Below are 72,089 nucleotides of genomic sequence, written 5' to 3'. Positions count from 1 at the left end.
CCAAAGCCTAAAAGCTTCCTCACACTCTCTGCCAACTCTCTCACTTTGCAAATGAACAAGTGGTTGTATTTATAGCCACAACCCTTGTCTTGCAAACACATACGGTCAAACACATAACCCTCTCGTTTGACCACTTCAAACGAGCGGGTCAATACACGTTCATTTGACCGTTTCACTAACTATTGCATAATCAACATAAAATCATTCTTATCTATTCGAACAACATCGGACACAAAAACTGCACCAACACAAACAAGTGGCCTTGTGCAATTCTTCCATGAACCCAATCCCCTGCTTTGTCCTCCTGATGTTTTCAAGCAGGTAGTCTTCCTGCTCTCCGCTGTCATATATAACGGTCACAATGTCTGTTTCCTCATCAAAACGCCATGATGTCATGACTGGGTCCGATTTTCCATCTACTTTGATTGGTCCAAATTTCCTTGTTAATATTTTCATAAGCTTATATGTTTCATGACATTCGTTATCCAGAGCAATGCCAAGCGATAGGATACCCCTGTGTACCTCTTCTTCCATCTTAAAAATTGCTTTGATTGTCCTAACATACACCCTCCTTCTGTTGTCAAAATGTAGGACGAATCGTCTGATTGCCAGAGTGTATCTCCACCAAACGATGGTTGCCATTTTTGATGTTTTGGTAAAAGATGTTTTTGCAGAATGATAGATTGAAGTGATTATGGAAGCGATGTTTAACGTCGTTTATATAATGATGTTTTTGGCGCGTAATTTAGGAGGGAATTTCTTCTAATAAATGTTAATAATTGAATCTCAGTTACTGTGTTGTTTCCTCTTCCTGTAATCTCCAACGCATTTTATCACTAATTTTTGGCGTTTTGTATTTAATGGCGTTTTATTTGTTTTGATTGGCGTGTTATCATTTTTGTTGGCGTTTTGAATTTGAGCGATAAAAGACCCTTTTACCCTTAATGAAGCGCGTCCACTTAATAGAATTGGTGTTATTTACAATAACGCCACCGCGCCAATCTAGTCCATAGATTGTTTTGATCTAACGATCCATAATCGTTCTCACTGTTCTCACATTTCCCCCGTTTTCTCTAAATCCTGACCTATATATATATATATATATATATATATATATATATATATATATATATATATATATATATATATAGAGAGAGAGAGAGAGAGAGAGAGAGAGAGAAAGTGTATTGTACAAAATGGCTTAACGTACGTTATGTATGCGATGGTGAATTCGCATTCGCATGTTATAAAATAGCAGGATGAAATCGCATGTGATAATTTTTGATGAAATCACATGTTGTTGTTTTGTAACAATTTCGCATGTGATATTTTTGATGAAATTGCATGTTGGTTTTTTGTAACAATTTCTCATGGTAATTTTAAAGAAATCGCATGTTAAAAAACCAACATGCGAATTTGTTACAAAAAATCAACATGCGATTTCAATGTGGGATGAAGATCTGACGGTTGAGATGATCGCGTACGCTATGTAGGATAAGGGCATTTGTACGTTAACCTAACCCTATATATCTATACTACTTTATAAAGCATATAGGAAGGACAGAAATGGTCATTTGCCACTTTACAACCATTTGAAGCCCATTGTACAACCTTTTAAGCACAAAGGTGTTGAAAAATCCTTCAACACACGTGGAGCAGCTCATACAAACTAACCGGATCTCTTTGACCCGTTTTACCCAAATGGATCCAATATATACCTTCTTTCACTCAATCTAAACCCTAATATTCATTTCATTCACATCCGCCCCCATCCTTCTTCTTCTTCTTCTCTCTCTCTCTCTCTCTCTCTCACCAGACACGGTTCTAGGGTTTCAAAACCAGGCGCTCCAAGATCAATATCTAGGGTTTCTCTGTGATGAATCTCTTTACATCCGACATCCGACACCAGATCTGGTATGTTTGTAGCTGATTTTGTTTGTAGCTGATTTTTTTTCTAGCTGATTTTGAGTTTGTTTTCTTTGTTTTGTTTGTTCTGTTATAGATGAAGATGGAGCGGTGGAGATACCATCGACTTAGATCTACCTAACCACCGTCGAGCCAGGTACTTTTTTCTGCTGAAATTTCTCAGATCTACCGTCATTTTTTGAGGATTTTTTATGAATATTGACAGATCTGAGGTTACACGACTTGCAGATCTGAGTTCTTAGAGGAATATTGGCAGCCCGGATCTGGTATGTTTGTAGCTGATTTTGTTTGTAGCTGATTTTGTTTGTTAAAGATCTGGTATGTTTGTAACTGATTTACATGCTTATGTTACTGATTATGTTTGTTACAGATCTGGTATGTTTGTAGCTGATTTACATGCTTATGTTACTGATTATGTTTGTTACAGATCTGGTATGTTTGTAGCTGATTTACATGCTTATGTTACTGATTATGTTTGTACCTGATTATGTTTGTTACAGATCTGGTATGTTTGTAGCTGATTTACATGCTTATTTTACTGATTATGTTTGTTACAGATCTGGTATGTTTGTAGCTGATTATGTTTTTATAGATCTAATGTTACTGATAAGATTCGGTTTTGCTTTTACAGTTGCCGGTGGGTGGTAAAGGAGTTGTGTACTCCAGATTTTGTGTTCTTAATCTGTCTGAACTGAAAGTGTTTGAGGCTGTGATGCAAAAGCTGAGCTTGTGTTCTTAATCTGTCTGAACTGAAAGTGTCGAGTCTATGATGCATAAGCTGAGCTTGTGTTCTTAATATGTCTAAACTGAAAGTGTTGAGGCTATGATGCATAAGCTGAGCCTGTGAGGTTACATATTTGTTTCTTGTGCTTAAAACACTTGTACATCATGCTTTAAAGGTTGTTTAAGTTTAGTGGAAAATTACTCTTGTTGTGTACTTCGGATTTTGTGTTCTTAATCTGTTTGAACTGAAAGTGTTTGAGGCTGTGATGCAAAAGCTGAGCTTGTGTTCTTAATTTGTCTGAACTGAAAGTGTTGAGTCTATGATGCATAAGCTGAGCTTGTGTTCTTAATCTGTCTGAACTAAAAGTGTTTGAGGCTGTGATGCAAAAGCTGAGCTTGTGTTCTTAATCTTTCTGAATTGAAAGTGTTTGTGGCTGTGATGCAAAAGCTAAGCTTGTGTAATCTGTCTGAACTGAAAGTGTTTGAGGCTGTGATGCAAAAGCTGAGCTTGTGTTTTTAATATGTCTGAACTGAAAGTGTTGAGGCTATGATGCATAAGCTGAGCCTGTGAGGTTACATATGTGTTTCTTGTGCTTAAAACACTTGTACATCATGCTTTAAAGGTTGTTTAAGTTTAGTGGCAAATTACTCTTGTACATCATGCTTTAAAGCGAGGTTACATAACACAATATACTGTGATGATGATTGTATTTTGAGGGTACATAGAAGATCCGAGTAGCATCTTGGCGGGGCAATATCCAGGTTGCATAGTTCTCACTCTGCAACTGTGTGTTGCAGCCATGGCTTTACCCGTAGTTATGTTCATCTCTCAGTTACACGTCTGAGTCTTCCAGATGTTTTGAAAGAAAGTATATATTGGATCCATTTGATTAAAACGGGTCAAATGCATCCGGTTAGTTTATATGAGCTGGTCCGAGTGTTGTTGAAGGATTTTTCAACACCTTTTTGCTTTAAAGGTTGTACAATGGGCTTCAAATGGTTGTAAAGTGGCAAATGACCATTTCTGTCCTTCCTATATGCTTATTAAAGTAGTATAGAGTATAGAGTATAGATATAGATATAGATATAGATATAGATATAGATATAGATATAGATATAGATATAGATATAGATATAGATATAGATATAGATATAGATATAGATATAGATATAGATATAGATATAGATATAGATATAGATATAGATAGATAGATAATGTGCTTAAAATGATTTTAGCCTTTATGTTTGTTACAGATCTGGTATGTTTGTAGCTGATTTACATGCTTATGTTACTGAAGGTTTTAGTATCTAAGTTGAGTGCTTGTAGAGTTGTGATGAATTTTGATGAATTTAGTTGAATTTATAGACTTCCAAGCATGCTTCCTTTCTGACAAATCCAAACAGTGTTTGCTTTTACAGCTGTATTTGAACAGTCATCGTCAGTAAAAAAATTCAAAAAGTATAGCAGTAAAAAAATTTTGGATTCTAAAAGGTTGTCAACTGTTCAACTCTAAAATCAGGAGTTAGGTTTCTGAAAAAGGTTTCGAAAGTCTTTCTGACAGGTTACTGGTCAATTTTTTTGTCATAAAAAAACTAAATCAATTATTACTTTAAATTCAAAAAGTTTATTAAAAAGAGTTATAATTTGATGCAAGTGCAAAGCTGTTTAGAGTTTTAACCTGATTCATTACTTTAAATCAATTGTTACTTTAAATTCAAAAAGTTTATTAAAAAGAGTTATAATGTGATGCAAAAGCTGAGCTTGTGTTCTTAATCTATCTGCACTGAAAGTGTTGAGTCTATGATGCATAAGCTGAGCTTGTGTTCTTAATCTGTCTGAACTGAAAGTGTTTGAGGCTGTGATGCAAAAGCTGAGCTTGTGTAATCTGTCTGAACTGAAAGTGTTTGAGGCTGTGATGCAAAAGCTGAGCTTGTGTTCTTAATATGTCTGAACTGAAAGTGTTGAGGCTATGATGCATAAGCTGAGCCTGTGAGGTTACATATGTGTTTCTTGTGCTTAAAACACTTGTACATCATGCTTTAAAGGTTGTTTAAGTTTAGTGGCAAATTACTCTTGTACATCATGCTTTAAAGCGAGGTTACATAACACAATAGACTGTGTTGATGATTGTATTTTGAGGGTACATAGAAGAGCCGAGTAGCATCTTGGCGGGGCAATATCCAGGTTGCATAGTTCTCACTCTGCAACCGTGTGTTGCAGCCATGGCTTTACCCGTAGTTGTGTTCATCTCTCAATTACATGTCTGAGTCTTCCAGATGTTTTGATAAGCAAATGACCAGGTGGTGTATCGAAATCAATCAGCTATAGTTAGCTATAGTTTGATGTTTATTGTCTGAACTCAAAGTGTTGAGTCTATGATGCATAAGCTGAGCCTGTTGAGGCTATGATGCATAAGTTGAGCCTGTGGGTTTGGGTCGAAACAGGTTGTTTGTGGCCGTGGTTGAAATGGGTTGGACCAGGTTGGTTGACCCGCTAATACTTATTCTGCATTTTTTACATATTTATAAATAACTACTGATGTAATTTGTGTGTATTAAAAATGTACTATGGACATACTTTCAACCTGTTTGAGATAAAGCACAACACGAATCACGAATTCATGGGTCAAAATGTTCTCTTAGTAACTTGATCCATTGTGGCTGCAGGTTGTGGAGCAGTTTGTAATCCCTCATCTGTTTGACCTTCTGTAGAGGTTTTCAAGTGCTAGCGGTAGCTCCTCTTATATATTTCAAACTCAATTATTTTAATTATTTAATTAGTGATCAGTACTTCACTGTAATGTTATCAACTTTATTAACTAAACTTTATGTCATATGTTTGAATTATAATCATCTTATTGTTATTTCATACAAGGTGTTTATTTAATTTAATTATGTTTAATTAACAAACCTCAAAGTGTTTAAATCATTTAATAATTCCTTCCTAACATGTTATTTGGTGTTACCAACTTTAGTCTTTAGAATTTATATAATAGATAATTAATATAAAGTTAAAAAGCCTTCAATAAAATAATAATAATAATAATAATAATAATAATAATAATAATAATAATAATATTAAAATCAAATATGAAGAGGCTAAAAACCAATGAGTGAAATCCTATGAATTGGACGAGTAGAACACAACATTCTATGTCTGTCAAATTAACATTGTTATCACACCCAAGTAGATAATATAAAAAAAACAAAATAAATTATTTTTAGTACCACCATTAGTAGGGTTGGATGGGATTAAAGCCATTGGGGTTATGTACACAAGTAGAACACAACATTCTATGTCTGTCAAATTAACATTGTTATCACACCCAAGTAGATAATATAAAAAAAAACAAAATAAATTATTTTTAGTACCACCATTAGTAGGGTTGGATGGGATTAAAGCCATTGGGGTTATGTACACAGCCTTTTGGTACATACGAAAGGCTCGCAACGACATGCTTTTCGCATTCGTAAATTGTCATCACCGTATTAACGGTCTGGTATGATTTTATATGGCCGGTTTTGGTATAAAACCAAAAACAACCAATCGCTACGTTTTGACGATTTTGAAACCGACAAGCCAAAATGTTGATACATATTATGTGGACGCGACTCGGTTCGGTTCGACCCGGATAGGTTCGGCTCAAGCCCGACGTCACGACATTCCTCCGTCGTGCGCCCCAGAGTTCGACACGCGAAGCACGAAGCGCCACGAACTGGTTCCTGCCGCGACATCATCATGACATCATCATGATGATGTCAAGATGATGTCATCAGTTGGCTAAACATTTCAAATCTTCAAAAGTGATTCACGTAAATCATGTGTTGGGCCAATCAAGTTAGATGATCAGATTACATGTTGGGCCAATCATGACAAAACAAAAGGCTTGGGCCTCATCTTATCAAAAGCCAAAGCCCAACCCATGCAAAACAAATATTTATGACGAAATCAGGGGATTTCGGAGAAGGCTTTGGGATTTCGACTACCATATGGGATTTCGACCATCATTTGATTTCGTTGATGTGTTTCACTATATAAATAGAACTGATAGAACACAGAAAAGTAAACACATTAGAACACACACACGAGAGAGAGAGTTTACAGAGCACATTTGTAAACGTTGATTTGTAACTGACTTTTCATAGTATTAATACAGTGGTGTTAATCGTTGAAATCTCGTGTCCATATTATCATTGCGTGTTCTATCTCGGTTTGCATCTCCGGTTGGATTCCGCACAACCGGGTGTGTTTGTACACAAGGAGTAGGCGACTAGATCCTCCCCTAGCCGGACCTACAAGTGGTATCAGAGCCTTGGCTCTTCTCCTTGTTAAAACCGAGTGGTTTTTCGAGTTGTTCTTCGAGTTTTAAAAGCTTATCTTTCTGAAAAACCGTGTGTTTTGCTGATTATTTTAATTAAAACCCTGTTATAAAACTTGTTTGCATGATATTCATTGGTTTTATTAAACTTTTTAGCTGAATATTGTGTTTGAAAGATCATCGGTTTTTCCAGAAAGTCATCAAGTTCATCTTCACATTCAAAGTGTTCTTGTTGATTCAACTTTTTGATCCTTGGAAATTAAATTGTCAAGTTGTTTGTGTATTGGAAATTGTAATTTGATTAAAATATTAGTTCACCTTACTGGTTGGTAAGTTGGGAATGGTGTGTAGCCGAAAGTTGGTTCTATTGTGTCAGTAAAGATAAGTTGGTGTTTGACAAAAGTGATCATTTGTGTCAGGATAATAAGATAACATCTAAGGTCTTTGAAAATATTGAAAATATCTCCTGTGTCTATGGTTATAATTGTCAACGAAATCACATGAGAGTGTTGGACGAAATCACTTGACATCATTCAACTTATATATTGGACGAAATCACTTGATATCATTCAACTTATATTCTGGACGAAATCCCCTCCTATTTTCGTCATAAACAGTTCTGCGACGAAATCAACTAATTCTGGACGAAATTACTTTTCCTGGCGAAATCATAAGTGTCAGTAAAACATTTCAGCAACGAAATCACTTTTCCTGACGAAATCAGAAGTGTCAGTAAAACATTTCAGCAACGAAATCACCATTTCAGCGACGAAATCACTTGTCAGCGGCAAAATCAAACATATCAGCGACGAAAACCCCTATTTTCATCACATACTTGTGTTATTCTTAAACAGAAGACTTTTAAATCATATTTAACTGATTGATTTGTGTGATTTGTTCAGGTATTTGTCATTAAACATCAAAAATGAATCCGAGTTGGTGGGGAACTCCGGCTCCAGATAGTGGGAAATATACAAGTTCGGGTTCAACCCCCTCATGGTGGGGTACACCGGCGCCAGACAGTGGAAAGTATACATCTACAAGTCTATCGCCTTCATGGGCCGAGTCTCCGGTATCGACATCTTCTCAGGGAAATCAGTGGGCGTTGGTATCAAATCAAACTCCAAGCATTCAAAGTATTCTCTTAAGCGAGAGTGAAACTGGAAGTTTGAATCGACCTCCAAAGCTGATGCATTTAAATGAATATCCGGGTTGGGCTGATCGTTTTCGTACATATGTTCTGGGTCAGAATACAGAGCTGTGGATACGTTTCACCACAGATTTTGATCAAGCCATCGAGGTTGCTGCTTCTTCAACTGCCACATTTGCAGATCTTCCAGAGGATCAAAAAAAAGACTTATGATCTGGAGAAGAAAGCTTACGCCATTCTCACCCAGGCGTTAAGCAAAGATATTTATCACCAGTTTGTCAGCTTCAAGACTACGAAGAAGTTGTGGGACGGTCTAAAAACCAGAGGAGTAGGGAATGAGGCAACACGTCAATTGCGTCATGATCTGCTCAAGAAGGAATTTGACGGTTTTGCATGCTTGGATAAGGAGTCCTTGGGTGATATGACAAGCAGATTTTATCATTTGCTTACTGAGTTGAACAACTTTGGCGTGACAACAACTCAGACAGAGGTTGTAAAGAAGTTTGCTGATGCATTGCCACCCCAATGGAACAGTTTTCTGGAGATTCTGAAGTATAATGGGGTCATGGCTACTACAAACATCAACGACTTCGTGCAGTTGTTGGAGAACAAGGACCAAGAAGAAACCTTGAAAGCAAAGAGAGTTCCTGTGCCGCAGAATCCAGAAATGTATTATGGAACTACAAGTTCTTCTTCTTCAAGAGCCATTGTGCCAAGCAGCCAACATGCTCCTCTGCAGACAGCATTTGTCACAAGCACTGATATGTATGGCAATACAGTGCAAGTTCCTGTTAAGCCTCCTCCAACCACTGACATGTATGGAAATCCAATACAGCCACCTCCTCCTCCTCCCGCTCAAACACAACGTGCATGTTATGGAGGAACATCATCTGCTGGTCAACAAACAAAACCAAGTACAGTGCAGCTTGACACTTCAAGTTTTTCTAAAGTCAGTGTAGAAGTAGCTAAGGAACACATGGAGCTGCTTAACACTGTAGTGAGCGCGTACTGCGGGTTAATAGAAGGTCAGATTGGCAACATCAATCTGACACAAGAAGATTATCGGCAGATAGATAAAGAAGAGATGGATCTGATGGATATCAAGTGGGCCTTTGCGAGTGCCGTGAGAAGAGCAAAGGATTGGATGGAAAGTACTGGCAGAACCAGCTTGGAAAGTAAGCGAGACACCAAGTATGGGTTCGATAAACAGGCGGTGAAGTGCTTCAACTGTGGTGAACGGGGTCACTTTAAGAGGGAGTGTACAAAGCCAGCACAGCACGGTAATCAAAATCCCTTCAGAAACCAAGGCAACCAGCAGAACAGAAACAATGAGCGTACTTTGGTGCCTGTCAACAACCAAACCAACCGGGCTCTGGCAGTTCAGGTGGATGAAGGTTGTGACTGGTCAATCCAGTTGGGTAGTGATGCACCCGATGGAACAGCGTGTTTTGCTCAGGTTGTGAAGGAATTAGTTCACACCAGTGGTGGAGAATCTTCTGCCAGTGGTGGTGAATCGTCTGAAGATGAAGACTCTTCTGGGTATAGCAGGAGTGTTGATGAAGAATCATCCAATTCTGGAGATGATCATGTGGGTGAGACATCAAATGCTGGAATCGATGAAGACATTGATGAACTTTTGGAGGAAACTACAGCAGGCACTCAAAGAAGATCTATTCTGGTGGATCAAGCTGCTTTTACTTCGTCTTCTCTCCATTCAGCCTTTATGGCTAATATCGGCAGTTCGTCAAGTCAGGTATGTGTCGATGAACCCACTGCTGATAATTGTGTTAACTGTGATAGCTTGAATGCTAAATGTGCTGATCTAGAAGGAAACATGTCTGAGTTGCAAGCCAAACATGATGCTTTACAAGCTAGTTTGTTTGACTTGCAAGACAAACATGGTTCCTTATCTGCTGAGTGGTGTGACTTGCAAAGCAAGCATAAGGCTTTGCAAGAAAAATATGATGTGACATTTATCCACAATCAGAAATTGACTGTGGATCTCTCAAAATGCACAGAAGCCAACATGTTTTATGAAAACCATGAAAAGGAATTTAAGTCAGTAATTGAAACATTAAAGAAAGATAAAACTGAACTGACTAAAATGGTTTCAAGAAAACAAACTGACATAAATTTGTATATATCTCGTCTTGAGATCATGCAAAAAGAGATGGCTTGTGTGAAAACAGAAAGTGATGCGATCCAGCTCAAGTTAGACAGTTATTTGAGCTCTAGCTATGTGTTGGACCACATCATCGATGTTCAGAAGGAAAAGAGAGATGTCACATGCATAGGCTATAAGAAGTGTCCACCACCAGTTAGACACAATTATGATGCCATGCCTGATGAGGAGGACAGAGTGTTCTTTGAACCATCTGTGCCTCTAGATGTGAAAGAGTTTGCTGCAGGGCTCGGATACCAAAAAGAAGTATCCTCAGATTCAGATATGTCAGCAGATACATTTGTAAGTGCTGAACAGAATCAGGATCCTCCTGTCATTATTGAGGATGCTGATTCTTCTGATGATGAATCTGATGATACTATCACAGCAAAGTCTGATGCGGTGATTAAAGATGAGGACATACCTCTTGAGAATTACATTCTATGTGATCCTCCAGCAAAACCCGCTAAGACTGTTGCAGTCGAGCCCGTGTCTGAAAAAGAGTCGGAAAGTGTGAATTTGCTGTACACTCTGGTTGGTGATGATAAGATCTATTCAGACAAAGACTTTCCGATTAAAAATGTTAATCAATCTTTAATCAGTAAAGTTTTTGAAAATTCGACGAGTAAGTTCTTGGGAAAGGCAGGACCTAAAGTTACAGTTACACAGTGTCCTCCTATCCCAAAAGCCGAAATCCGAAAACAATTTGGCAACAAGAAATTACCAGCGATGCCAAAACAGCAAAATCACACCAAGCCCAAAGGTAAATCACCGGCTCAAGCTGAAAAGAAGCCGAATCAGAAGAAGAAGAAAGATGTTAACTTTGTGAAATCGACGGGAACAGACAAAATTGAAAAGTTTGAAAATCAATCTAACTTAGATTTTGTCAAGAAAGCTATTGTCGAGAAAAGAAATGAACCAAGCAGTTCAAAACCCAGTACCTCGGGTTCACAAAGTTCAACATCATCGGCTAGACGATCACATGATTCTTCGGGGTTTGTTGAACGAAGATCATGTTTTGAGTGTGGAACCATTGGGCATATAATTCGAAATTGCCCATATCTTCATAAGCAGAAAGAAAAGGTTGATGATCCCCGTGACCACAATGACCGTAAGCGATCTGTTTATGTGAAACAAGATCCCCGCCTTGTAAAAGAAAGGGAGAAGAAACAGAAACACCAACAGGTCAAAAAGATTGAAAAAGCAATTAAAACCGATGTGGTTCAAAAACAATCTGTTTCTGTAAAACCACTTAACCCAAAAACTTCAAACAACAAAGAAGTTAAAGTTTTAAAGAATAATACTGGTGAAACCAAACAGACTTGGAAACCAAAAACGGTTGTTAAATCAGGGGGACCATCACAATTCACCAATCATCAAAGACAAGAAGTTATTGTTATTGATGAAAATGGAAGACCCAAGACCACAATGGCTTGGGTCCCCATCTCCAACTAATCATTTGAGTTCATGTGCAGGGTGTTCCAGGAGGAACTATCAGTAGTCACTGGATTGTTGATAGTGGGGCATCCAGGCACATGACAGGCGACATGAAGCTTCTCTACGACGTCAAATCTATTAGAGGCGGTTATGTTGCTTTTGCTGGAGATAAAGGTGGATATATAACGGGTGAAGGAATGATATCCAATGGGATTGTCAGCTTTGACAAGATCAATTTCGTGCAACAACTTGATCACAATCTTCTCAGCGTTTCTCAAATTTGTGACAAGCAATTCTCAGTTCACTTTGATGCTAATGGATGTTATGTGCTGAAGCCCGGCTTCAAAATTCCAAAAGAGTGGATTCTCTTATCGGCTCCAAGGATAAATGACTTGTACGTCCTTGATATGAGCCAGGCTGTTACTACGTCTGCACAAGCAACATGTTTCGTTTCCAAAGCCACAGAAAAAGACACTATCTCTTGGCATAGACGTATGGGTCACATTCACCTACGCAAAATGAATCATTTGGTTTCAAATGAATTGGTGAATGGTGTTCCTCTCAAAAATTTCCATCTTCAAGACGTCTGTGTTTCATGCCAAAAGGGTAAACAAACGAAGAAAAAGCACCCTACAAAGAAGATCAACACCGTGGCAGTTCCCCTTGAACGTTTGCACATGGATTTGTTCGGTCCTGTCAAGCACAAAAGTATTCGGGGTGATCAATACTGTCTCGTCATTACTGATGATTATTCAAGATTTTCTTGGGTGGCGTTCATGGCACACAAGAGTGAAACGTTTGGAATTATCAAAAACTTGATCGTTCAGATTGAGAATTTGTACAAACTAAAGGTTAGGCGGATACGTAGCGACAATGGTACTGAATTCAAAAATCATGCCATGGCGGAGTTTTGCACTGAAAAGGGTATTCTTCATGAGTTTAGTGCAGCTTATACTCCTCAACAAAATGGCGTCGCTGAACGTAAGAACCGCACATTGATCGAGACTGCTAGGACAATGTTGGTAGAGTCGCAGTTACCCATTCCATTCTGGACTGAAGCTGTCGCCTCTGCATGCTATACATTGAACAGAGTCCTTACAGTCAAAAGACACAACAAGACATGCTTTGAGCTTATCAACAAACGGAAACCAGATCTGTCTTATCTTGAACCGTTTGGAGCTCCTTGCACAATGATCGATCCTAATGGAAAGTTTGGGGCAAGAGCAATTGAGGGATACTTTCTTGGGTATGCCACCCCTAACTTACGAGTCTGGAATCTAGAGACAAAAAGGGTCGAGGAATGGTCTGAGGTCAGAGTACAAAGGCACACCTTGCCAGTTAAATGTCCTGGTCAGCCTTGGATGTTTGAGTACGATGACTTTTTCAATTCGATCAATGTTGAAGCCGTTGAAGAAAATGCTGCGGCTAGGATGTTTTTCGAGAGTGACAATGCAACAGTTTCACCGGTGGTTCGTCCAATTCTTGTTAATCAAGAACCATCTTCTTCGGTGAACAACAATACTCTCAACAATGAGGATTTTCATGATGCAACCGAATTGAACGAATCTTCAGAGGATGATGAATTTCTAGATGCAGATCAAGAAGCTCCTACAACAGCAGTTCATGGTACTTCAGAGGGTACTCCTCCAGTGGATGCCCACAGAACAGCTGAAGCTACTGCATCATCCTCTTCGTCAATTCCGGGCCTTGATTTGGTTGTTGATCTAAATCTCAACAACCTGGGTATCAATATCCCAGTTCGAGATAATCCTGAAACAAGGATTCATAATACCCATCCTCAAGAAAACATCATTGGAAATGTGCAAAGTGGCATTCAAACGAGAAACATGTTGCGAAACAACAACAACGCAGGCTTGTATGCAGCAATTAGAGAATCCGGGCAACAAAACGATTGGTCTTTCGCGTGTTATGTGTCACAGGAAGAACCAAGAACTTGGAAAGAAGCCTTGAAAGATAACTCATGGGTGGAAGCCATGCAGGAAGAATTGCAACAGTTCCAGAAGCTGGGTGTTTGGAAACTGGTAGAGAAACCTCCTGGATACAAGAAGATTGGTACCCGTTGGGTTTTCAAATGCAAAAAGGATGACCGCGGAGTTGTTATCCGAAACAAAGCGCGTTTAGTCGTTCAAGGTTTTCGTCAGATTGAAGGCATCGACTACAACGAAGTGTATGCACCAGTGGCACGTCTCGAAGCAATTCGAATCTTTCTAGCCTATGCGTCCTTCAAAGGATTCAAGGTTTATCAAATGGACGTGAAAAGTGCATTTTTACATGGTGTGGTTGAAGAAGAGGTATATGTCGAACAACCTCCAGGTTTTGAAGATCCTATCCATCCCGATCGGGTTTGGTTGCTCAACAAAGCTCTCTATGGTCTTCATCAAGCACCGCGAGCTTGGTATGCAACCTTATCACACTATCTGCTGGAGAACGGTTTTCGACGGGGTCTTATCGACTGTACTCTCTTCATCAAAGAACAAGATGGAGATCTTCTACTGGTACAGGTATATGTTGATGATATTATTTTTGGCTCTACTAATGATGTCTTGTGTAGGGAATTCGAGCGCATTATGCAGGATAAATTCGAGATGAGTGCTATGGGGGAAATGACCTTCTTCTTGGGCCTTCAAGTGCAACAAACGGAGTCTGGGATATTCATCCATCAGACTAAATATGTTGGTGACATCTTGAACCGATTTCAGATGTCTGATGCAACGCCCATTGGAACCCCGTTGCCAACCAATCACGGGATTACTCCTGACTTGAAGGGTGAAGCTGTTAGCCCATCCAACTATCGCGCAATGATCGGATCTCTTATGTACCTCACAGCATCAAGGCCAGATATAATGTTCCCAACGTGCCTGCTTGCCAGATATCAAGTTAATCCGAAGGCCTCACATCTTGCAGCTGTTAAAAGGATTTTTCGTTATTTGAAGGCTTACCCGGACACCGGTCTGTGGTATCCTAGGGATAATAACTTTGAATTGGTAGCATTCAGTGATTCTGATTTTGGCGGATGCAAAATCGACGGCAAATCCACAACGGCTGGATGTCAGTTTTTAGGAAATCGCCTAGTCACATGGCAGTGCAAGAAGCAGACGTGTGTCGCTACATCAACATGCGAAGCTGAATACATTGCTGCCTCTAGTTGTTGCTCCCAAGTTCTTTGGATCCAACAACAATTGCGGGACTACGGTTTTGAATTCTTAACTACTCCTATATACGTTGATAATTCTGCTGCTTTAGATATCACTAGAAATCCTGTGCAGCACTCAAAGACCAAACACATCGAAATCAAATATCACTTCATACGTGATTGCTTTGAGAAAAGATTAATCGATGTTGTTAAGGTCCACACCGATGACCAACGTGCCGACTTATTTACCAAAGCTTTTGACAAATCAAGATTTGACTTTTTATTATTGGTAAACGGCATCAAGGTCAAGCAAGAGTAAAACCAACATCGGAAAATCATTTTTGTAAATACTTTGTGTTTTTCAATTTATCTTAGTTTATTGATTTTAGGGGGAGTAAATCCAAAAATATGAAAATCCAAAAACATCGAAAAATTTCAAAAACACAAAAACAATAGAAAATCAAAAATGAGTTTCCTGGTGAGCAAAAGAGAAAGTGATAGTACATCAGTGGTCTATCCAAGCCTTTTTAAACCTTAAATGAAAAACGATAAGCAGCTCTATATAAGATGTATCGGTAGGCTCACAATCATTTTAAAGTGTGCAGGGGGATATAAATCTTAAACCGACTGAAGATCAGGTGGGAACCATTCATTGGCATATGGTCTTAGTACCGAAATTTCGTTTGATAGATTGCCGAGGTTCTGAGATATTCGGTCTTTATGCTGCTTATCATCTGGGTATCATGGTTGCTTCTATAAATAGACTAAGTCTAAGATCTTCCATGATACTATACATACGTGTACATAATACATACTGCATTCGACCTCAATAAGTGATAAACAATCACATGTCCAAACAAATAAGTGATAAAATATCACATTTATCCGGGAGTCAAGCTCGTCTCTCTGCTGTACGGAAGTACTGACCTGTTCACGGACTTGCTCCTGTGCCCTCATGCATATGAAAATCAAGTTCCTCATCAATAAGTGATTATATCACATAGGACTTGTTTTCAAATCAAAAATAAGTGAGAATCTCACATCATATACGGTCAAACAGATGATAATCGGTATACTCACTGGTAAGATGAACCCTCGTGCATACCTTGATACGGGAATGTGTCGTGATGTGGATGAACACCGGTCGGTAAGTATAAATCATACATTAACTTATCCTCTAAACATGATTACATCTGATAAGTTGAGCTTAAGTGGACAACAATACCGATAATTGTTATAGGATGCTTATCTTAATGTTAACTAACTGAACAACAAGAGCGTTTTGGCATGACCGTACACTGATATGATTCTCTTACCCTCGAAACTCGCAAAAAGAATGTCTGTATATATTTATTTACTGCTTTCAGTCTTTACATTTAAAAATTCAAAAATACCAAAAAGATTTTATTTCTATCTTATTTTCGATCGTACGATGTTGGATCTCGAGTCTTCGTTGCCTGAAACCTGAACGAAAACCAAATTGACTAAATCTTCATAAACGGTCAAAATTTGCAAGTTTTGAAAGTTAAAAACCTAAAATTGATAAATTTGTTAAACTTTCAAACTGTCGGACGGTGATTGATTGAACAATGGTCACATGTGTGTCGTTTGCTTATGATATTCCAAGCAGTTGTTCTCATTACGCGTTTAGATTTCTTGCATGTGCAGATTCTAAAGGCAAGGAGAACATGGTCGGTGACAAGCTTCGGAATGAAGACACGACGTGAAAGGCACTCAAAAGATAAAGATGATCGAGTTGCCGCTAACCATCATCAACACCACAAGGATCTCAAGTACTGAAGATCAAGTCATTCACGAGCATAACTCAAGGGGGAGCTTATGTTAAGGGGGAGTTTGTTAACACACTTCCTATATGAAAAGGGGAGTTTGTTGATACACTTTCTGCTTTGAAGACGTGAAGACTTTGAAGATCCTCCGACATGGAAGACATGGAAGTTGAACCTCACGAGTAGCGTCCAAGGGGGAGTTTGTTGATACATATTATGTGGACGCGACTCGGTTCGGTTCGACCCGGATAGGTTCGGCTCAAGCCCGACGTCACGACATTCCTCCGTCGTGCGCCCCAGAGTTCGACACGCGAAGCACGAAGCGCCACGAACTGGTTCCTGCCGCGACATCATCATGACATCATCATGATGATGTCAAGATGATGTCATCAGTTGGCTAAACATTTCAAATCTTCAAAGTGATTCACGTAAATCATGTGTTGGGCCAATCAAGTTAGATGATCAGATTACATGTTGGGCCAATCATGACAAAACAAAAGGCTTGGGCCTCATCTTATCAAAAGCCAAAGCCCAACCCATGCAAAACAAATATTTATGACGAAATCAGGGGATTTCGGAGAAGGCTTTGGGATTTCGACTACCATATGGGATTTCGACCATCATTTGATTTCGTTGATGTGTTTCACTATATAAATAGAACTGATAGAACACAGAAAAGTAAACACATTAGAACACACACACGAGAGAGAGAGTTTACAGAGCACATTTGTAAACGTTGATTTGTAACTGACTTTTCATAGTATTAATACAGTGGTGTTAATCGTTGAAATCTCGTGTCCATATTATCATTGCGTGTTCTATCTCGGTTTGCATCTCCGGTTGGATTCCGCACAACCGGGTGTGTTTGTACACAAGGAGTAGGCGACTAGATCCTCCCCTAGCCGGACCTACACAAAAGTTAAAGAAAGAAAGTGACTGCGAAACCAAACCGAAGACCGGTTTGGGCGGTTTTACGTTTTGAAACCGAACCGTGTTAAAGAAAGAAAGTGACCGCGAAACCAAACCGAAGACCGGTTTGGGCGGTTTTACGTTTTGAAACCGAACCGCGATCACCCCTACAATATATCACTAGACGACTGATAGACTGATAAACTAACGGTAAACGAGAATAAAGGAAAAACCTAAGCTTTTCAAAGTAAATTAATACTAAGGATATAAAGATTCGTATTTTTTGAAAGCTAAGCTTTTCAAAGTAAATTAGTATTAAGGATGGATTTATGCCCAGAAAGCACCATTGAAAAAGGGTACCTTCCAACAAATCACTTCACATGGACATGAGTTCGGGAAAGATGGTCGGAAATGGAGAAGTACTCACCAATTAAGCCAATCTTTGACTCCTTTATGATAGAGTGGGAAGCAAAGAGAGGAAAAAGGGTGCGAGAACACTGCCCCCTCCTTGCCGAAATTGTTTTTTTTCCCTGTTGCCGGTACGACCAACCTAAAAATATGTATGATAAAGGTGAAAAATCCTTAGAAACTATTATACCATCTCAACATTATTAGTTGTCGTGTTGTACTGCGTTGTAAATTGTCCTCGCAGCCGATGGACTGCTCACCACCCTATATAGATGGCAGACTGCTCCCGTTTCAAAGTGCAACTATAGTTTTTTTTTCTCGAATTCACTTCATCTGATGGGAAATAGATTGCGGGTTGTACATTGCTCATAGCATTCATTGCTAGCTAATGCAGTCTTGGCACGCGTGTTCGTTTTTTTTAATACTATGTTTGTGACTGATATTTTCTTAATAGCATGTTTGTTATTTTTTAAAAGCCTGTAAGGCTCATGGTATACACCACACACGGATGCTACAAATAAGAAACTTAACAAACGTATAATACAATGTATCACGAGAAAATTGATAAACTCAAAGTAAACAAAAACCGCGTTGTAAATTGTCGTCCCGCCGCATCGCGCGGGTATACGTCTAGTGTGTGTGTGTATATATATATATATATATATATATATATATATATATATATATATATATATATATAGGATCCTGTAAAAAGTGCCCAAAGTGTGAGAAGTGTGAGAAGTGTATTATAACACTATATATAATACTATATAACACCATATAAACACCGTATAACACTATGTAACACCATATAACACAATATAACGCTATGTAACACTATATAACATTATATAACAATATATAACACTATACATCTATTAGAGACATGCTATGAGACAACCTATAGTGTTATATTTGTTATATAATGTTATATAGTGTTACATAGCGTTATATGGTATTATATGGTGTTACGTATTGTTATACGGTGTTTATATGGTGTTATATAGTATTATATATAGTGTTATAATACACTTCTCACACTTTGGGCACTTTTTACAGGATCCTCTACCTATATATATATATATATATGTGTATATATATATGTATATATATATGTGTATATATATATGTATATATATATGTGTATATATATATGTATATATATATGTGTATATACTAGTCGTTTACCCGCGCGATGCGGCGGGAGTGGCGATTTACAATAGGATACTCGTTTACCGTTAGTTTATCAGTCGTCTCGTGATATATTGTATAGTACTTAAGTTAGTTTTCTTATTCGTGATATGTTGGCACTGGTTTTTCTGTTAGTTTATCGATTCTTTGATGATATACTTTTGTTAATTTTTTTAGCGGTAGCTTCGGCGTGATCTATCTACAAGAAGAATACAAAACAAGGAAGTAGATGTAATTAAAAACACGAAGAGTACAAAAAAAGCAAGTAGCTGAACAAAACACTAAAAACATAATATGGGGAGTCTCTTGTGTCTCTTCCTGTTTTACCAATACATCCGTTCGATCATGAATTTCTTGTATCTTCTCCTCTACTGTACCAGATTTCGACACATAAAAAAACCAATGTTAGACGCTTACAGGTGTTTTGAAAAAGTAGTTAAAAAGGTAATTTCTTGAAGCAATTAAGGCACAAAATCTACAATCTACAACGCGATGCTCAATTTTTTTGTTAGTTTATCAATCCTTTAGTGGATTCATCCGTGTATTGCGGCAGGCAAACCAATATCTAATATAATTTAAATAGAAACGAAACGCAGCAATGTGTCTACAAATAAAATATTAAAAGAGGCACTTAGAACTAAAATATTTTAGGTGGTTGACTAAGACAACATATTAAATATGAGAATTCACATAACAGTTCTTTAACCAAAACAGCCAAACACTTAAGTAATAGGGTTTCAAATTAGGTATATTGTCAATTATGGGTAAAAGAAATGAAACCAACACATTCGAAGTAGACGCAACATAAGAGGCCATTCGTTTGAAAGTTAACTTGCAAGCTAACTTTCTGGTCCTATAAGGCCATAAACAAATGAAAATACCACGCCACACCTTTTTTATGATGTTATATATAATAAAAATTAGTGGAAGTAATTTATTACGAAATATATATTTACAAAACACACACCGTAAATGATATGAAAACAAATCAATTAAAGGTCTCATTTATCAATTAAAGGCCTCATTTATACACACACATTTACATTGCAGATGCTTTGATCGTCCCTACCATGCAAAAACTTTCCATGATTTCAAATTCACGAACAAATGTCACCTTAATACCTCTTTAACTCATTTTTATAGAATATTCTTATAAGCACTTGATAACAGGTGTGACTCTACCAAGTATCAAGGGGTGTCACGTGACTATCATTTTATTTCACGTGTTATATAATATAGGATGTGTAATAACACTTAGAGTAACATTTTAACAAGCCCATGCCAAAATTTGATGTCTACTTTTCAAGCCAAGCTTTTCTTAGCCGGAACCGTGATAGATCGTGTTTCATGTCCGACAAGAAAACGCCAACAAAACTTTGAACTAAAACCATATTGTAAATAAAACCTCGTTAAAATGGTTGGTTGAATCTAAGTTCTAATGTTCAACCCAAACCTGTTACATTAATGCTTGAAAACGGCATGTGAATACGTAATACAATGAACCACACTGAGTCGTGTGTGTTTGAAGAGCAGCTTTTGCAGTCTCTTTGAGCACTTGACCACTTGCATAGTGATGTCTGTGAATGTATACATCTGCACCAGCAACCTGTTCTCTCTCAGTTTCGTCTGTCTTCTTTAACGTAAAAGAAACGCGCTTTCCACACAAGTCACATCTTGCCTTTAGCTTGGTTAAAGACTCTGCAGCTTGTATCATATCAAGCACTCCAAACCTCCTTCTGTAAACCACACATATAATATTCAATCACCAAATAAAAATATATTATGTTTAATCCCAAACGGGTCAAAATGGAAGTTCTTTAAATGTTGCCCATACAACCTCCACAAATGTTTTGTTTATATAACTCCATTTATTATTGTAATCAAAGTTTGAAAAAATGGACAACCCATACTGCAGCCTCTTCACAAAACACATATAGTTTAACGTGTTCTTTTCTAGGTTCTATCTTTAAATATTTCTTCCTAGAAGCATATAAACCATAGTTATCAAAGGTGGTAGGCGTATAGGCCTCGCCTAGGGCCTAGGCGTAAAAAAAAGCAAGGGCCCGAGAGAAAAAAAAGGGCCCACATAAATGAATCAAAGATCCATCCACAACCACAAATCCATCCAGACAGAAAGTGGCATTAATTTGTAGAAGTTCAACAGAAACGGGGCAAAAATCTGACCAGAATAGCCGCCAGAAAGTCATTTTTGGCCAGAAGCTTACCAGAAGAGTGCCTTTGACGGCACAAAGCGGTATGGTTGCGCCTCGCCTGAAAATTGTGCCTAGGCGCACCAGGCGAGCGATTTTAATAACTATGATATAAACAAGACCAATTAACTGTAAAAGTTAAACCAGAGACTTTTAAGTGTTACCTCATATAATCATCATCCAAGCCAGCAAAAAAAGGAAAGTATATATACCACATTTTTTGGGTTCCTAAAATCACACTACTATAACCTGATGAAAGAATAAAAAAAATGTCAAAAACTGATGCACTTTTTTGAAGTCTTGGTAAAACTAACACATTTGATTTCTAGTGTCATGTAATACAAAAAAAAACACAAAAAAGTTGAAATCAACCTAGCAACACATTAACCAAATGAAAAATCAACCAACATGTAATTCATATATAAATCAACAAAATCATTAATCTCATGGTAAATAAAATTACCACCCTGAAACGATAAGCTGGAGTATAAACCGTTTGAAACTGAACTGCAAAACCAGCTGACGCACCCAACCTGGCTGGTTTGGTATGGCGTTTTTCGAAGTCTAGTTACTTCTTTAGCATAATTTTGTCAAAAAATAATAAGACGTTAAATATCACGAATCTAATACGCGACTTCTGAAGGATTCTTGGCAATATAGAAATGACAAAGTTACAGTTGAGCACTCACTGAAATAAATAAATCAGTACCAGCCGGAATTTCATATCCTTCTTTATTACCCTTATAACCTCCTATTAAATTGAATGATATTCATGGCATTAGAAACTATAAAAATCGGAAAATTTGAAGTAAAATGCCACCCGTAGACCGTAAATAAGTATAAACACAACTGACCTAGGCCTTCAACGAAGCTGAAACAGGTGGCCCAACACAGCAGCAAACTGCCAATGCGATAAACCCGAACCCAGACGTTGCAACTCGGAAGCCAAACCCAGCAGCCAATTTCCATCAAGACAGGGACAGAATACCAACCCCATAACCAAACGAAATAAGCCAAACGCGGAATCAAGCTCCGGGCGCAGGCAACCCGGGGACAGCAGTTCCTATGCAAAAGGGGTGAACAATGTCGATTGCTTCTTGGCTGCTTACCTGAAAAGACACATGAATGTAAAGGTGGATTAGCAATTAAGTTTTTCAACAAGATGAGCTGGAAAAGTTGCATTCAATATGTAACGGGTCAAACAGATAAAATTCAAAGAAAAAAAGAAGTCATCAAATAGGTCTGAAAATTTAAATTGGTCAAGGGTGACGAAAATGTTTCTTTTTATGCATAAAAGTTAAAAATGTCTTTTGATTCTACCAAACTGTTTTGACTGTATTAAAATTATGTGTTTTGACCCGTTACAACATTACTGATCCCGCCCGACCAGTCAATTACCGTTACAACATTACTGATCCCGCCCGACCAGTCAATTATTCTACTATACTAAAAGTCATTGCTAAAGCTATTACCGTATCCCAAATCCCATCAGAAGCAAGGATTAAAAACTCGCACTCAGGTCTAATGTTGATTACTCATGTTTCCGACTTTCCGGTTCTGAAATCACCCAATTCTTGAGATGATTGTCTCCTATCGCTCTTGATACTGCTAGTGAACCTTGTAGTCTCCAAACACCATTGCGACAATCAACATTATCACCCTATAAATTACAATATTTCAATACATAAGATTTCCCTAAATTATACCATTTTTTTTCATTCTATGGTATCATAATTCACATTCATCAAGATTTATCAAATCATACAAACAAAATTAATTCATTAGAAATAAATAAAATCAAAGAAAAATAAGAGAGAGTAAAATGTCATTTTCGTCCAATAAGACCAGGAGCAAATATAAACTGCTGATATTTGAATATTAACAGAGCGATTTATAATCACTTTAAAAAATGCCAAAATAATATAACAAAAAACTCACCTTGTCAGTTAACCAGTTATGAGGCTGAAAAACAAAAAATTATATACCAATAGCTGAGTATGAACAACACAACAAAGAATCTTTGATTTTGGGTTAAAGTGAGGAATCCTTTGATTTAATTCCTGATTCATAGATTCTTCCAACTAAACAAAACCAACAAATAACATACAAAAATAAAGTTAAAAATCAAAATTTATCAACCCAAAAAAAACTTGAACAACATAGATTTGCAAATTTGAAGCCAAGAATAATAAGAAACCTTTTAACTTACTTGTTCCATATGACCCTGTGGAAAGTAGAAAACCCTCTCTCCGTCTCTTGGAACATCCACTAATGGCCCTGCACAAGCCTTCCGTAGCTCCTTATACAACGGATCTTCACAAATTTAACAGCTTTTTAAAACAAATTTAAACAAAAAGATGATAAAACATGTTTAATATGCAAACAAAATTACAAAAGCTAAATTCATCGGTAAAGATTTTTGGATGAACTGAACTTACCAGGTGGTCATGGTCAGAACCCTAGCCGCTGCCTGTTGTTGAATCACGAGATCTGTCAAATAAAACCCTTAGACATGAGATATAAAACCCTAGAGCTGTTGATTCAAAGTACAGTTTACCTCAGATATGAAATTAAAACTCTAGATCTGCAAGTTTAAAGTAGATATAAACATCAGATTCAAAAACTAAAGGGCATGACCTAAACAAATCAAAGGAGGTTGTCGAACTTACCTCGGGTTGTTGGAACTTGCCTCTACTACTTTTACAGACCACACCATTGATGGATCTGGTGAGATCTTGCTTATTCCAAAGGAGGCAAGAAACCCTAAATTGAAAATCACCAGAGAGAGAAAGGAGGAGCGGCTGGACGAAATGAATTAGGGTTTAGAAAGCGAGTGAAAGAAGCATTATATTGGATCCATAAGAGGTAAAACGGGTCAAAGAGATCCGGTTAGGATCCATGAGCTGCTCCGCATGTTGAAGAAAGTTTCAACACATTCATGCTTAAATGCTTGTACAATGGGCTTTAAATGATTGTACAATGGCAAATGACCATTCTTGCCCTTCCTATATGCTTATTAAAGTAGTATAGATATATATGTATATATATATATGTGTATATATATATATATATATATATATATATATATATATATATATATATACTGGATCAGGAGAAAACGCCCAAAAGTGTGAGAGTGGTGAGAATGCATCCTGGCCCAACACGTGGAGCTGGATGTGATCAGGGCGTGAGGGGTTTTTTTTGTCTTTTCAATCTTCTTTTATTTTCCCAATTTATGCTGCTTCATTTTTGGCGTCTAAGATTATTTTGGCGTTAATTGTATTCATTAACTATTTGGCGTTGAATTAATTGTTTCTGTGTCACATAGATAATTTTTTTGGCGTTATAGCGTTTTCTGGTCAATTTTTTTGGCGTTTTGTGTCGTTGTATAATAATTCACTACGAGTCATTAATATTTTCATAAGATTACAATAAGACCAAATGTTTTTATGGTGTTTAGTCAATTTTTTTGGCATTTAATACATTGACAAGGTGCTTTGCCAGCACCCGTTCTCACAGTTTTCATACTACTAGCGTTTTGGTGTTTGTAGTTTTTGGCATTTTATATAATAATGTATTTTATTTGTAGAGAATTAGATAACAAACAAAAGATAATTTGATAACAAAACAATATAAAAGGAAAAAGAAAAAAAAATTAAAAATGGTAATCTAATTTCTCACCCGAATCTTCACTATCATCAGCCTCTTCTTCTTGAATTTGTTTTGGTATTTTGAACCTTTGAATACATTAGCTAGATGCCAACTTTCCTACATAAACTCTATCTTTTTTAGACAAAGCTTGTTAGTGGCATCCTGTGTTTTTGGTGTGATATTCTTGTTTGGTGGCATGTCATTAATGATCAACTCTTGCTTGAATGCTATTTATAACAACGGAGTCCAAAATAGCATTTTACACATGTGTTGATCCCTTCATGCCATGCATATATTCATCAAGAACAAAGCTCACATGATGACATATCACTGTCATTCGTCTATTTTTCTTGAATATTTGTCCATCTCATTCAACAAAAGATTATAGAGATAACTCCCTTAGAGAAGAATCCATTCAGTGAAAGCTTTGCCATCTTATAGGAGTTTTTTGGCGCTTAGTTTAGGCGGGATATTTTATTATAATAAATGATAGTAATAAAGTAACTTTCATTTCAGTTACTATGTGTATTTACTGTTTTGTTCACCTTTAACAGTTTCGAGGGTGATAGACGTCCCATCTTCCAAGTTTGGCATTTTTTTAAATGATGTTATGCAGACCAAGATGACAAAATACAATAACGTAGATAATATTAAGCAGGAAAAATATTTTTTGTTATTTTTGGCGTTTTGTAAGCTATATCTTTTTGTAGTATTTTTTTGGCGTTTTGCAAATAAATAGAGAAATATATCATTTAAATATATTAAAAAACGAAGATTACACAGAAGAAAACTAACAAAAAAAAAATTAAAACTCTTGGTCAGAAGGTACTTTATCCGAGAAGTATCCATCACTTGCGTCATCTTCTTCCTCGGAGTCTTCATCTAGACCTTCGTCCATGTCATCACCTTCTCTTTCATCGGCTTCTTGTTCCTGAATATTGAATATTCTGAAGCCTCCATTTGAACATGTCTTGCATTGACGCCATTTTTGAGTCCATTTCTGTGTTCAAACAAGTGGCGTTATGCAATTCTTCCATGAACCCAAGCCCCTGCTTTATCATGATGTTTTCAAACCAGTAGTCTTCCTGCTCTCCGCTGTCATATATATAACGGTCACCATGTCTGTTTCATCATCAAAACGCCATGATGTCATGACCGGGTCCGGCTTTACATCTGCTTTGATTGGTCCAAAATTCCTTGTTAATGCTTTCATAAGCATATGTGTTTCATGGCATTCGTTATCCAGAGCGATGCCAAGAGATAGGATACCCCTCTGTACCTCTTCTTCCTCTTCTTCCATCTTCAAAATTGCCTTGATCGTCCTAACATACACCCTCCTTTTGTTGCCAAAACGCAGGACGAATCGCTTGATTGCCAGAGTCTATCTCCACCAAACGATGGTTGCCATTTTTGGCATTTTGGTTAAATTGGCGTTTTGGGTTAAAGATGTTTTTGCAGAAATGATAGATTAAAGTGATTATGGAAGTGATGTTTTACGTCGTTTATATAATGATGTTTTTGGCATGTAATTTAGGAGAGAATTTCTTCTAATAAATGTTAATAACTGAATTTTAGGTACTGCGTTGTTTCCTCTTCCTGTAATCTCCAACGCGTTTTATCACTAATTTTTGGCGTTTTGTATTCAACGGCGTTTTATTTTTTGAATGGCGGGTTATCGTTTTTGTTGGCGTTTTGAATTTGAGCGGTAAAAGACCCTTTTACCCTTTATGAAGCGCGTCCCAAATAATAAAATTGATGTTATTTACGAAAACGCCACCGCGCAATCTAGTCCATGGATTGTTTTATCTGACAATCCATAACGGTTCTCACCGTTCTTACACTTTCCCCCGTTTTCTCTAAATCCTGGCCCTACATATATATATATACCTAATATGTCCATACTTATGCATATATGTTACGAAGCGCAACTCGTAGATATATATTGCGAATAAGTAGACATGATAAAAGTCATCAACAAAATCGTTCATATCGCAAAAATTTTAATATGTATATGTATATGGAAATACATATATATAAATGCCAACATAATTAAAAACAAAGACTTTTCTTAAAAACCTCAAAGATATGTGAAAATCCTAAGTAACAGAGAAACTTGATTGTTTTAGAACAATTAGTTAATAGATTATTCCTATCTAAATTAGGATATGTGGATTTGATACGAGGGATTGCGATATTTAAAAACGCACCCAAAGATGAGTATCACTACGCCCCACTTTTTGCTGTTTTATACACTATTTTGGGGGAAGAACACACCTTTAAAAAGGGTAATTAAATGTTTTAGTATAAAACATACTTTTGAGTAAATGTGTTATAGTGAGTGCCACGAATACCCCACTTTTTACTATTTTGTATATTGTTTTCGGGGTGAAGAACTCGTCTTTAAAAAGAATGAATACATGTTTTCATATAAAACATGATTTCGATTAAATGTATTTTAGTGAGAATTCACTAAAATGTCATTTTACTATCTTACATAATGTTTTCAAAGAAAAACATGCCGTTAAAAGAAAAGTATATGTTTTCATGTAAAAATATGCTTTTAAATTATATAAAAATGTATTTTCATTGAAAATACGATTTTTAGAGTACCATAATATGTTTTATGAACTCAAAAAGATGTATAACTTTAACTGTTTTCAAGAAAAACGAGTTTAAAAATTATCATACTTAGTTCGGGGAGAAACTGGGTAAATTGACGACGTTATGGGTATAACGATCCTAAAGATTTAAAAACAAAATTTAAATCTAAGTTGGGACATATTCACTAGTCTCGAGAGTGTAAGTAACTGAATAGGCTTACGTCACATGAGAGTTGTTATGGGTGAAATTCTAAGCCCTGACATTGTAATGTGAAAAATTGGTTGGGGCAAGTAATGTGAACTATTGCTTCTTTGGATGATCTTTCGGTTAGGGTTTGTGTTAACCGATTGTGTGGACAATCATAGAATCCTTGGTACCCACTTGTTTTCCATGAAAGCTCGGCTACTATTATAACCTTTTGCTTGTTAGCTAGTCTGGAAATGTGAAGCTATTCTCGTTCGGTGGCGATCAGTGATACGACATTTCAGTGGATCTGGGAACTTGTACTTGGTGAAGGTTTTCGTTAGGAAAGTACGAGTGAATATTCGACTCATGAGTGTTGGTTTGGCATGGGTTGGGATAACAAGGACAATGGGAGCTGGGCATAGTTGACTTGTTGGAGCTGCATGGATATGTGGACATTTTTAGAGTCGATGTTTGAAGATAGTTAAATTCTGTTTGAGAATGTGTCTGTGTTTGATACATTGGGACTCAATGGAAGGCAGTGAAGACTCTTGGGTTCTAGATTCTAGTTTGCTTTCTTTCTTGTTACCCACTTCAAAAAAGCAATGGCGAATCTTTTGTTAGACTTTGTGAAGGTACAAGTTTATGTATCGCTGGAAATAGTGCACTAACTTCTGCATAGTAAACTCTTGGCTCGCTGAATCGGGTAGAGCAAAGGGGTTTCAGTTTGCAGACAAGAAGCCTAGAATCACGAGATGTCAGCTTGAGCATATTCAGAGGTATGAACAAGGTTGGGGTTTTGGTAATAGTGGGAGCACGAGCAGTGTTCTAGGTTCAGTTCCAAAGCGACGTTGTGTTCAGAAGACCGAAGACCGGGAATCTGAATGTGAAAATCTCTCATGGGAATAGTCTGCTAATTTTGGAGAGTGGTGTTCCTCTGGAGTCTCTAGAGCCAGTGATACGAGTAAGTGGGAGCCGGTGGAGATTGAGGATAAGTCATTGGCTAGTTTTCTAAGACTGGGTATGTGATGACCGTATTGAAGTTATCTGGAGCTTTAATGGGCCTTTAGGTAACAGATGAGAAGGCCCTACAAGCAGGTGATTTGTTTGAAGTCTAGGTTGTTCTTAGGAACTAGAGGCTTGAATGACTTCTATTAGAAATGACTGGAGTCATTGGATGACTAGGTTAATATTTGCTTGGATGACCGGCTGGCGTTTATCGCAAGGCCTTCAAGTGGGAGATTGTTGGGTGTGAAGGATTTTTGGGCCGGTTTTATTTAGGGGCCGATTAGGTTCCTAAATTGTGTTGAGAAAACCTTAGTTGCAACCCGTGGACGTAGGTCCCCACTAGGTCCGAACCACGTAAAATCTTGTGTCGTGTATCGTTTACTATTTTATGTTTTGTGTGTTTATATGGTTATTCATGTGTGTTGGTGGCATTGCGTCACTTGAGATCTAACAGAGCCTTGTTATACCATTTGCCTATGAATGACGAGTTAATTAGAAGACAGATTTTACTGGGTAGATGTTTGCTGTTTGTGTTCTACCATTCAACCAACTAATCACTGAGAAACAATATGTTTAAGATTCTTTTCAAACCAACTAAGCATGATACGTTTTTGTGCTTATTTTTATTTTGTTATAAACTAGTGCTAATACCCGCCAATTACGCGGTGTTGGAAAATGATATGTTTTTCATTTTTTTGAAAAAAAAAGACGTTTAAACTGATCATAAAAAAACTTACTCAATATAATTTATAAATTTGTAAATATTTTTGGTAAGTTTGAAGTTTTTTTTTTTTTTTTTTTTTTTTTTGAAAATTTTCCATCATATAGTTATCTAAGATTAATAGTTTTAACCTATTCATGCCACATATGAAAATTTGTTTCATAAAACTCAACTTACGAAATCGAATTTGATGAATATATGACCAATTTACAAAATTGAGTTAGGAATAGAGGAAGGGATTGAACCTAAGTATAAATACGTATTTTATTAATCAGTTTTGTTAACAATAACAGAAAAATTAAAGTACAATAACGTGTAAAAAAGTTACAATAATGTGTATAATAAATATTTGAGTTGACCCCATAGTCAAATTTACTTTGACCCCACAAAGAATGTCAACATCCTTAGTCAAAATAGTATCTTCATCTGCAAATCTAAAGTAAGTGGTATTTTAGACATTCAACAGCCAGCAACAACTGTATCATCCATGCTTTTGCTTAGTTTCGCCAAAAAGCATATATTAATTTACTCATTTTCATGAAATAATTGAAAATATTTTGACAAATTAATAAATACACTCACAGGCAATTCATGAATAGCAAGGAATGTATCCAAGTAACTTACTTACAAACATACAGTTAGAGGTCCAAAATTGAAATGAGCAAGAACTTACATAATTTAAATAATCTGTTTAAGCAAGAACCGGCATAATTTAAATAACAGAGCGATTTAGATTTAAAAACATAACAGAGTGGTAGTAGGAAAGATGAAAAGTACAAATGGCGAATCTTTTCTAAGGAACCCAATTCTAGTGGAATACATCCAACGAATCGATCTTGTTGCAGATGAAAGATACTGCAGCTCTAGACGATTAGCAAGCTACCAGGTTATTTCCCAAGCTATTAAAACTCAAGTAGCTGTAACGAAACGAAGTCTATAAGCCACTGTAAATCTCCCAGTTGCTGGCCTTTAGTGGTATTGTATGATCATCCTCACGCATTCTCAATAACAAAGCCACCAAAATCGCAAAAAAAAATCATTTATAAACATTCTAAATGCATTATAACAAATGACCTGTGTTAATAGTACATTTAAAAAAATGTACTAAATATGTAATTATGGAGATTTAAAAGGCAAGAAAGATGAATGGCTTACATAAGCTGATCTTCATAGTAGTTTGTATGCCATTAAGAAGTCTTCGACCATTGTTTATATCCATGAAGACTGCACTGAGCGGTGTACAAAATAGCTGTAGCCAAGAACGATGCGCGAACTTGGTCGTCCTGTATTCCACGTGGCAAAGATCTATCAAATATAACGACATTTGGTCTTGTTTCAAGTCTAATTGAGCTGCCTTAAGATATATTTTCATATGGCGTTGATGCACCAGATGTGATACCAATACATGACCCTTTGGTAGCCAATTTTCTTTTTCAATCCTCTTGCCATGCTGTTAAGAATGAGACAATTAAAATATAGTAAAAAATCATAAAGAGTAAAGTAATTGGATGTTTAAAGGTGTTTTTACCATTGTCTTATAGGCTATAAAGTTTCCGGGACCCACAATCACTACACTATGATCCAATAAGATGGAATATTGTGTTCCTCAGGAATCTCTTGTAGATGTGAAGTATTGCTCGACTTCCACCCACCAACAACTAAGATAAGATCCATTTTTTCATCTACTAATTTGTACATAGCATCTTGTCGCTCCTAAAAAATGAAATTATATAAAAAATAAAGATCATAAAGGTGACAGTTTCAAAGCCCTTTTACTTGGCCCTTTTACTTGTGAATAGGCCCCACACAATTAATTTTCGCAGAGCACTTACTTGAGTAGCATCACAGATAGTGTTGAGAAGTGTTCAGTGGCATTTTCAACTCCATATTTACTCATCATGGTCATTTTACGGTTTCAATTTATATCATATTACCGGCTACGAATCCGTTGCCGAACATGTTATGTTGAAGAAAAACACAAAAAAGATTAAAAAAATAAAAGCCTAAAATTTACTCGTTGGAGAATTCCATCAAAGCTGGTGGTCGTATAAGAAAACAGTAAAAAAAATTGCAAATCAATAAGACTTTGTCTTAGAAACTTTACAATAACTTGTTTAAAAACATCAAGAAAAGAAATAAATACTGTAGGTCCCTCGGAGGATGAGGTTAAACCTTAACCTTGTTATGTTAACACACTAGCAAGTGCGGAATCCAAGCTAGAGTGCAAACCGAGATGAAACAAGCACAAACAACACACGCAATCTTCACCGATTAACACCACTTGTATTAATACGAATGAAAGGTTCGGTTACAAGCTCAATGTTTACAAATCTGTTTTGCAAACTCTCTCTAAGTGTGTGTGTGTTCTCAACAGAAGGTTCTCTCTGTTCTACTTGCTTCTACTCTCTAAAGTGAACACATTACACGGGTATATATAAACCCAACACAGGTCGTCTGGTCGAAGGATCAGATAGGCTGATCGAAGGATCAGATAGATGATCGAAAGATCATCTATCGATTTGAAACCTATCGAAGGATCCACCTATACACCTCGAATGATGATATCCTTCGAGGTCCATCAACATCCATCGAAGGCTTATCCTTCGATGAGTCATCCTTCGACAACTCATCCTTCGACACAAATATATGACAACCATTTTCTAACTGTTTGGCCAAGTCAAACCAGGAGGATGGTTGACTTGGTCAAACTTACAGGACTAACAAAAGACATCGTTATATCGTGACGAAATACAGACAAAGTACAGACACAAGTGCACCAACAAACTCCCCCTTGGCTGTAGCTTTGTCTCAATCTTCGTGTCTTCAAGTCTCTGACGTCCTTTCAGGTCTTCAATGTCGGAGGATCTTCAAAGTCTTCACGTCTTGAAAGCAGAAAGTGTATCAACAAACTACCCGTTTCATGTAGGAAGTGTGTTGACAAACTTCCCCTTAACACAAGCTCCCCCTTGAGTTATGCTCGTGAATGACTTGATCTTTACAGCTTGAGATCCTTGTGGTGTTGATGATGGTCAGCGGCAACTCGATCATCTTCATCTTTTGAGTGCCTTCACGTCGTGTCTTCATTCCAAAGCTTGTCATCGACCATGTTCTCCTTGCCTTTAGAATCTGCACATGCAAGAAATCTAAACGCGTAATGAGAACAACTGCTTGGAATATAGTTAGCATAAACAAATGACACACGTATGACCATGTTTCAATCAAACACCTTCCGACAGTTTGAAAGTTTAATAAATTTGTCAGTTTTAGTTTCTAACTTTCAAAACTTGCAAATTTCGACCGTTTATGAAGATTTAGTCAATTCGGTTTTTAGTCAGGTTTCAGGTAACGAAGACTTGAGATCCAACATCGTACGATCGAAAATAAAGAAGAAATAAAATCTTTTTGGCTTTTATAAAGTTTATATTAAAACACACCTAAAATCTTTTTGGTATTTTAGAATATTTGAAATGTAAAGACTGAAAGTAGTAAATAAATATATACAGACATTCTTTTTGCGAGTTTCGAGGGTAAGAGAATCATATCAGTGTACGGTCATGCCAAAACGCTCTTGTTGTTCAATTAGTTAACATTAAGATAAGCATCCTATAACAATTATCGGTATTGTTGTCCACTTAAGCTCAACTTATCAGATGTAATCATAGCGAGGAGATACGTTAAGGTATGATTTATACTTACCGACCGGTGTTCATCCACATCACGACACATTCCCGTATCAAGGTATGCACGAGGGTTCATCTTACCGGTGAGTATACCGATTATCATCTGTTTGACCGTATATGATGTGAGATTCTCACCTATTTTTATTTGAAAAACAAGCCCTATGTGATGTAATCACTTATTTATGAGGAACTTGATTTTCATATGCATGAGGGCACATGAGCAAGTCCGTGAACAGGTTAGTACTTTCGTACAGCAGAGAGACGAACTTGACTCCCGGAAAAATGTGATATTTTATCACTTATTTGTTTGGACATGTGATTGTTTATCACTTATTGAGGTCGAATGCAGTATGTACACGTATGTATGATATCATGGAAGATCTAGACTTGCGTCCCCGTGATTTTTCGGTAAAAGATACAACCATGATACCCAGATGATAAGCAGCATAAAGACCGAATATCTCAGAACCTCGGCAATCACTACTAGAAAACTGCTACTATTCCCACGTCAATTTCCGTGGGAAATTCGTGGGTAACTGCGTTTACCCACGGATTTCCCACGAAAATGAGCTGTGGGAATTTTGCTGGTGGGTAATTTTTTTCTGACGCATTTCCTACCGATTTTCCTACTCCTTTCCTACACAAATGTTTCGTTAGAATTCTCCTACTAATTTCTCACGGAATTAATTTTCTTAACTTTCTAATGCATTTCCCACGGAATATTTATTTTTTTACATTTTGTGTTTAAATCAATTAGATTTATTTTTATTATATAAATTTTATATATTTTAATTTTCTTACACAATTCCTACGGAAAATTTTTTTTCTTCCTACACAATTCCAACGAAATGTATTCGTTTTTCCTACATAGTTCCTACGGAAATATTTTTTTCCTACACAGTTCCAACAAAATGTGTTATTGATTCCTACACAATTTCTACAAAACTAGTTTTTTTCCTACACAATTCAAAATGAATGTAATATTTTTTCCCACACATTTCCTACGAATTTATCTTTGTTTCCTACACATTCCAACAGAATGTGACGAAACCTATTTATTCTTTTTCCTACATGTTTCCTACGGATACGTTTAAAAAATTAAAAAAAAAACAAAAAATACTTGCTTTTTCCTGTTGAAAAATGCATAATCATAAATATAAATATGATTCGGAACATAAGTTTAACAAAAACAAATAACATAAAAGCACGTTTAAATTACAAAATCGCCATTATTCACTAATGAACGCTAATTGCTGCTCCTCCAAAATCCAGCACGCGCAAATCCTTTACAGCTTCGGTGCAATTCTTTAATATAGCATGTAGAGTTTTAGCAACTTAAAATTAGGATCCAAGATAACATATCAGTATCAAATTGTTTTCTATCTTTAAAAGCGCATTACCTGTAAGGATTGAAGAAGCAGCAGCAACAACAGGGGTGGCTGCATGACTGCTAGTTGGCAATGGAGAAAATGACAAGATTGTATTGGCTTTTGAAGCTGGGTCTTCGGCCCGTGATCTGAACTATTGCCATGAGAGAGCGTTTCCTCGACTTGATCCAGGACTATGGCTACCTGTTAAAAATAACTATGTAAAAACCATTCCAGTCTGTACTTATCTCAAACATGCTATTACCCAATGTGCACTATTTTGGTTTATATTTGCATAGGTTCTTAAATATTTATGCCTTAAAAGTTTATATCAAGAAACAAGGATAATTAGGGGGGCAATCCTGACCCTAAAGCATCAATATGGGTCAATATGGGTCTTTTATAAACTATTATGGGTTGTTTTGGGTAACCCTTTTATAGTCAAGGGTTAGATCGGGTCACTTAAAAGACGCAAAAACTAATCTACGAGTCAAATTGGGTTGGCAAAGTTAATATAAAATTGTAGATTAATGTTGAACAAAGCTAATGTAACAAGTTCTTGTGCAGTAGTACAACACTTACACGCTTCTTTCTTGCTCTGGGAACAAGTACAGATCTAGACATCGATCAAGGTTTCCCGAACACTCTTTTCATAAGCTGGAACACTTCTCAAAGATGTGAATCTACAAGATTGACATGTATAGATATATTAGTATCTTCATAGCTAGAACTAAAGCAACAATAAAAAATGGGAATAAAAAATTACTATTGACATTACCGTTTTGGAATGAACTTAGGTCGGTCCTCCTCAAACATAAGCTAATAAGTGCTAATCTCTTCTTGTGTTGGAATGTATTCCAGAGAAGGATAATAAGATTCATCATGCGCTGTAGTTTGTTATTTACCTACGAGCCGAGCTGAGCTTTCCATACGAAGCCCGATTCGAGCCGAGCTTTCTAAAGTTAGATAAGCTCGAGCTCGGCTCGTTTGCACCCCTATGTGCACCAATCAAGAAAGAGAATCTTATATTTAACATAATCACTCTAATTACATATTTTATTTACTAGGTTGAACTTAACATTAAAAATCATCTCATGGAAGACTTAACTTTCTTCGTATATTTATCAATGGTTTCATAAGATATTTAATCAAAATTATAGCACAGGTATCCAATTATAAACAAAACCAACACAAACCCATGTGGTTCATAAGACTGGTCAGATTTGATAAGTTTACCTTAGAATAAAACCTAGTAAAATCTTCAAACCAAATGATGTTAAGCTGCTACAATCAAAACAAAAGTTTGTTATTTGTGAAATCACTTACAAAAGTTATTTAAATTATCATAGATATCAAGTAACTGATGCATACCATAGAGTGGGTGAAAGGAGGCCGTACAACAGGGAAATAACAAAAAAAAATCGATCTGCTACTAGTTGCTCCCTCATGATCTTGTCTGTGATATGAAAATTGCTAATGAAAATATACAGGTCAATACCAACAACCACCATTGCTGTTCCCTATAGATAGATACACATCTTGTTGAGAAAAGGCCATTGATATATATACATTATATCAGAAATTAAATAAAATAAGTGGACCTTGGAAACCTACACATCTTGTGGGAGTCGGAGGTGGTGGTTGGGGCGCGCAAAACGGGGCGGCGGATGTGGTGGTTGGGAGAAGATAAACCGGTGTCGGAGGTAATGGGACGATGGGGGAGTCATACGAACAAATTGGGGGGAATGAAGATAATGGTGGGCGGGTAAGGGTATTAGGGCAAGTTTACCATATTTTATGACCACTCATCTTCTCTATTTTTAAAAAATATAAATACTCTTTTTCTTAAATGAAAACCAATAAAAAATATTAGTAACAATGAAATTACTACGGTACTAATAATAAAACTAATTTCTAATATTAAGAATAATTAATATGCATACAAAGTTTCAATAATAATAATAATAATAATAATAATAATAATAATAATAATGATAATAATAATAATAATAATAATAATAATAATAATAATAATAATAATAATTACTATAAGTATACACAAAAAGAGTTACGTAGGGTAAGAGTCCGGTACAAAATGTCCTTAACCTGGGAAGTGTAGGAAAGTGGGTCAAACGAACGAACTCTAATTGAGCTCATTCCGGCAATGTTGGAACTTGCTCGTCGAACACTAATCAGAAACCTTAACCCATTAACCCTAAACCATAATTCTAAACCCTAAAAACTAAATCCTAATGGCTAAAACCTAAGCAAAATTTTAAAGCTAAACCCTGAACCTTAAAACTAAATACAAAGCTAAACACTAAAAGTTAAACTCTAAACCCTAAAAGATAAACCCCGCATTATAAGTCATGACGAAGAATTACAAGTCATACATGCCCTAATAGAATATGTTGGGCCTTGATATATCTTACAGGCCCGTTAAGGCCTTTATTAGGTAACTTTAGATGTTGAAGGGTTACATCACGTTGTATTGAGTGCTATTACATCGTAACGAAATATTACAAGCCATGCATGCCCTAATAAACCATGTTGGGCCTTGATATATCTTAAAAGCCCATTAAGACCTACATTATGTAGCATTCGACGTTGAAGGATTACGTCACGTTGTATCGAGTGCTATTACATGGTAACGAAGAATTACAAGTCATGCATGCCTTAATAAAATGTTGGGCCTTGATATATCTTAAAAGCCCATTAAGACCTTCATTATGTAATATTCGATGTTGAAGGATTACATCACGTTATATTGAGTACTATTATATAGTAACACAAAATTACAAGTCATATATGCCCTAATAGAACGTGTTGGGCCTTGATATATCTTAATGGACCGTTAAGGCCTTATTATGTAACGTTCGATGTTGAAAGGATATATCATGTCATGTTGAGTAATCTTGTATCGTAATGGACACTAACAGGTCATACAAGCCCTAATAGACCGTGTGGGCCTTGATATATCTTAATGGCCCAATTAAGGCCTTTATTACGTAAAATTCGACGTTGAAGGGTTATACAACGTTGTATTGATTGATATTATATTGTAACGAACAATTACAAGTCATATATGCCCTAATAGACTATGTTAACCCTCGATATATCTTAATGGCTCATTCAGGCCTTTATTTTGAAACATTCGATGTTGAAGGGTTACAACACGTTGTATTGAGTGCTATTATATCGTAACGAAGATTTACAAGTCATAGATGCCCTAATAGACTATGTTAAGCCTAGATATATCTTAATGAATCATTCAGGCCTTTATTAGGAAACATTCGATGTTGAAGGGTTACAATACGTTTTATTGAGTGCTATTATATCGTAACGAAGATCTACAAGTCATACATGCCCTAATAGAACGTGTTGGACCTTAATACATCTTAAAGGTCCACTGAGACCTTTATTATGTAACATTCGATATTTTGAAGGGTTACATCACATTGTATTGGGTGCTATTATATGGTTGCCAAGAATATGAGTCATAATGCTCTAATAGACTGTATTAAGGCCTGTATGGATTCCTACCATTTTTCTACGGAACTATTACATTCATTATTTTCCTACGGATATATGACGAATTTTTAAAAGGAAACGTATTTCGTAGGAATTGCGTCAGTATTTTCCTACACATTTCCTACATATATATATATATATATTTGTTTTAAAAATAACATATATGTGTATTACAAAAAAAAAATTATCTATTCCGTGAGTAATCTGTCGGAATTTCCGACACACTTCCTACGGAATTAGTTTAGAAAAAACATATATTTTTATTAAATAATAAAACTTTATATTTTAATATCGTTAATTTTGTTTATTATAAATATTTTTTATGAGAAATTGGATTGCTACGCATTTCCTACTAATGATTAAAATGAAAACGAATTTCGTAGGAATTGTGTCAGTATTTTCCTACACATTTCCTACCGATATATATAAATGTGTTTTAAAAATAACGTATATGTGTATTACAAAAAAAATATCCATTCCAAGAGTAATTTGTCGGAATTTCCAACACACATCCTACGGAATCAATTTATAAATAACATATATTTTTATCAAATAATAAAATTTATATTTTAATATCATTAATTTTGTTTATTATGAATATTTTTTTATGATAAATTGGATTCCTACACATTTCCTACTAATCGTTAAAATAAAAACGAATTCGGTCGGAATTCCGTTGAAAATTTCCGACACATTTCTTACGCATACCGATCACTACGAATTTCCGACTAATAGATAAAACGAAAACGAATTCCGTGGGAAATCCGTGTGAAATTTCTGACACTTTTCCTACGCATAACAATTTGTGGCTTTTTTGTCGTTTTTTTTGTCACAAAACTAAAACCCTTTCTTGTTCGTCGGAATTTCGTGGGAAAAGTGTCGGTATTTTCATTCGTAGGAAATGTGTAGGAAATTTTGGTAGGAATAGTAGCAGTTTTCTAGTAGTGAATCTATCAAACGAAATTTCGGTACTAAGACAATATGCCAATGAATGGTTCCCACCTGGTCTTCAGTCGATTAAGATTTATATCACCCTGCACACTTTAAAATGATTGTGAGCCTACCGATACATCTTATATAGAGCTGCTTATCGTTTTTCATTTAAGGTTTAAAGAGGTTTGGATAGACCACTGATGTACTATCATTTTCTCTTTTGCTCGCCAGGAAACTCATTTTTGTTTTTCTATTGTTTTTGTGTTTTTGAAATTTTTCGATGTTTTTGGATTTTCAGATTTTGGATTTACTCCCCCTAAAATCAATAAACTAAGATAAAATTTAAAACACAAAGGTATTTACAAAAATGTTTCTCCGATGTTGGTTTTACTCTTGCTTGACCTTAATGCCGTTTACCAATAATAAAAAGTCAAATCTTGATTTGTCAAAGGCTTTGGTAAAAAGGTCGGCACGTTGGTCATCGGTGTGGACCTTAACAACATCGATTAGCCTTTTCTCAAAGCAATCATGTATGAAGTGATATTTGATTTCGATGTGTTTGGTCTTTGAGTGCTGCACAGGATTTCTAGTGATCTGTAAAGCAGTAGAATTATCAACGTAAATAGGAGTAGTTAGGAATTCAAAACCGTAGTCGCGTAATTGTTGTTGGATCCAAAGAACTTGGGAACAACAACTCGAAGCAGCAATGTATTCAGCTTCGCATGTTGATGTAGCGATGCACGTCTGCTTCTTGCACTGCCATGTGACTAGGCGATTTCCTAAAAACTGACATCCAGCCGTTGTGGATTTGCGGTCGATTTTGCATCCGCCAAAATCAGAATCACTGAAAGCGACCAATTCAAAGTTATTATCCCTAGGGTACCATAGACCGGTGTCAGGGTAACCCTTCAAATAACGAAAAATCCTTTTGACAGCTGCAAGATGTGAGGCCTTCGGGTTGACATGATATCTGGCAAGCAGGCACGTTGGGTACATTATGTCTGGCCTTGATGCTGTGAGGTACATAAGAGATCTGATCATTGCGCGGTAATATGAGGGGCTAACCGCTTCACCCTTCAAATCTGGAGTAATTCCGTGATTTTGTGGCAATGGGTACCAATGGGCGTTGCATCAGACATCTGGAACCGGCTCAAGATGTCACCAACATATTTAGTCTGATGGATGAATATCCCAGACTCAGTTTGTTGCACTTGTAGGCCCAAAAAGAAAGTCATTTCCCCCATAGCACTCATCTCGAACTTATCCTGCATAATGCGCTCGAAATTCCTACACAAAGCATCATTAGTAGAACCAAAAATAATATCATCAACCTATACCTGAACCAGAAGAAGAAGATCTCCATCTTGTTCTTTGATGAAGAGAGTACAATCGATAAGACCTCTTCGAAAACCATTCTCCAGCAGATAGGTAGATAAGGTTGCATACCAAGCTCGTGGCGCTTGATGAAGACCATAGAGAGCTTTGTTGAGCAACCAAACCCGATCGGGATGGACAGGATCTTCAAAACCTGGAGGCTGTTCGACATATACCTCTTCTTCAACCACACCATGTAGAAATGCACTTTTGACGTCCATCTGGTAAACCTTGAATCCTTTGAATGAGGCATAAGCCAGAAAGATCCGAATAGCTTCCAGACGTGCAACAGGTGCATACACTTCGTTGTAGTCGATCCCTTCAATCTGACGAAAACCTTGAACGACTAAACGAGCTTTGTTCCGAATAACCACTCCACGGTCGTCTTTCTTGCATTTGAAGACCCATCGAGTGCCAATCTTCTTGTAATTCTCAGGTTTTTCAACAAGCTTCCAAACACCAAGCTTGTGAAATTGCTGCAATTCTTCTTGCATGGCTTCAACCCAAGCACTATCTTTCAATGCTTCTTTCCACGATTTTGGTTCTTCTTGTGACACGTAACACGCGAAGGACCAGTCATTTTGTTGGCCAGATTCTCTTATAGCTGAATACAAACCAGCATTTCGGTTGTTTCTCAGCTGATTACGCGTCTGCACACCGCGATGGACATCTCCTATAATATTCTGCTGGGGGTGGGTATCATGAATCCTCATCTCAGGATTGTCTGGTACTCGTGCATTGATACCCAAATTGGTAAGATTAAGATCAACAACCAACTCCACACCAGGAATGTGGGTAGAGGTGGATGCATTCCCTTCAGCAGTGTCTACATTCTGCATATGAGGTGTATCACCAGAGGCACCCTGAACAGGAGCAGCTGGAGCTAAAGATCCTTCAGCTGCATCATGATATTCATCATCTTCAGAAGAATCATTATAATCAGCAGCATCTTCATAAACCTCATTTTGAACCATGTTGTTGACTGACGAAGAAGCTTGAGGGTCAACAACAATAGGTCTAACCAAAGGCGAGACAGCAACGTTGTCACTTTCTAACAACATCCTAGCCGCTGCTGATTCTTCGTCAAAGGTTGGCAGATTGAAGGAGTCAAATAGCCCATCATAATCGAACATCCACGGATCACCCGGAGCCCTAACAGGACTCGTGTACCTTTGAACCCTAACTTCACTCCATAGCTCAATCTTTTTGGTAGCTAGATTCCAAACACGAAAATTCGGAGTAGCATATCCAAGGAAGAAACCCTCGATAGCTCTTGCACCAAACTTTCCATCCGGTTCAATCATAGTACATGGAGCACCAAACGGTTCAAGGTAAGAAAGATCCGGTTTCCTTTTCTGAAGGAGTTCGAAGCAAGTCTTGCCATGTCTCTTTACTGTAAGAACTCTGTTTAACGTGTAGCATGCAGCCGATACAGCCTCCCCCCAGAATTGAATAGGGAGTTCCGACTCTACTAACATTGTTCTTGCAGTTTCTATAATCGTCCGATTCTTCCTCTCCGCGACACCATTTTGTTGTGGAGTATAACGAGAACTGTACTCATGAAGAATGCCTTTAGAAGTACAAAACTCATCCATAACTTGATTCTTGAATTCGGTACCATTGTCGCTTCGGGTCCTCTTTACTTTCAACGAATAGAGATTCTCCAACATTGTAAGAAGATCCTTGAGGATGCCAGGAGTTGCACTTTTGTGTGCCATGAAGGATACCCAAGAAAATCTAGAATAATCATCAGTAACAACTAGACAATAGGCATCACCGAACGTTGTCTTGTGCTTCATGGGTCCAAAAAGGTCCATATGAAGACGTTCGAGAGGCATGCTGACAGTGTTGATTTTCTTCAAAGGGTGAGACTTCTTAGTTTGCTTCCCTTTTTGGCACGAGACACAGATATCTTGCAAATGAAAACTTCTCACAGGCACACCATTCACAAGATTATTTTTCACCAAATGGTTCATCTTCCTCAAGTGAATGTGTCCCATTCTTCTGTGCCAAGATATAGACTCCTTTTCTGTGGCTTTTGAGACAAAGCAAGTGACTTGTGCAGATGTTGTAATCGCCTGGCTCATGTCAAGAATATAAAGATCATTAACTCTCGGAGCCGATAAGAGAATCCATTCTTGTGGAATTTTGAATCCAGGTTTCAGCACATAGCAGCCGGCATCATCAAAATGCACGGTGAATTTCTTATCGCAGATTTGCGACACACTGAGAAGATTGTGATCAATTTGCTTCACATAATTGATCTTATCAAAGCACACGATGCAATTGGAGATACTTCCCTCTCCAGTGATAAAACCGCCTTTGTCACCCGCAAAAGCAACATACCCTCCTCTAATATTTCTCACGTCGTATAGGAGCCGTAAGTCGCCAGTCATGTGCCTGGATGCTCCACTATCAACAATCCAATGACTATTAATAGTTCCTCCTAGAACATCCTGCACATGTCATTTAAAACATCAGTTGAGAATGGGGACCCAAGCCTTAGTGGTCTTGGGTCGTCCCTGAGCATCACGAAACGTGATATCAATCTCTTAATGGTTTTCAAGAACCATTGTTCCCCCTGAATTGTCACCCGACTTAGGTAACCAAGTTCGTTTTTGCCCACCAGTTTTTGAAGATTCTGGTTTTACAGGTTGTGACACACTTGTTTTCCTTTCAACTGTTTTAACTTCAGATTTTAAAGCCTTTTCAACAGTTTTCATGTTCTTACGTCGTTGTTTAGTTTCTTGTTCTTTTACAGTTCGTTTATCATGTTTAGGTGAAACTGACCGACGTTGAGGATGAACTGTTTCAGGTGGAGCTTTCTTAACAAATTTACTCTTTGGAGCATTTGGGCAGTTTCTGATGATGTGCCCAATTTCTCCACATTTAAAACATGTTCTCCTTTCAACAGTTTTTGGAGAACTTGATTGACCACAAGATGTCGAACTCGTGGAACCCGAGGTACTAGCCTTTTCATCACACCCATTTGTGCGTTGAGTGTAATTGTTATCACTGTTACGCTTTAAGATTGTTACTTGTTTTACAAAATCCGTGTTAGATTTGTTTTCAAAAGTTTCAATCTTATCAGTACCCTTGGATGACACGAACTTGACATCTTTTGCTTTCTTTTGAAAACGAGCTCCTTTTGCTTTAGACTTCATCTGGGATTCTTTATGCTTTTGAGCTCGTTTGACTGGTTGTTTACCATTAGAAGCAGTAGGTTGTTGAGTGGTTGAAGATTTTTGTTTACCAAACTGTTTTCTAATCTCAGCCTTAGGAATTGGATCACATTGTGTTACCACAATTCCCGGAAGTGTTTTTCCCAAAAATTTGTTTGTGTTGTCTTCAAAGACTTTGTCAATCAAAGATTTATTTACATTTTTAATTGGAAAAACATGATCTGAGTAGATTTTATTATCTCCAACCAATGTATACAACACATTACTGCTTTTAACAGTAGTCACACCTATCTTATCAGCTTTGACAGGATCAATCACTTGCTTCTTAACAGATGGAACATCAGGAGTATCAGGATCACAAAGAATGTGATTCTCTCGTGGAATAACTACTCCTTTCATCTTGTTAAGTGATTTATCCCGTTCACCTACATCCACTTCTGACTCATCATCCGATGTCTCATAGTCCTCGATAATTGGAGGACTTTGCTTCACGGATGATGAAGTTTCCGGTTGCTCAGAAGATGTATTTGAAGAATTGTCCGGTTTGAACCCTAGGCCAGCAGCAAATTCCTCAACATCAAGAGGCACACTGGGTTCATACCGAGGCATTTCCTCCTCATCAGGCATTTTGGTATAATTGTTCATCAAAGGGGGCGGACATTTCTTATACCCTATGCCTTTCTGATTTCCCTTCGGTTGTTGAACCTCGATGATGTGATCAAGCACAAATTGGGAGTTAGAATAACTATCCAATTTTTGTTTGATCGCATCATGCTCGCATTGGGCAATGGCTAATTGCTTCTTAGTTTCTTCCACAATGTTAATATATTCATTTATACTTACTTGCTTGTGGTAAACTACTTTGTTAACCTCGGACACATTTTTCTTTAATGTTTCTATTACAGATTTAAATTCTTTTTCATTCCGAGTTAAAGCCATGTTCGCCTCTTTGCATTTCGACAGTTCAATAACCAAATTCTGATTATGACTATGAAGCTTTTCTGATTCAAGCTTCATATCAGCACATGATTTACAAACGCTAGGAGCAGGAGGTTCAGAATTTACCTGACTAGAAGAGGCTGAACCGTTTGCCATAAAGGCAGTTTGAAAAGAAAAAGCTCCATCTTCAGAAAATAGCTTCTCCATTTCCTTTGATGCAGTAGCCGCCTTTCTAATCAGAATTGATTTCTGACATTTAAGCTCATCAGCTTCATTCAGTAGATCCTGAATATCATCATCTCCTTCCTCCTTCACATCAGGCTCTGAGTGATTATCCCCAGAAACAGAGCCTTCTTCATCTGAGCTTCCAGAATAACCAGAACTGTCATCACTTCCAGAAGACTCTTCTTTATGAACATGCTCGATGATCTTTGCATAAAGAGCTGTTCCACTTCTCTGATCATCATCACCAAACTGAACTGACCAGTCACATCCCTCATCTGCTTGAACAGCCAGAGCCCGATTGGGATTTGAAGTTCCAGGCTGGCCCTGATTGTTATTAACTGCCACCATCCTCCTCTCACGGTTCTCTTGCTGGGCATTCACATTTGTATTACTCGTCTGGTTTCTGAAAGGGTTGTGATTGCCATGTTTTGTTGGTAGAGTGCACTCACGTTTGAAGTGCCCTTTGTTACCACAGTTGAAGCATGTCACGGCGTTGATATCAAAACCATACTTCGTATCTTTCTTTCCTTCCAACGAAGTTCTACCAGTACGAGCCATAAAGTCTTTTGCCCTTCTAACCGCACTTGCAAAAGCCCACTTAATATCCATCAACTCCATTTCTTCCTTGTCGATCTGTTGATAATCTTCATTGGTCGTGTTGATGTTTCCAAGCTGACCTGCTACCAAACCACAGTAAGCACTGACCATTGTATTAATAATTTCCATGTGCTCCTTAGCAACTTCAATGCTGAGGTGTGAAAGGTTTGAATTATCGACTCGGATTGTGTGAGGATTTTGAGGTTGAGGATTGTTTGTATAATGAGCCTGCTGTTGTTGTTGTGGAGGTTGGACTTGTGGCTGTGTTGGAACAGGAATGTAAGACCTCGGATCGAATTGAGGTTGTGGTGGAGCAGCTGTTGACTGAGGAAACGGAAAGGAACTTGTGTTGGACACAAAAGCAGTCTGCAGTTTAGGTTGCTGTTGCTGAGCTGCAGCGGATCTTGCCAAAGCATCGAAGCCTGGAAGGTACATTTCTGTATTCTGAGGAGCTGGAGCACGCCTTGCTTTCCTGATTTCTTCATCATTTTTATGTTCCAGCTTCTGAATGAACTCGTAGATGTTAACCGTGTCTAGAGTTCCAGTGTGCTTCAACAACTCAATAAAAGAACTCCATTTTGGAGGCAAAGCGTCAGCAAACCTATTCACCATGTCTTGTTGAGTAGAAACAACCCCATAAGCACACATTTCACTGATCAGATGATAGAAACGGGTTGTCATATCATTTAGAGTTTCGTTTTCCAAAAACTGAAACGATTCAAACTCTTTCTTCAACAAATCATGACGAGACTTTCGAGCAGCTGTATTGCCTTCTCCTCTAGCTACTAAGGCATCCCACAACGTTTTCGTGGTCTTGCAGTAGGAGAACTGATGATAGATATATTTGTTGAGTGCTTGTGTAAGTGTAGCAAAGGCCTTTTTCTCCAATTCATAAGCCTTCTTGTCATTTTCCAGCATGTTGGCATAACCTTCTGAAGTGGACGCAGCAGTTTCAAGATTAGTATTGAATGCATTGATGAAACACGTCCAAAGATCGGTGCTTTGCCCTTGAACATACGTGTGAAAACGGTTTTTCCATGATGGAAAATCGTTCATATGGTTCAACTTCGGTGGACGATTGTTGCTTCCCGTTTCTCTTTCACTAATCAAAAGGTTTTGAATGCTTTGACTTTGATTGGATACCAAAGCCCATTGACTTGGACTGATTGAAGGCGGTGGAAACATACTTTTTGCCCAAGCATCAGCAGAAGTTAGTTCTTGACTAGATTGTGAGTTCAAACTCCAATCCCAAGGACTTGTACAACTCATTTTGATCAAATATTAATATATAACCTACACAAACACAAACTGTTAAATGCAAACAGACCCAAAATGAAAGATACAACCTGGTTCGAAAGATCAATACTTGTTCGAAGGATCAACAGTGTTCGAAAGATCACTGTTGAGTTTCGAGCAACAACTCCGAAAGATTGACTTCGAAGGATTGACCACACGAAGGATCCTTATCTTTCGAAAGATGATTTCGAAGGATTCTACTTCGAAAGATTCTCCTTATATTTCGAACACAGATCTCGAAAGATACACCAATACGAAGGATCCTTATCTTTCGATGAGTAATAGTAGCTCGAAAGATGTATCCTACGACAAGATTCCTTGGCTCGAAAGATAGAACACAGGCTTCGAAGGATATTCGAAGGATGGGTATCTGTCGAGCCTCCTTGATCGAAAGATTATCTTTCGATGTCGAAGGATGTCTTTCGAAGAGCTCTGACACAACTGAAAAGGTGACAGGTTGGTGAAAAAGGTGACAGGTTGGTGTACCAACTTTCGGCAGAAGGGATGTTCTGCACACGATTTTTCACCAACTTTTTGACTTTCAAACAAGATTTCCCAAAAAGGAAAATCTTATCCAACAAGTCCAGTCACCGGAGATAACCGGAATCTTGGCCGGAAAATTCAAAGTCACTTAAAAACAAGTTTTCAAGTTACCCAACCCAACCTAGAACACTCCCGAAGGTTTAGAACTCGTTTTTCAGTTTTAAGATGCAAGAAAAACCACCAAAACGGGTGCTAAACCTAGTGTCCAAACACACCAAGAACTTGAACAAACCCGGTTTTAAACAAGGTAAAGAGCCGAGCCACGGCTCTGATACCACTTGTAGGTCCCTTTCCGGAGGATGACGAACCTAAACCTTGTTATACAAACTCACTAGCGAGTGCGGAATCCAAGCTAGCAAGCAAACCGGGATGAAGCAAGTATAAACACAACACACAAGGTTCACCGATTAACACCAATGTATTAATACGTATGAAGGTTTCGGTTACAAGCACAATGTTTACAAATCTAACTTGCAAACTCTCAAAGTGTGTGTGTGTGTTTCGGACAGAATGCTCTCAAGAATACTCTCTCTCTTTCTGTGTGCATCTGCTTTTTTAAGTTGAACACACTGCATGGGTATATATATACCCAGCATCTGATGTCTGGTCCGAAGGATCCGATAGATGATCGAAGGATCATCTATCGATGACAAAGCTGTCGAAGGATCCACAAATACTTCGAAGGATTGCATATCCTTCGAAGTCTAACAGTATCCTTCGTAGCCTATCTTTCGATGTCATCGAAGGATCTACAATATCCTTCGATTAGCTATCCTTCGACACAGAACATCTTACAACATTTTACAAACTGTTGTCCAAGTCAAACCGGAGGATGGTTGACTTGGTCAACTTACAACAATAACAAGGACATCGTTTACATCGTGACCGAATACAGACATCGTGACCGGATACAGACAAAGTACAGACACAAGTGCACCAACAATTGCATCATAATTGTGTCTCACTGGTGGTGGACATTTCTTGTAACCTATGCATGTGACATCCCATTTCTCTTTCTGAACGTCAATGATGTGATCCAACACATAGCTAGAGCTCAAATAACTGTCTAGCTTAAGTTGGATTGCCTCACTTTCGGTTTTCACACAAGCCATCTCTTTTTGCATGGTCTCAAGGCGAGATATATACAAATTAATGTCAGTTTGTTTTCTGGAAACCATTTTAGTTAGCTCGGTTTTATCTTTCTTTAACTTTTCAATTACCGATTTAAACTCCTTTTCATGGTTTTCATAAAACATATTGGCTTCAGTGCATTTTGAAAGATCCACGGTCAACTTTTGATTGTGGATGAATGTCACATCATACTTCTCTTGCAAAGCCTCGTGTTTGCTTTGCAATTCACACCACTTGGCATTCAAAGAAACATGTTTGTCTTGCAAGTCAAACAAACTAGCTTGTAAAGCATCATGTTTGCCTTGCAACTCAGACATGTTTGCCTCTAAATCATCACATTTAACATGCAGACTATCACAACTAGCACAACTAATAGCAGTGGGTTCATCGACACATACCTGACTTGATGAACTGTCGACATTAGCCCAAAAGGCTGAATGGAGAGAAGACGAAGAATAAGCAGCTTGATCCACCAAGATAGATCTTCTCTGAGTTCCTGCTGCAGCTTCCTCCAAAAGCTCATCAATATTTGCATCGACTGACGCATTTGATGTCTCACCCACATGATCATCGCCTGAACTTGAGGATTCTTCATCTGAACTCCTGCTATATCCCGAAGAGTCTTCATCGTCAGAAGATTCACCACCATTGGCGGAAGATTCTCCACCACTGGTGTGAACTAAATCCTTAACCACTTCAGCAAAACATGCTGTTCCATCTGGAGCATCACCACTCAACTGGATTGACCAGTCGCAACCTTCATCCACTTGAACCATAAGTGCCCGGTTGGCATTTGATGTTCCAGCTTGGCTCTGGTTGTTGACAGGTATTAATGTACGCTCATTGTTCCTGTTCTGGTTCTGCTGGTTGCCTTGGTTTCTGAAGGGATTCTGGTTCCCATGCTGTGCTGGCTTTGTACATTCCCTTTTAAAGTGACCCCGTTCACCACAATTGAAGCACTTTACTGCCTGTTTATCGAACCCATACTTGGTGTCTCTTGCTTTCCAAGCTGGTTCTGCCAGTACTTTCCATGAAATCCTTTGCCCTTCTTACAGCACTAGCAAAGGCCCACTTGATATCCATCAAGTCCATCTCTTCCTTGTCAATCTGCCGATAGTCTTCTTGCGTCAGATTAATGTTGCCAATCTGACCTTCCACTAACCCACAGTACGCGCTCACTAAAGTGTTAAGCAGCTCCATGTGTTCCCTTGCTACTTCTACACTGACCTTAGAGAAGCTTCAAGTGTCGAGCTGTATTGTATTTGGTTTTGATTGCTGACCAGCAGATGATGTCCCTCCATAACACGCTTGTTGTTGAGCAGGAGGAGGAGGAGGAGGTGGTTGTATTGGATTTCCATACATGTCTGTGGTGGGAGCTGGCTTAACAGGAACTTGTACTGGATTGCCATACATATCTGTGCTTGTGACAAACGCCGTTTGAAGTGGAGCATGTGGACCGGTTCTTGCAGACGAAGAACTGGAAGTTCCATAATACATTTCTGGATTTTGTGGCACTGGAACTCTTTTTTCCTTTAATGTTTCCTCCTGGTCCTTGTTTTCTAAAAGCTGCACGAAGTCGTTGATGTTTGTAGTTCTCAAAACTCCGTTATACTTCAAGATTTCCAAGAAACTATTCCATTGTGGAGGCAATGCATCAGCAAACTTCTTCACCACCTCTGCTGTAGTTGTTGCTACTCCAAAATTGTTCAACTCTGTAAGCAAGTGATAAAACCGGCTTGTCATGTCTCCCAAAGACTCCTTATCCATGCGCGTGAAACCGTCAAATTCTTTCTTGAGAAGATCATGACGCAATTGGCGTGTTGCTTCATTCCCTACTCCTCTGGTTTTCAACCCGTCCCACAACTTCTTCGTTGTCTTGAAACTGACAAACTGGTGGTAGATATCTTTGCTTAACGCCTGAGTGAGAATGGCGTATGCTTTCTTTTCCAGATCATACGTTTTCTTTTGATCTTCAGGAAGATCGGCAAACGTAGCAGTATCTGAAGCAGCAACCTCTATAGCTTGATCGAAATCTGTAGTGAAACGTATCCACAGTTCGGTATTTTGACCAAGAACGTATGTACGAAATCTATCAACCCAACCCGGATACTCGTTTAAGTGCATCAACTTTGGAGGTCGATTCAAACTTCCGGTTTCACTTTCGCTTATAAAGATACTTTGAATGCTCGGAGTTTGATTTGATACTAATGCCCATTGACCTGTCGATATGGCATTTGCTTGTGAAGATGTCGATACCGGAGATTCGGCCCATGAAGGAGATAGACTTGTATTTGTGTACTTCCCACTATCTGGAGCCGGTGTACCCCACCATGAGGGAGTTGAACCTGTACTTGTGTATTTTCCACTGTCTGGAGCTGGAGTTCCCCACCAACTTGGATTCATGTTTGATAAGAAAAATGAATTCTATATTAATATCTCGAAAGATGACAGCCAGCCGAAGGATCCTTGATCGAAAGACAAGAAAAACACAAACTTGTTAAACCTAAACAGACTAAGATCGAAGGATTAACACTTGTTCGAAGGATCAACAGTGTTCGAAAGATCACTGTTGAATTTCGAACAATGATTTCGAAAGATTCACAATTGAAAGATCCTTATCTTTCGAATATATATCCTTCGAACAGATTCCCTGGATCGAAGGATAAGTCACAAACTTCGAAGGATGTTCGAAAGATGATTATCTGTCGAACCTCCTTTGATCGAAAGATAATCTTTCGACTTCGAAGGATATACTTCGATCTGTACGAATACAGCAGACAAAAGGTGACAGGTTGGTGAAAAGGTGATTGGTTGGTAGAAACTTTCGGCAGAAAGTATGTTCAGACCATACTTTCTACCAAATCAGATTTGACAAATAAAATATTACCAAAAATGGAAGATCCTTATCCAGAAACCGGTCACCGGAGTAAGCCGAAATTTGGCCGGAAATCACCAAGTTTCTTAAAAACAAGTTTTTAAGTTACCCAACCCGTCCTTTAACATACCCGGTTAGTTTAGAACACGTTTTTACGTCTAGAAATGCAAGAAAAACACTAAAAACGGGTGCTAAACCATGTGAGTTTTGTCCAAACACACCAAAGTCTTGTATAAACTCGGTTTTTAACAAGGAAAAGAGCCACGGCTCTGATACCACTTGTAGGTCCCTCGGAGGATGAGGTTAAACCTTAACCTTGTTATGTTAACACACTAGCAAGTGCGGAATCCAAGCTAGAGTGCAAACCGAGATGAAACAAGCACAAACAACACACGCAATCTTCACCGATTAACACCACTTGTATTAATACGAATGAAAGGTTCGGTTACAAGCTCAATGTTTACAAATCTGTTTTGCAAACTCTCTCTAAGTGTGTTTGTGTTCTCAACAGAAGGTTCTCTCTGTTCTACTTGCTTCTACTCTCTAAAGTGAACACATTACACGGGTATATATAAACCCAACACAGGTCGTCTGGTCGAAGGATCAGATAGGCTGATCGAAGGATCAGATAGATGATCGAAAGATCATCTATCGATTTGAAACCTATCGAAGGATCCACCTATACACCTCGAATGATGATATCCTTCGAGGTCCATCAACATCCATCGAAGGCTTATCCTTCGATGAGTCATCCTTCGACAACTCATCCTTCGACACAAATATATGACAACCATTTTCTAACTGTTTGGCCAAGTCAAACCAGGAGGATGGTTGACTTGGTCAAACTTACAGGACTAACAAAAGACATCGTTATATCGTGACGAAATACAGACAAAGTACAGACACAAGTGCACCAACAAATACAAAAGGGAAACTTACGAACTTGCCAGAGTTCGATCCGAAAATAAAGAAATCCAAAAAGGAAGATTACCTTGTTGATCCACATTATAATGAAACCATATTCAAAGAAACAATTTAACTTCTTATGTAAAGTTATCAAACATGATTTAGACACAAATGTAGGTCCACTAGCGGAGGATCTAGTAACCTAATCCTTGTGATACAAACAAACCCGGTTGTGCAGAATCCAACTGGGTAAGCAAACTGAGATCAAGAACATGAATACACACAAGATTCAACGTTAAAAAAGCTCAATGTATAACTATCAGAAAGTTTGTTTACAAAGATTAAGCTAGAAAATGCTCTCAAACTCTCTGAGTTCTCACTCCTGTGTTTGCTGTGTTCTCTCATGTCTAACCTTATCTGTTTGTGAGTTTGCTTTTTATAGCAACCTTATCCACAAGTCCGACGAAGAAAGGAAGCGGACTCACGGACATTCAACAGGCCAGGCCACGAAGAGTGGAGTCTTCGTGGCTTGATTCTTCGCCGCACATAAACTGGACAAACCCTTAGTCTTCGATATCATATACGACGAACAGTTGAGTCTTCGTTCAACATCATTGAGTGTTCGTTCAGTTGAGTCTTCGTCATGCATGGGTATTCGTCAAAGGGGAGTCTTCGTCCACCTTAAGTCTTCGTACACTCCTTTAGTCTTCGTTGAGTGAAGTCTTCGTCCAAAGTATGCATTCTTCATCAATATTCATTCTTCGTCACAATGGTAACTGGTCTTCGTTCAATGCATAGGTGTCACACCCCTATATTTCCACGTATTATCGGTGGGCCCGGTGGGGAGTATCGTGACGTAGTTGATATCATCATAGTCAAACAACACAATTTAATGCACAGTGGAAGCAAAAGATGAATCACATTACAACCGAATAAATAGTAATATCAAAGTATTACAAACGGACTGTAAAGGATCCATAGGCGGATCAAAAGATAAAAAGATCATTGTTCAGTAGACTTTAACATCTTAAGCTTGCAAGATTCTTTAGTGATGCTAGGAGTAGCCAGCCTATTCCGTTTAGTACCTGCACTTAGCCTTTTTGGAAAAATACGTCAGTTTGTTTACACTGGTAAATACAATTAACCGACTCATTTTGAAAAGAGTTTAAGGGGGTGTTTGGCCTAGCTTTTTTAACAAAGCTTATAGCTTTTTTAGCTTTTTTTACAAAATAAGCTTAATTTGGTGTTTGGTTTTGCTTTTTAAGCTTATGCTTATTAGCTTATATAAGCTAATTTTAAGAAGCTTACTTGAAGATGGTTTTTTAGCTTATTTTGAAAAAGCTTCTTTGTGTAAGGGTAAATGATATAAAAAAGCTATAAGCTAATCCAAACACTTAAACAAGGCTTATCAAATGATAGATAATAAGCTATAAGCTACTTAAAAATATAAGCATAAGCCAAAAAATAAAAGCTAGGCCAAACACCCCCTAAGAAAATTGATTTGAATGCACATTGCACAAAAAAATTTTTATAACTTGGGACAATTATTTAAAAATAATCTTGTATACAGTTTTACTTATTTGTCGTCCGTCAGGGCCGGTTAGAAGAGCCGGACAAGATTAACTGACACGCCACGGGTATAATGCCCACAAGGTTAATTCCTTAAAGTGGGTTACCAGATTTTACATATGCAACTGTCAGGTGTATGCCTACATCCCGTGCTTAAGTCGTGGCCATTTTAATGAATGATGCCAAGGATATCCGGGACATGGTCATCAACCCCCAAAGGCCATACATCAAATAATACAGATTAAAACGGGTTATGTAAATACATTAATCACAATCCGATTTAAATGATTACACAGCCGACCAAGCGGTATTTTTATAATACGGTAATCCAAGCCCGTATAACGGAAAATAGTTAAAAGTATTTACCTGAGCAAGTATATATCACAAACAGCGAGTGTAAGTAGCTTTTACCGAGCTCCTAATGTGGAACGAAGGTTTTTAATAACATATTAGATTCCTAACGGGTCTTAATTAAGCCTAAACTTAGACCGGTTAGTTTTAAAGGAAGATACAGTTCAAAACGCACGATTAAGCGAACACCGGATTAGACTGTGGTTTAGACCCGACAAGTTTCTATACTTTTTTAATATGGGTAAACTAAACACATTCTGGATTTTGAGATAAAAATGATAAGGTTTGACCCGTTTCAGCTAATTTATGCAAACTAGTTACATAAACCGCGCCGAACGCGAAAAGTGCGTAACGGGTAACCAAAAGAGTCACGAACAGGTTTCCTAAGTTAATATGCCTTAAATATGTTGTGGTATCAGTAGGATACCTTCCATTATGCCCAAAACAAAATTCATTATAAATTATGCCCCGTAGGGGTATTTTGGTCATTTTAAAGCTTATAAAAGAGTTTAAATATAAATCTGAGTTTCAGGTCTGATATAATCAGTAAAAATATGTATTTTTATAAGTCATAACAGTAGGGTATTACATATATGTGAAATTTATCTTTTATAACCAAACTATGCACCGTAGGGGCATTTTGGTAATTTCACATAAGCTTTAAAGGTCAAAATTAGCATTCTGAGTTCAAAACTTTTGCTTACTGTTTAATTATGAAAATTTACTTAAAAACATCAGTAGGTATCAAGTCTTATATGTTTAAAATGATTTTAACTCATACTATGCGTTTAAAACGCGTTAAAGGGCGGTTTTAAGCGATTTCCGGGTTTTATAAGAAAAGCTGATATTTTTATCATTCTTGAAGGCTTAAAATATTTTATTTATCATATAAAATCAGTAGCAAGAGGTTTGGTATTAAAATTTTATGTAAAACTCATTTTATGCATGAAAAGGGTAAAACCGATAATTACAGAATCAAAGCTATAACCCTATGTTATGCTCAGCCTAAAAATAAATAAAAATCTTCAAAAGTCACAAAATATTGTTTTACATCAGTAGGTAAAAAGTTTGGTTTCGAAAATTGGGTTTAGATAGGCTATATGCTAATTACGCCGTTTAATTAATAAAAAGCTTTCTAATTACGCTATTGAGCATAACTCCTAATCTAGACCTCAAACTGATGTGAAAATTTAGGGACATGTTTATAATTCAGTAGCAAAAGTTATTGACTTTTCACATTCTCAAAATTCTCGTTTAAGGTGAAAAGGGCATATTGGTCAACATTTAGGCATATAACGGAAACATGCATATGAATCGGATAACTAATGAACCAAGTTGTATAATCACAGAGGGTTATACTAACATGTAACCTGGTCCTAATAAAGCTCTAAGGCATTTCTAAAATAAGCTACATTGGGTCAGAACTGAAAGTCAAAGCAAAAGTCTACTTTTGCGACTTTCGGTTCCGAACCGAGCTTAAACTGAAAATTGTCCGGTTGAACATGCTTAGACATGTTCTTACATTAATTACTGATGTGCACAAAATGCAACATATAAATTACATCAATTGTGGCATAAAACTAACCTTTTTTTAGTACTAATGTTGGAAAAAATGTGTTTTTGTCTTCCTTTTGTATCTTAGGATTAAATGAGCTCGAATAAACAAAAGAAGCAAAAGGCAGCTAAATCTAACACAAATACAAGAAAATGAACAAACGTGGCATGCCCGACCCCCTGACAGCATCTTCCTAAGCAAAACAAAAGAACAGAAGGCTGAACACGCCCCGTGCTCACTGAGCACGGGGGCGTGCCCAAGTGTTAGCAGAAAAGACAAAGTTGTAGAAGCTTCCATCGCCCACCACGGGGCCGTGCTCAGCGGACACGGGGCCGTGGTCAACTATAAGATTCGCGAAATCCAGGCAAATCTTGATAGTACAGATATGCTTCTGCACACGGGGTCGTGCTCAGCGGACACGGGGGCGTGGTCAACTAATGCAGACAAACTGCAATTAATGAAGAAAGAGAGGAGGATGGACACGGGGCCGTGCCCGAGATTCTGTTCAGTCTATAAATAGGAGTGCTTGGTTCACTTGCAACTAATCCCTTGGCACACCACCTCTCTCACACTTCACCCACCACCCACCACCATCACAACACCATCATCCACCACCATCATCCATTGTCCATCATATAGTGTGAGTCATCTCGGGATTCAAGATTGATCGTAAGAGTTCTTGACAATCAAAGACCATGTTTGCCTAAGTCTCTTACATCACTTGGTGAAGACAAGTGTTTAGTGTAATAGTTTTTATTTTTAATTTTTTCGCACTTTTTATTTGGTTATGTATTAATGATTTTAATAACTAGTTTCTTATGTTGAAGGTGATTCTTCCTTATCATTTGTTCGTGGTGTCTTGGCATTATTTTACTGTCTATATAAAATAAAAGATTTTCACCATTCATATCTCCATGGTCTATATGGAGATATGTTGGCTACCTGGTCGGGGTTAAGGGAACGGTTTGATAAGAGTCTTGCCATTGTTCAGTGTATAGATCCTGCAAAGGACCTGGGTCAAATTTAGTAGGACCTCCTTCAATACCCACTCGTATTGGATGGCGGGGGTCCGAACTCTTTGATCCCCTCATAAGTTAAACTACTATTAAAACTTTAACCCGGCTACTTAGGACTATATCCCTGCTGACTCAGACTACTTAGCCGAGGGTAACGTCACCTTCAGAAGAGGGACCTACCACATTATGCATTAATAACTTAATTAATTACCTTTCAATAATCCGACCCTTTAGGATTGTATCCTTGCTGACTCAAACTATTGGGTTGAGGGTAACGTCGCCTTCAAAAGAGGGGCCTACTACAATAACTAAGATAATCTCTTAAAATGTGCAAAAGTGCGGAAATAATCAAAGGTTACACTACACACGAGTCGGATCCAAGTGATTCATCTTGTCTATCTGTTTTTACTTTTATTTTATTTTCAACATTTTATTTAGTTTTATTTTTCTAGTTTAAAACCTTTTTTCTAACTTTTGATTTGATTAAACGTTGAGGATAAACCGGTACTAAAAGCTCTTGTGTCCTTGGACAACCTCGGTATCTTACCAACACAATACTACGTCCACGATGGGTGCACTTGCCCATATGTGTGTTTAGTGTTAGTAAATATGGTGTTTTATAAATTTAAAACTGGCTAAAAAGTGTAAAACAGGCTTTAAATATACACCTAATATATATAGCACTTCACATGCATCTACCAAGTTATACAAGTGATAAAACAGGTTTCATGGCTTCTACGTTGTTAATTATATGTTTATTTGAAAAATAGCTTTCTGTTGACTTTTTATAATTAAGTTTGACCCGACAATTGACCTAGTTAGGGTGGAAATCAGAGGGTGCCCTTTTAAGGGTTTATTACCCACATAATTACCAACTCATAACCACTTTCAATTTGAAAAATGACTGGACCATTAGTGATTAATCACTAAGTCAAAGTTTAATTACGACGGCTTTGACTTTTGGTCATTAAACTAATAAAACTTGAACTTAGGGGGTTAACAACACTTACAATGGTCCTTAACACGAATTTGGAACTTAAGAGAACTAGCTTGAGCTCCAGGAAACTTCAGAGAATGTGTAAGAATGATTTTCAAATGTGCAAGAACAATGGTTGCAACTTATGTTCTATATATAGTGAGTTAAATTGCCCAAGTTCATTACACACAAGTCTACCATTGATCCCTGATGAATCTAAGTGTCCCCTATGCATGAAAAACCACTGGTGCAGCCCATGAATTCGGAAACTATTCATCTAAGGCGGTGGAACAGGCTGAACAGGCAGCTGTCCATTTTTCTGCCTAGTTACAGGTCTTACGGACTGTAAGATAAGGGCCTTACGGTCCGTATCCGCTTTTTAATCTTTATCGCCCAGATCAGCCACCTTACGGTCCGTAAGGTGGTCTCTTTGCGGTCCGTAAAACTTGGTCAGAAGACAAAAATTTGAGAACTTTTAACATTTGACCATGCAACCTATCAAACCTCGAATCTCTGGTCATTATTAGTAATAAGGGCCCTCAATTTCAGGTCTACATCATTCAGAATGTACTCCATGCATTTGTGTTGCCTTGGAGTTTTGTATACATCAAAACTTCACAAGATTTATATCCGTTATCTTTGATATCAAATTATATAATTGTTACAATGTTTTTGGGTTCGTTAAAAGGTCACTCAAAGGTTACTTCCAACATGTTGACACTTTTAATTCCTATGTTTCATAAGATCCTTATTTTAAGTACAAACGGCTTTCAATGTTCGACAATTTATTCGTTAAAGAATACGAACGTCGTGAGAGGTCAATCAGAGGCACAGGAAAGGCATGTTGACACTTTGGATCCCTTTATTAACATATTTACATTGTTTAACAATTTAAGTCCCTCAGACAAATTCTTTACACGTTTAAAGTCCATGACACTTGTCTTTATAATATCGGTCGTGATTTTACGAGGTGTTACAAGAGGCCCAATCAAAGAACATTGGCCCAATATGTATTAAATCAATGTATGCAGATTCAATTCTTTCAATAGTTACATGCATTTGGTCAAACTACATGACATCATCATGGTGATGTCATGGTGATGTCAGCTCGCGACGTGCTTCGCGTGTCGAACTCTAGGCGCACGACGGAGGAATGTCGCGACGTCAGGCTCGAATCGAACCGAACCAAGTCGAACGTCTAGCTTGCGCTACTCCTTTATCTTTCTCGATATAGTCCCCTGGAAATAGAAATGAGCTAGAGCTCCCAGTCCTTTCTAAGGTACGAAGTGGCCAACCAAACCGTATCCACAAAGTGTATCAACAACAAAACATTTTAAGATTGAAACCGTAAAATCTAAATAAACTAATTAAACCATAGGAAACATCAGAATGAAAATAAATCTGAACATGCAGTTTAAATCAAAATAACAAAACAGACTGAAAATATAAACATGGGATGAAAAACTGCAATTAACATAATCAACAATCAGATATGGATATGGATGAAGGAATCGTACCCAAGATGAAATCAAATCTGCACAAATGAAAGGAGAAGGTTCTGATCGTTTCATGAAAGGAAAGAGGGATAAAAAAGAATTAGTATGAAAATAAGAAGAAATCAAGATTGATCTAAATATACGAAATCAAACCTTTTGAAGGATGGTGGATGAAAATACGAACCTAGGATTACTTCCTGTCGGTCGTTCGAGAAGGAGATGTGAAGTGTGGTGAAGACGTTGAAACCCTAATGTGTGATGGAAAAGTGAAGCGCAAGTCGGGTAAGATTCAATTTATACGGTCAACAGATTATACCCCATATCACCTAACCAGGTCCACATAATGTTGGTGCACTTGTGTCTGTACTTTGTCTGTATCCGGTCACGATGTCTGTATTCGGTCACGATGTAAACGATGTCCTTGTTATTGTTGTAAGTTGACCAAGTCAACCATCCTCCGGTTTGACTTGGACAACAGTTTGTAAAATGTTGTAAGATGTTCTGTGTCGAAGGATAGCTAATCGAAGGATATTGTAGATCCTTCGATGACATCGAAAGATAGGCTACGAAGGATACTGTTAGACTTCGAAGGATATGCAATCCTTCGAAGTATTTGTGGATCCTTCGACAGCTTTGTCATCGATAGATGATCCTTCGATCATCTATCGGATCCTTCGGACCAGACATCAGATGCTGGGTATATATATACCCATGCAGTGTGTTCAACTTGAAAAGCAGATGCACACAGAAAGAGACAGAGTATTCTTGAGAGCATTCTGTCCGAAACACACACACACACTTTGAGAGTTTGCAAGTTAGATTTGTAAACATTGTGCTTGTAACCGAAACCTTCATACGTATTAATACATTGGTGTTAATCGGTGAACCTTGTGTGTTGTGTTTATACTTGCTTCATCCCGGTTTGCTTGCTAGCTTGGATTCCGCACTCGCTAGTGAGTTTGTATAACAAGGTTTAGGTTCGTCATCCTCCGGAAAGGGACCTACAATTGGTATCAGAGCCATGGTGCCCGATTTAGTAAAACTAACCGTTTACTAAGTCACATGTGCTCTAGATCTGTGATTTTTGTGCATTTTTGTTCAAGATGTAAAAATGGTGAAAATGAGAAAAACTCAGATCTGGACCCGAATATTCAGATCTGTGCTAAAACGAGTGTTGGGTTTTATGTTTTTCTCCTAAAAATTCAAGTTTTCATCATCAAAAATCGTTTACAAAGTGTTTTCATCGAATCTGCAAAATTACACAGTCACTGTGTTCTTGAAGTTCTTGATATCTTCATATTTCGAAGGGTCATCAACTACTTCGAAAGATCTGTTCTGATATGATAGCAACTTATGTTTGTGAGATCCACATCTGACATGTGTCCGAAAGGTCAACTTAACCACTTCGAAAGATCAGATAAAATCTTTGTTTTTCTTTCAAATTTTCGAAGGGTCAGATTAAAAAAATTCGAAAGATCACCATTACCAATTAACAACTTCGAAAGATCATGTTGAGATTTTCGAAGGATCATCTATTCTTTCTGAAAGAACACCTTTATCCCTCTGTCTTGAACGATCACCTTTATCCCTCACAGCCTCGAAAGATCAGACAAAACTTCGAAGGGTCATCTTCAACAATTTCGAAGGATCAAGAGGTGACACTTCGAAAGATCATCTTGTTGTGTATCGAAGGGTCATCACAACAGAACCGAAAGATCAGAAGCTGTCGAAGGGTTATCTTTGGTCGAAGGATCATCATCAGACTTCATCTGCTCGAAGGGTCATCAAACAGCCTCGATCAACATCAAGTTGTCTGCTGTTGTTCTTTTGTTTTGTATCACAGAAGAAGAGGAGGATAAATGATGGTGGTCGGCTGAAATGTATCGCAGAGGAGAGAGAAAGAAGGGATGTCGGCTGGTGATGTTTTGAAAATAGGGTTGTTGACTTTTGGGTGAATAAAATATAATCTATGGGCTGTAAATGCACATCAGAAATTTTATATGGGCTTGGTTTTTGGTAAAAGAATTGGGCTAAAGACAAATTTGTTGCCATCATATAAAGTGGTCTGTGAATGCATATTGGTCTTTGGATTTTTATTTGTGGCCCACTAGTAATTTACTAGCTACCATTATCATTATGGGCTCACATGATGGTTTCTACAAATTACTAGTGGGAGTGGTGTCGGATATTTGCGGAGTTGATCTGAATCGTGCTCCTAATATCAAGGTCAAAATTCGTATGGGTTTTGGGAGCACGCGGGATGATTCGGAATGATGAAAACAAAAGATGATGATATTTTTGAAAAATGTGGGGTAGTCACGGTTACCGATGCAAATGGCAAAAATGGTGACGCGACTATTATGGGCCAAAAACAACACGGTATGTTCACTTCCGCACGTCAAAATTTACGATTGTTACCGGTTATTCGGAAATGTTCGAAAGCATTTTGTTTATTGTCATATTCTCGCATTTGAAGACGAACGTATGAACCTAGAACGTCAATACCGGTCCTAACGAGTCCACAAATTCTTTGGGGGGATACAAGTCAGATCCTACGGGGTACTAGGGGACGCTCTTATTCAACTAGAATATGCAAAGAAGAAAGTCGTTTTCGTGAATTTTCGGAACCGAGAACATTCAATGAAGATTGATGACAGTTCCGCTCAGTGGAGGGAATTGGTGAACATTTGACGACAGTTTCTTTGAAGTGGAAAGAATCTGTTAAGGTTTAGACATTTACCAAAGAAATGGGGGGATAAAAATTTTCATATGTTGAATTTCTTCGGTAAATTTCTAAACGCAATCACAGGTGGTAGAGTTTGTGATTTTCTGGTGATACAAGCGGTTCGGAGTGGAATGTTTTGCACAGACACATATTTGAGGATTTTAATTAATTCTCCAGCCAGCGTGAAGAGTTTTGCACGGAAACATACAGGTATCTAAAGTCGACAGTAGTGTCAAAGCGCTGTTTACTGAAGACCTGGGGAATCTTTATGGAAGTTGATAATTCAAGGCTGAAGACCTGCAGGATTCGGTTTTGGGTTTGATGTTTCTTTGGGATTTTACAGGGATCTGGGGGTAACTCAATTCGTTGAGTTTGCAAACGATGTACTTGGTCAAGCTGACTTCCTGGGTACTGATGCTGAAGATCTGTAGTGCATTACGTGGTCGACTTCACAAAGGCGAGACAATGAGATCTGGATGTCGTTCAACTAAGCGTGCTGTTTGGTTGAGCTTGCAAGGGATACACTTGGTCTAGCTGACTTTCCTGAGTGTTGATGCTGAAGATTAAAGTGCATTACTTGGTCGATTCCACAAAGACGGTTTACAGAAGACAGTTCACCAGAAATCTCTATCAATGTAGTATGCTTGAAGATCAAGACTTGATGCAGTTTTTAAAGAATGGAATCCTTATCAAATGCCGGTTGGAGTATTGGAAGATCAGCGGAAGATCGGTCAATTGAGCCTTTTTGAGGAAATTGCACAACACCCAACTCGGATACGCGTACTTTGAGGGGGAAATATTATACAAGGAGCATCAAGATACTACTTACCTGGATCATCGGTCAAGGGGGAATTTGTTAACACAGAGAAGATGAATACTTGACTGAAGATCGGTTGCAGTTGCATGTTCAGCATTCGACAGCAACGGACAAGGGGGAATTTGTTGATGCAGATTTTGTGTCCGATGCTTGTCGAATAGATTAGTTATTATTTTACGCTGAATTTGTAATAGTTAGTGAAACGGTCTATCGAACGTGTATAGACCCGCTCGTTTGAAGTGGTCAAACGAGAGGGTTATTCGTTTGACCGTGTGTGTTTGCTAGACAAATTATGGTTGTGTTATGTTTGGTGTCGAAGGATAAGGCATCGAAGGATTATGTATATCCTTCGATGAGCTCGAAAGATATCCATCGAAGGATGAAGATGGACCTCGAAGGATATGTGATCCTTCGAGGTACATGTGTATCTTTCGAAAGCTGGACGGTCGACAGATGATCTATCGACCAGTCAGTTTAATCCTTCGACCATACAACCTGTGTTTGGTATAAATACCAACACTTTGTCATTTGCAACACAAGAGTGAGAGCACAAGTGTGTGCAAGAGAGTGAGAGGAGGTTTGTGACCTCACCGGGGGAAATCACCACTTGATTTCTCCCTGGATGTATACTTCTTTGGTATTAGTTCGGTTATCATGTAATCGGGCCGACTTGTAATGTTTACTACCGGATTAATACAAAGTTTGTTTGTTTATCATCTCTTATCTCTTCCATCTTTGAACATAATCATGAAAATCACGGTTTTGATCCCGAAACCCGGACGTGCTGATATGAAGCTTGAATCAGAAAAGCTTCATAGTCATAATCAGAATTTGGTTATTGAACTGTCGAAATGCAAAGAGGCGAACATGGCTTTAACTCGGAATGAAAAAGAATTTAAATCTGTAATAGAAACATTAAAGAAAAATGTGTCCGAGGTTAACAAAGTAGTTTACCACAAGCAAGTAAGTATAAATGAATATATTAACATTGTGGAAGAAACTAAAAAGCAATTAGCCATTGCCCAATGCGAGCATGATGCGATCAAACAGAAATTGGATAGTTATTCTAACTCCCAATTTGTGCTTGATCACATCATCGATGTTCAACAACCGAAGGGAAATCAGAAAGGCATAGGGTATAAGAAATGTCCGCCCCCTTTGATGAACAATTATACCAAAATGCCTGATGAGGAGGAAATGCCTCGGTATGAACCCAGTGTGCCTCTTGATGTTGAGGAATTTGCTGCTGGCCTAGGGTTCAAACCGGACAATTCTTCAAATACATCTTCTGAGCAACCGGAAACTTCATCATCCGTGAAGCAAAGTCCTCCAATTATCGAGGACTATGAGACATCGGATGATGAGTCAGAAGTGGATGTAGGTGAACGGGATAAATCACTTAACAAGATGAAAGGAGTAGTTATTCCACGAGAGAATCACATTCTTTGTGATCCTGATACTCCTGATGTTCCATTTGTTAAGAAGCAAGTGATTGATCATGTCAAAGCTGATAAGACAGGTGTGACTACTGTTAAAAGCAGTAACGTGTTATATACATTGGTTGGAGATAATAAAATCTACTCAGATCATGTTTTCCCAATTAAAAATGTAAATAAATCTTTGATTGACAAAGTCTTTGAAGACAACACAAACAAATTTTTGGGAAAAACACCTCCGGGAATTGTGGTAACACAATGTGATCCAATTCCTAAGGCTGAGATTAGAAAACAGTTTGGCAAACAAAAATCTTCAACCACTCAACAACCTACTGCTTCTAATGGTAAACAACCAGTCAAACGAGCTCAAAAGCATAAAGACTCCCAGATGAAGTCTAAAGCAAAAGGAGCTCGTTTTCAAAAGAAAGCAAAAGATGTCAAGTTCGTGTCATCCAAGGGTACTGATAAGATTGAAACTTTTGAAAACAAATCTAACACGGATTTTGTAAAACAAGTAACAATCTTAAAGCGTAACAGTGATAACAATTACACTCAATGCACAAATGGGTGTGATGAAAAGGCTAGTACCTCGGGTTCCACGAGTTCGACATCTTGTGGTCAATCAAGTTCTCCAAAAACTGTTGAAAGGAGAACATGTTTTAAATGTGGAGAAATTGGGCACATCATCAGAAACTGCCCAAATGCTCCAAAGAGTAAATTTGTTAAGAAAGGTCCACCTGAAACAGTTCATCCTCAACGTCGGTCAGTTTCACCTAAACATGATAAACGAACTGTAAAAGAACAAGAAACTAAACAACGACGTAAGAACATGAAAACTGTTGAAAAGGCTTTAAAATCTGAAGTTAAAACAGTTGAAAGGAAACCAAGTGTGTCACAACCTGTAAAACCAGAATCTTCAAAAAATGGTAGGCAAAAACGAACTTGGTTACCTAAGTTGGGTGACAATTCAGGGGGAGCAATTGTTCTTGAAAACCATCAAGAGATTGATATCACGTTTCGTGATGCTCAGGGACGACCCAAGACCACTAAGGCTTGGGTCCCCATTCTCAACTGATGTTTTAAATGACATGTGCAGGATGTTCTAGGAGGAACTATTAATAGTCATTGGATTGTTGATAGTGGAGCATCCAGGCACATGACTGGCGACTTACGGCTCCTATACGACGTGAGAAATATTAGAGGAGGGTATGTTGCTTTTGCGGGTGACAAAGGCGGTTTTATCACTGGAGAGGGAAGTATCTCCAATGGCATCGTGTGCTTTGATAAGATCAATTATGTGAAGCAAATTGATCACATTCTTCTCAGTGTGTCGCAAATCTGCGATAAGAAATTCACCGTGCATTTTGATGATGCCGGCTGCTATGTGCTGAAACCTAGATTCAAAATTCCACAAGAATGGATTCTCTTATCGGCTCCGAGAGTTAATGATCTTTATATTCTCGACATGAGCCAGGCGATTACAACATCTGCACAAGTCACTTGCTTTGTCTCAAAAGCCACAGAAAAGGAGTCTATATCTTGGCACAGAAGAATGGGACACATTCACTTGAGGAAGATGAACCATTTGGTGAAAAATAATCTTGTGAATGGTCTGCCTGTGAGAAGTTTTCATTTGCAAGATATCTGTGTCTCGTGCCAAAAAGGGAAGCAAACTAAGAAGTCTCACCCTTTGAAGAAAATCAACACTGTCAGCATGCCTCTCGAACGTCTTCATATGGACCTTTTTGGACCCATGAAGCACAAGACAACGTTCGGTGATGCCTATTGTCTAGTTGTTACTGATGATTATTCTAGATTTTCTTGGGTATCCTTCATGGCACACAAAAGTGCAACTCCTGGCATCCTCAAGGATCTTCTTACAATGTTGGAGAATCTCTATTCGTTGAAAGTAAAGAGGATCCGAAGCGACAATGGTACCGAATTCAAGAATCAAGTTATGGATGAGTTTTGTACTTCTAAAGGCATTCTTCATGAGTACAGTTCTCGTTATACTCCACAACAAAATGGTGTCGCGGAGAGGAAGAATCGGACGATTATAGAAACTGCAAGAACAATGTTAGTAGAGTCGGAACTCCCTATTCAATTCAGGGGGGAGGCTGTATCGGTTGCATGCTACACATTAAACAGAGTTCTTACAGTAAAGAGACATGGCAAGACTTGCTTCGAACTCCTTCAGAAAAGGAAACCGGATCTTTCTTACCTTGAATCGTTTGGTGCTCCATGTACTATGATTGAACCGGATGGAAAGTTTGGTGCAAGAGCTATCGAGGGTTTCTTCCTTGGATATGCTACTCCGAATTTTCGTGTTTGGAATCTAGCTACCAAAAAGATTGAGCTATGGAGTGAAGTTAGGGTTCAAAGGTACACGAGTCCTGTTAGGGCTCCGGGTGATCCGTGGATGTTCGATTATGATGGGCTATTTGACTCCTTCAATCTGCCAACCTTTGACGAAGAATCAGCAGCAGCTAGGATGTTGTTAGAAAGTGACAACGCTGCTGTCTCGCCTTTGGTTAGACCTATTGTTGTTGACCCTCAAGCTTCTTCGTCAGTCAACAACATGGTTCAAAATGAGGTTTATGAAGATGCTGCTGATTATAATGATTCTTCTGAAGATGATGAATATCATGATGCAGCTGAAGGATCTTCAGCTCCAGCTGCTCCTGTTCAGGGTGCCTCTGGTGATACACCTCATATGCAGAATGTAGACACTGCTGAAGGGAATGCATCCACCTCTACCCACATTCCCGGTGTGGAGTTGGTTGTTGATCTTAATCTTACCAATTTGGGTATCAATGCACGAGTACCAGACAATCCTGAGATGAGGATTCATGATACCCACCCCTAGCAGAATATTATAGGAGATGTCCATCGCGGTGTGCAGACGCGTAATCAGCTGAGAAACAACCGGAATGTTGGTTTGTATTCAGCTATAAGAGAATCTGGCCAACAAAATGACTGGTCCTTCGCGTGTTACGTGTCACAAGAAGAACCAAAATCGTGGAAAGAAGCATTGAAAGATAGTGCTTGGGTTGAAGCCATGCAAGAAGAATTGCAGCAATTTCACAAGCTTGGTGTTTGGAAGCTTGTTGAAAAACCTGAGAATTACAAGAAGATTGGCACTCGATGGGTCTTCAAATGCAAGAAAGACGACCGTGGAGTGGTTATTCGGAACAAAGCTCGTTTAGTCGTTCAAGGTTTTCGTCAGATTGAAGGGATCGACTACAACAAAGTGTATGCACCTGTTGCACGTCTGGAAGCTATTCGGATCTTTCTGGCTTATGCCTCATTCAAAGGATTCAAGGTTTACCAGATGGACGTCAAAAGTGCATTTCTACATGGTGTGGTTGAAGAAGAGGTATATGTCGAACAGCCTCCAGGTTTTGAAGATCCTGTCCATCCCGATCGGGTTTGGTTGCTCAACAAAGCTCTCTATGGTCTTCATCAAGCGCCACGAGCTTGGTATGCAACCTTATCTACCTATCTGCTGGAGAATGGTTTTCGAAGAGGTATTATCGATTGTACTCTCTTCATCAAAGAACAAGATGGAGATCTTCTTCTGGTTCAGGTATATGTTGATGATATTATTTTTGGTTCTACTAATGACGCTTTGTGTAGGAATTTCGAGCGCATTATGCAGGATAAGTTCGAGATGAGTGCTATGGGGGAAATAACCTTCTTCTTGGGCCTACAAGTGCAACAAACGGAGTCTGGGATATTCATCCATCAGACTAAATATGTTGGTGACATCTTGAGCCGGTTCCAGATGTCCGATGCAACGCCCATTGGTACCCCATTGCCAACTAATCACGGAATTACTCCTGACTTGAAGGGTGAAGCTGTTAGTCCTTCATACTACCGCGCAATGATCGGATCCCTTATGTACCTCACAGCATCAAGGCCAGATATAATGTACCCAACGTGCCTGCTTGCCAGATATCAAGTTAACCCGAAGGCCTCACATCTTGCAGCTGTCAAAAGGATTTTTCGTTATTTGAAGGCGTACCCTGACACCGGTCTGTGGTACCCTAGGGATAATAACTTTGAATTGGTAGCTTTCAGTGATTCTGATTTTGGCGGATGCAAAATCGACGGCAAATCCACAACGGCTGGATGTCAGTTTTTAGGAAATCGCCTAGTCACATGGCAGTGCAAGAAGCAGACATGCGTCGCTACATCAACATGTGAAGCTGAATACATTGCTGCCTCAAGTTGTTGCTCCCAAGTTCTTTGGATCCAACAACAATTGCGGGACTACGGTTTTGAATTCCTAACTACTCCTATTTACGTTGATAATTCTGCTGCTTTAGATATCACTAAAAATCCTGTGCAGCATTCAAAGACCAAACACATCGAAATCAAATATCACTTCATACGTGATTGCTTTGAGAAAAGGCTAGTCGATGTTGTTAAGGTCCACACCGATGACCAACGTGCCGACTTATTTACCAAAGTTTTTGACAAATCTAGATTTGACTTCTTATTATTGGTAAATGGCATTAAGGTCAAGCAAGAGTAAACCAACATCGGAAAATCATTTTTGTAAATACCTTTGTGTGTTTTAAATTTGTCTTAGTTTATTGATTTTAGGGGGAGTAAATCCGAAAATCTGAAAATCCAAAAACATCGAAAAATTTCAAAAACACAAAAACAATAGAAAAACAAAAATGAGTTTCCTGGCGAGCAAAAGAGAAAATGATAGTACATCAGTGGTCTATCCAAACCTCTTTAAACCTTAAATGTAAAACGATAAGCAGCTCTATATAAGATGTATCGGTAGGCTCACAGTCATTTTAAAGTGTGCAGGGTGATATAAATCTTAAATCGACTGAAGACCAGGTGGGAACCACTCATTGGCATATGGTCTTAGTACCGAAATTTCGTTTGATAGATTGCCGAGGTTCTGAGATATTCAGTCTTTATGCTGCTTATCATCTGGGTATCATGGTTGTATCTTTTACCGAAAAATAACGGGGACGCAAGTCTAGATCTTCCATGATACTATACATACGTGTACATATTACATACTGCATTCGACCTCAATAAGTGATAAACAATCACATGTCCAAATCAAATAAGTGATAAAATATCACAATTATCCGGGTGTCAAGTTCGTCTCTCTGCTGTACGGAAGTACTGACCTGTTCACGGACTTGCACCTGTGCCCTCATGCATATGAAAATCAAGTTCCTCATCAATAAGTGATTATATCACATAGGGCTTGTTTTCAAATCAAAATAAGTGAGTATCTCACAGCTTATACGGTCAAACAGATGATAATCGGTATACTCACCGGTAAGATGAACCCTCGTGCATACCTTGATACGGGAATATGTTGTGATGTGGATGAACACCGGTCGGTAAGTATAAATCATACCTTAACGTATCCCCTCGCCATGATTACATCTGATAAGTTGTGCTTAAGTGGACAACAATACCGATAATTGTTATAGGATGCTTATCTTAATGTTAACTAACTGAACAACAAGAGTGTTTTGGCATGACCGTACACTGATATGATTCTCTTACCCTCGAAACTCGCAAAAAGAATGTCTGTATATATTTATTTACTGCTTAACTTTTATTGTTTTCTTTTAAACAGTTTCGTCGTTTGGTGCATATCAGCACGACATTAGCGGTGATGTCGTTTGATAACACTCAAAGGATATTAAAATTGTTTCCTTTTAATCCATTCAAAAAATATCAAAAAGATTTTAGGTGTGTTTTAATATAAACTTTGTAAAAGCCAAAAAGATTCTATTTCTACTTTATTTTCGATCGTACGATGTTGGAGCTCGAGTCTTCGTTACCTGAAACCTGACTGAAAACCGAACTGACTAAATCTTCATAAACGGTCGAAATTTGCAAGTTTTGAAAGTTAAACTAAAATTGACAAATTTATTAAACTTTCAAACTGTCGGACGGTGTTTGATTGTGACATGGTCATACGTGTGTCATTTGTTTATGCTAACTATATTCCAAGCAGTTGTTCTCATTACGCGTTTAGATTTCTTGCATGTGCAGATTCTAAAGGCAAGGAGAACATAGTCGATGACAAGCTTCGGAATGAAGACACGACGTGAAGGCACTCAAAGGATGAAGATGATCGAGTTGCCACTGACCATCATCAACACCACAAGGATCTCACTTCATAAAGATCAAGTTTTTCACGAGCATAACTCAAGGGGGAGCTTATGTTAAGGGGGAGTTTGTCAACACACTTCCTACATGATACGGGTAGTTTGTTGATACACTCTCTGCTTTCAATACGTGAAGACTTTGAAGATCCTCCGACTTTGAAGACTTGAAAGGACATCAGAGTTTTGAGAACTCGAAGACCAAAGACCATCGAAGTTCGAGACGAGTCTACAACTATAGAAGATAAAGACAAAGCTACAGCCAAGGGGGAGTTTGTTGGTGCACTTGTGTCTGTACTTTGTCTGTATCCGGTCACGATGTCTGTATTCGGTCACGATGTAAACGATGTCCTTGTTATTGTTGTAAGTTGACCAAGTCAACCATCCTCTGGTTTGACTTGGACAACAGTTTGTAAAATGTTGTAAGATGTTCTGTGTCGAAGGATAGCTAATCGAAGGATATTGTAGATCCTTCGATGACATCGAAAGATAGGCTACGAAGGATACTGTTAGACTTCGAAGGATATGCAATCCTTCGAAGTATTTGTGGATCCTTCGACAGCTTTGTCATCGATAGATGATCCTTCGATCATCTATCGGATCCTTCGGACCAGACATCAGATGCTGGGTATATATATACCCATGCAGTGTGTTCAACTTGAAAAGCAGATGCACACAGAAAGAGACAGAGTATTCTTGAGAGCATTCTGTCCGAAACACACACACACACTTTGAGAGTTTGCAAGTTAGATTTGTAAACATTGTGCTTGTAACCGAAACCTTCATACGTATTAATACATTGGTGTTAATCGGTGAACCTTGTGTGTTGTGTTTATACTTGCTTCATCCCGGTTTGCTTGCTAGCTTGGATTCCGCACTCGCTAGTGAGTTTGTATAACAAGGTTTAGGTTCGTCATCCTCCGGAAAGGGACCTACACATAACCCATCACCAAAGGGAAATAAATAGCATTTGAGCGGGAAAAACACTAAAATGGAGCCCTAGATGGATGTTATGTGTCCCCTCGGTATGACTTTTATTAGGTTGTATAGATTACATGTATATAACAATTCACAATTGTAGAATGGTTTTGCATGATAGAGGTTGTCAAATTAGGGGCGGACTTAAAGCTAGTCCAAGGTGGGCGGGCGCACCCCCGGGGGAAAAAAAATTTAGTGCTAAGTTCCGTCGAAAATCCCGTCCGCACCCCTTGAAATTTTCGTCCGCACCCCTTGGAATTTTCCGTCCACGTCCCTTGGATTTTTTCGTCCGCACCCCTTAGGTAAAAAATGTTATCAATTTATATTTTAAAATTTTTTTTAGTAAACTCTTATTTTTTTAAAAAACACTACCTAAATTATATAACTTTTAATACCTAAATAACTAAACCCAAATACCCAATACCTTTAACTAGTCCACTCCTAAGTCTTAGCCCAATATACAAACCCAACAAATCAACAAGATTTCAAACTAAAATAAAATAAAAAAGCCCAAAACCCTTACATATTCTCTCCCGCTCTCTATCATCCCTGCACGCACGCCAGCGATCAGAACATCAGCAACAACAACAGCCGCATACCACCGTAATCAGCCATCAACCACCGCCGATCGAACACGAGTAAGTTTATTTGTTATTTTTGATGATTTTTGGTTGATTTTTTTATGATTTTCTCGTTGATTTTTGGTGGGATGGGACGGAACCGGTAGCCACCGGAAGTGAATTTTTAATGGCAGGAGACATGTGTCTATCATTGTTAGTGATGATATGTTATTTTGTGGTGGGTTATATATGTATATTTTGTTAGTGATGATGATGATATTTTATCTTTTTTTGTGGGTTATATACGATCAGACCAACCTGATGTTTGGGGTTTTTT

At 38.0% G+C, this 72,089-nt stretch overlaps 2 long non-coding RNA genes and 1 pseudogene across 16 annotated transcripts; all 3 read right to left on the bottom strand.

Annotated features, from left to right (window-relative positions):
- Window positions 1-20,444: 20,444 nt before the first annotated feature.
- On the bottom strand, window positions 20,445-24,212 carry LOC110918809. 11 transcript variants are annotated; one of them, XR_002581553.2, is made up of 11 exons: window positions 24,045-24,209; window positions 23,933-23,959; window positions 23,814-23,865; window positions 23,585-23,688; window positions 23,314-23,456; window positions 22,848-23,035; window positions 22,230-22,484; window positions 22,065-22,126; window positions 21,540-21,624; window positions 21,391-21,449; window positions 20,445-20,901 (listed from the first exon to the last, which is right to left on the bottom strand). It is a non-coding gene; the product is annotated as an uncharacterized LOC110918809 (long non-coding RNA). The 11 variants fall into 11 exon arrangements; XR_004884460.1 differs by having other exon boundaries at window positions 21,839-22,126; window positions 22,848-23,456; window positions 24,045-24,212; XR_004884458.1 differs by having other exon boundaries at window positions 22,848-23,456; window positions 24,045-24,211.
- A 6,682-nt stretch (window positions 24,213-30,894) lies between these two features.
- On the bottom strand, window positions 30,895-31,389 carry LOC110919841 (annotated as a pseudogene).
- Window positions 31,390-34,343: 2,954 nt separating this feature from the next.
- On the bottom strand, window positions 34,344-36,376 carry LOC110917286. Of its 5 annotated transcripts, none has more exons than XR_004884457.1 (6): window positions 36,201-36,363; window positions 35,958-36,106; window positions 35,365-35,870; window positions 35,169-35,269; window positions 34,620-34,790; window positions 34,344-34,524 (listed from the first exon to the last, which is right to left on the bottom strand). It is a non-coding gene; the product is annotated as an uncharacterized LOC110917286 (long non-coding RNA). The 5 variants fall into 5 exon arrangements; XR_002580457.2 differs by having other exon boundaries at window positions 35,169-35,581; window positions 35,823-35,870; window positions 36,201-36,362; XR_002580454.2 differs by having other exon boundaries at window positions 35,365-35,867; window positions 36,201-36,362.
- Between the last annotated feature and the right edge of the window lie 35,713 nt (window positions 36,377-72,089).

Source organism: Helianthus annuus, chromosome 16 (assembly GCF_002127325.2).
Source record: "Helianthus annuus cultivar XRQ/B chromosome 16, HanXRQr2.0-SUNRISE, whole genome shotgun sequence".
NCBI lineage: Eukaryota > Viridiplantae > Streptophyta > Magnoliopsida > Asterales > Asteraceae > Helianthus > Helianthus annuus.
The sequence above is the reverse complement of the archived record's forward strand: the minus strand, read 5'-3'. Positions and strand labels throughout refer to the sequence as shown.